Raw genomic sequence first — 72,089 nt, 5'->3', positions numbered from 1 at the left:
TAATACTTTCCTAATTTTTTTTGTCAGATTTTCTAATATTTTGTCCATGAGATGGGAGCCCTTCACTAAATGTTGAATAAGAAAGAGGGTCTCCCAAAACAATTAAGGAACCTATTTCATTTTCTTTGTCTAATTGAATCTCCTATTAACAAACATAAACTTCAGTTTCAGTTTGGTTGTTTATCATATATCCTAAACCCCATAAATACTCTGCAACTTTAACTTCTTTAAAACCATAAAAAAACCCCTCTCTTGTCACCCCTCACTAACCTTATAAATTATTACAATATACTAACATATTTAAACAATTAATATATTTTATTTATCCCAAAAATTCTAATCTCAATATTAAATTACTATTATCTTTACAACAAACAACACCCCTTTGTTAACACGAATAACAGAGGAATTTAATTATATTATTTTTAAACTTCCCATCCTTACCAACTTTATCATTACATTGCATTTAATAACATGCCCCTTCAAAATATTATAATTCTACACCCTCTATATATGTTTTGTAAAAGAAATATTTAAAATAAAGTTTCAATTTTATAAATTTATTATCTTAGGGTAATATTTATTTAAAACATGAAATCAATACATTTAAATTTAATTTAATTATATTAAAATTTGATTCGTTTCAAATACTTAGTTGTAATATTATTAGTCCCTACCCAAAGGGCCTGGCAGGGACTATAGCAATCGATTTTCTGATAAGCATTAGTCCGACACTTAAATCAATGATTGTTTTTCCTATTTTAATCGCAGTTCGTTTATATTAATGAAATGCTTTTTCTTTTTAACCAATGAGTCAAATCAAATATTTCTTTTTAACCAATTAAAGGATTCATCATCTTATTTGGCCTCATATCGAGGCCAAGGCAATTTAAAAGCAATTTAAATAAACCATTTTTCATTTGAAACTTAAACTAATGAGTAAAGAAATCATATAAATGTTCATATGGATTATTGTTGGTCTAATGTTAACATTAATTCATAGACATTAAATATTTGTAACATATATCTTGGAGTTTCAATAAGATTGAGATATTATAATTTTTTATTTTAAATATGTGTTTTTGATGTGTCTAGAGAACTACTGTTGTGTCAAAATTGTGGTTCGCATGAGAACCATACTTGACAATTATTGACAATTGTTGTTTTCATGAGAACCCGATCTCGCAGGGAACACTGCTACACAACAATATTTTTGAAATTTCTAATTTGGCAATATTTTTAATTTGGCTCTTGGTTCAAATAGTCACAATTGCTTCAATGTTTGCTACACAATATTTCTGCTTATTCACTCTTGTTCATTCACTATTTTTGGATGGAATAGTGGCAATTGCTTCAATTACACTCGCAATTGCAGCAATGTTTTCTGGTGGTGAGAACTTATGTTTTCTGGTGGCGACCACTTAAGAGCATGTTTTTTGGTGGCAAACACTTAAGAGCATGCAGGAATGATAGTTTAGCAACAACAACTTCTTCTGTTGAGCCTACAGGAATGATAGTTTAGCAACAATAGCGTCTTCTGTTGAACCTGCAGGAATGATAGTTTCGCAACAATAGCTTCTTCTACTGAGCCTGCAGGAATGATAGTTTAGAAATAACAGCTTCTTTTGCTGAACCTGTAGGAATGATTACAAGATTGATAGTTTAGCAACAACTTCTTCTGCTCTAATTAAAGGGTTTTGACAGCTTGGGCTTCAACTGGGCTTCAACTTGGCTTTTGGGTAAATTATCTTGACAGCGTCTTCTTCTAATCCTTCTACTCTAATTAAAGAGTTTTGATAGCTCTGGCTTCAAGTTTTTCTTACTCTTATTAAAGGGTTTTGGGTTTGACAACTTTGGCTTCAACTTCTTGACAGAAAAAATTAGAAATTTTTCCTATTTCTATACTAACTCTACTGCAATAACTAGAAAAATTTAGAAACTTTTCTTATTTCTATACTAAATCTACTGGAATAACTCTACTAGAATTTGTTTACCTAAAACAACGCTTGCCTGTACACCTAGGTTGGCCTGTAAGGATATACACATCAGACAGAGGAAGGCGGCTGGTATCTTAATACATGCACCGCCTACCTATCAATTCTGCTTTTGATTTATCTTTGTTCCATTTTTATTTGCTTTGTAGACAAATTTTGTAGTGGATTGAATGTTTCATGATCCAGAAAACGCTGGAGGCCTTCATTATAATTATGAATTTCACCTAGTTGTTGTATTTGCTTTTATTAGATGCGATTCTTGTGAGCAGCAGATAATGTTGAGGGATTGGCATCATTTACCCAGGCGTCAAGATGCTTCAACGTACTCATAAAGGCAAAGCCACATTCCAAACTTACATCACCTAAAAAACAGTACAGGAAGTGGGGCAAGCCACCTCTGAATGTGCTCCGTGATGAAACACTTTCATTTCGTTTGGATAAATGAAAAATGGCGAGCTTGTTCAGTTCCTGCGCTCCTTTCACTCTCCGCTCGTAGTGATCAGTTCTAGTGCTGCTTGCATTCTTATTAAGGAATTCAAACTCTGTCTACAAGAAATTGAAAGGGATTTTTAATTATTCAATTATCTGGTTCAAAATACTACAGGTCACTAGAAAACTACCCTCTGTTTAACTTTAGCACCCCCACTAGTTTCAGTGAGTCTCAACAGTGAAAACACCACCAATCCCAATTGTTTCCACAGAAGCAAGGGTATACAAACCAATTCCAAAAGCACTAGTAGCATTTGAATCAGCAGTTGCAACGCTAGTTTAAAATCCTTCAGTTGCAAATAGAATTCCTATTTGAAATCCATGACTTGTTCCAAAATGACCTAACCTCTTTCTTTTCGAGACTCAGTTGATAGGTGCTTAGTTGATAGGCGGATTACTCTTACATATACATGTCTTATTTTGCCTCTGCTGCTAGTGTTGGCTCTGTTGTTGGTGGTGCAGCTACTTTGACAGGTTCAATTGGATCAACTCAGTAAGCTGGTGAAAGGTTATAAGCCCGATCCAACCCCACTTTTTTTTTACCATTACCACATACACCACCTTTCGGTCTTAAAATTCCCATATATGCAAGTGTGGTACAACCAGTTGGGATTGTTGGCTAGTATGGTTGGACTGGGTAGCAACGCCATCTTTCGTTAGCGAGGCTGTTTCAATTGAATCTCAAGCACATACCGAACATTTAGTGTGGAGAGGGGATACATGGGCTGCATTCAAGCTACATGTGCCCACCCGCAAGCTTTATATTTTCTATATTTAACTTAATGTTCCTTTATTTAACCACTTGCAAGTTTTACTTTTCTATTTTTTATTTATTATTTTTTTATTTTTTATTAATTTATATGTCCAACAAGATGACAGACAAAGGAGTTTCCTAGGGACAGGGACCCCAAATGGCATTATCATGATATTTTACTCATTAAAAGAGATCATGATTTATGTAGCAATGCAACGTAGTCTTGGCGGTGTGACGCTGAAAGACGTCTATGATCTACTAGAACAATCATCATCGTCTGTAAGTGCTTTAATAATAACAACCTTCTTAACTTGGTTGTAAGTGCTGACTTGGCTGTAAGTGCTGACTTGGCTGAAAGACGTCTATGATCTACTATAACAATCATCATCGTCTGTAAGTGCTGACTTGGCTGTAGCTAGGATTTATGGTGGCGCCGTTTCCTTGAGTGCTTATCGGGGCTTCAGACAGAGCTTAATCGGTCCCTTACTTTCAATAGCCCATTGTCAACGTAGTTCTATTACTATTGGAATGCTACTGGAAGGTACGCTAGGAAAACTGCTGGTTTTCTCAAGAAAGGATGTGGGTCCTGTTTATGCGTGCTTTGATGTTGTTGAAACTCTTACCTCGCCTGCTTTAGCAACCTTTGTTTATGCCTATGTGGGATCTACTAGTGTGAAAGTGCTTAAGCAACTCAATCCATTGGTTCTAGATTTGAAAATGGCTCTTAATTAATAGGCTCTAAGTTATCCAATTGGATATGGAACATAGAGGGTTGATGGCTCTCGAACTGCTTAAGGCGCTACTTGTTAAGACTTAGTAGAAACTCAATTCACAAAATAATATATTGCCCCCACATTTGATTCTTATGTAGTCTCTCCCCTTACTCTTGCCTATACCTTTGTTGCATCTTACTGGCAAATGGTCACTTATACTGGATTTGATGCTTATGCATAAACTAGATCACTGATTGGATCATCGACTAGATCAATAAGATAAGATACTAATGGCGGTTCTACTGCTTAAGCAACCAAATATACAGGCTCTGATACTCCCAAATTTCTCAGAGAATTTATCTAATCTTCAGAATATCAATCTGCGCTACTGTAAAAGTTTGGAGGTGCTTCCAAATTCCATAGAGAATTTAAGGAATCTCTGAGAGATCAATTTGATGCATTATAAAAGTTTGAAAGTTCTTCCAATTCTGGCAAATTAACAGGTGCAAGGTAAACTTAAACGCAACAAATGGGACTCAAACTACTACGATTGGTACATTCACTTAAATTGGATAAACTAAATCCGTTGTTGGTGAATCTGGAACTTTATCCTAAAAGTGCGTACTAAACACGACAAGGACTTGTTGCTTACAACTCCCCTTATTTAATTTAATAAAACTTAAAAATCTAACATTTATATAAATAACTAATAATAAAACTATTTATAAATTTATTATATCAATATTTCAATATTAATATTATATTTATAATATTTTTATGTATTTGCAATATTTTCTCTTATATATATATATATATATATATGTGTGTGTGTGTGTGTGTGTAACTTATAATAAAAATGGTATTATATTAAATTGAAAGATTGTTATTTTAGTATAACTATTTGGAAACAATATAATTTAACATTTAAAGTATTGTGATCTTAAGCATATCATATATGTGGAATGTTTCTAACCAAATATAAAACACAAAAAATGGTTTAAACAAAAATACTAATTGAGAGGACACATAAATATATAGTTATCTTTAATTATAATATTTTTATTATATTTATAATTATAATTATTTATAATTATTTATATATATATATATAGAAATCTCTATCAATTTAGTTATTTTTCAATGTTGAATAATAAATGTCATATATATTTAGAGTTGAGATGGAAGGAGCTTGAGAAACTCTTGCGGTAGTTAGAGTTTCACTCTAGCCGCTCAATCTTTGCATCGTTTGTATGGATTTTTTGCAGATCTCCCCATTCAATGGTGAATCTTTTCGATTTGGTAAACAAATATGTTTTTTTTGCAGGTATGGATTTTAGTCAAGCTAGCTCTTGTATGGTTTGGTACAACCCTATGTTGAAGTTTGGTTTTGGTCTTCCGGTGGTAGAAGAAATTTCTTCCCTTAATGTTCTCGTGGATGAGGAAGCTTCGTGCTATGAAAAATAATTTTTGTAGAATGACTTGGTTTATAGGTTTAATGGGTACTGGTTGCGGCTAGTCAATCTACATAAATGGATCTTTGAGACATGGAAGCCAAGTTTTTACAAGCGAGCTGAATATTTACCCTATGGCACTGGGTTTCTTCACAGTGGTTCCTGATAAGATTGAGGACAAGAAGGATATCTATGAAGTTGGGCAATGGTTTTGGGGGAGTGTTGGCCTCTTTATGCAGCCTTGAGCTCCCATTTTTGACTCGGTAACAACATTAATTTCTACAGCCCCAGTTTGGGTTAGGCTTCCAAACCTTCCCTTGCATTTCTCGAATCACACATCACTTTCCTCCCTTGAGAATGTGCTGGAAAAACTCTATCGTAGCTATCATGAAACAAAACAAAAAAATCAAGACTACTTATGTTCGCATTTGTGTGGAGATGGACTTCAACAAGTGTTTTCTGGCATAGATTAATATGATGGCTCCAAACTATGTTTGGGTCCAAAAGCTTCACTATAAGAATATCTTATTTTGGTGTAAAGATGTTATGAAAGGGGAATGTATTGAAAAATTTCCCCAAGTATTCTTGGAATAACAAAGACTGGAAAAAACCCAGAAGGCCCAAATGGTGGGAAGGTGCACAAGGTGAACACTATAAGGTACTGAAAGAAGAAGAGCTTCAGGACAAGAAAGACCCAAAAGACAAAAAGGAAGCAGTCAAAGAAACCATAGTCATGGCAACAAAATCTAAGCAAGAAAAATAGCTTGCCAATGGGGATCCTCCTGTCACTAGTAAGGATTCCTCAAATGCAACATTAGTGGAAAAGTAGCAAACCCTTATGGAAAACAAATTCCTTCTGGAAACCACAAGGAATTTTGTTAAAAAAGAATCTTTGGGTAGATTAGGCGGATGAGGAAGATTTCAAGAATAAGTTCATGTAGTTGCCAAAGAACGATCCACCGAAATTCATGCAGGTTAGATTTAAGTTGAGAAGAAAGAAAAAAAGAAAATTATCCATGAAAAACAAGAATTCAAAACAGATCAAAATAAAATTATAACTAAAAATAGAATGTAAATATCTTTGTATTTTAAGGTTTTTCTGAAAAATACTAAATTAGAAAAAAACTGAAATTTTTGTAATAAGAAAAATCTTTGAAAATTTAGATTAAACCTTTGTGCTCAATCTCAAACCAACAAAAAAAATAATAAAAATATATAAAAGTTAAAACTTTATAATCCAGAAAGTATATATATATATTCTTTCTTAAAAGAATTGAAAATTGTCATGTAACTTAGCAAGAGTATTTTATTTATATATATTCCAGTCGGATACCATTCTTTATTCAAAAGCTTTTAAATACCAGATAGTGAAACATAGTTAAGCAAATAAGTGCATGGAGCATGTCTACTTATATGACACAACACACATAGATGCTCAAATTAGAAAACATCGCTTTCCATTTGTGTTACATCAACATGCTTTTTTTCTATTTGGGTTTTTGCTATTTTATTCTCACATGTGAATTAAAATAATGTTTATTTTCAATAAATTTTTGTTTTTTAAAATCAAACTTAATTATATATATAGTTAGTCATAAAACCAGACTCCTTAATAAGTGGTTATATATATATATATATAATCAGTGTCCTGTTTTTTATAGTTACAAATTAGAAATAGTCATAAAACCAGTTATATATATAATATGGTGAAATAAATATTATTAAAATCTTGATTAAAGTTGAAAGGACAAGGAAATATAGACAATATAGTATAAAGAATAGTTTGGAGAGTAAGATATAGAGAAGAAAGATAGTTAAAAAGTTTTGAAAATTAGTGTATATGAAAGTTATACGGGAATAATGAAGAAAACAACAACATTACATTGATAGCTTTAACAAAAAAATTAAGAGTAAAGCATGAAATTATTTGAAACATCTCGTGATATGAAGAACAAGTAAGTATAGAAATTAGAAGCAAGTCACACATGTTTAGAAGTGAAGTGGGAAGACAAGAACAAACCAAGGAGTTGTGGGTAGAAAGGTTATGCCGAGTATGTGGAAATAGGGAGGTAGAAACTTAGCAACACTTTCCCTTATGTTGTGTAGCATAATCACAAATGAAGGCCAAATAAAATTTGCATATAGGAGAAATAACCAACATTTGAAAAGTGTTTAGTAAGAGTTACAATGAGATTGGTTGAGAAAGTGATGCAAAGAAAGAGGCAAACACTTGAGAATAAACTAATGGGATGACCAAACTTGATGTAAAGTGAAGGGGAACAAATCTAATAGAGTTGACCAAGTCCATGTTTTGGGTACTAATATTCCACCAACATCTCTAGTTACTTATTCCAAAGGGAAAAAACCCACAATTTTATTCAACTTTAAAAAATAAACAAAATTACATCTTGTAGATGTTGACCACATAATTTCGGTAAGCACAACCTCTCAACTTATGAGCATAAGAAAACACTGAGAAAAAATTACATAGATCTATGAAGTTAAGTGTGATAGTAATCACTTAACTTCTCTCTTTTGTCTCTTTTTCTAGACCTTCTGTCATCCCCCTGAGGTGGGGCCAATTGGAACCATTTCTAGTTCTCTGCCAGTTATCTTCGGTGGGAATTCTTCTTCTGAATTTGAACTTTCTGAAACATGAACTCTCTTTGTGTCCATAGTCATATCCTTTTTATGGCCACCTTTTTTTGTTGTTATGGATCATGGATCACTTTTGATTTTGTACCATTTTGTTGGTGGGTTGCATTGCCATTTTGGACCTAAGCATCCCCTTCTTCTTATTTTGGAGGTTTCTTTGTGATTTATTCTTCTTCTTCCCTTGTGAAATAGGGGTCAAAAGTCTTCCATCTATTTCTTTTACGGGCCTGCCCCTTTTTCTTTTCTAGGTTCTTTTTCCCCTTAGGGCATGTATTCTCTAAGTATCATGTTTTGTAACAAGATTGACATTTCAACATTGTATTTTCATTATCCAAAAGTTGTCCACTAAAAGTTTTTATGTTTCAGCGAAATGCGGTCAAGTAGACCTTTACTTAGGTCAATTTCTACACATATTCTAGCGAAGATAAATATCACTTTCTTTGTTCTAAGGTGATCCATTTTCTTGAATGACCATAGAGTGCTCCCAATTTCCTCAAGAACCTAGTGAGGCCAGAAGGGAAGTGGAAGATTTTGTAGCCTTCACCCATACTAGAATTGTTGAGACCACCATTGTTGTGGTGTCAAAAATCTGGAAACCAAGGGGTAATGAAGAGCCTTGTGTTTCCCCAAAACCAAGGTCCTTGTTTCAAAACTCTATCCACATCTTCCTGGGTATCAAATTTTACAATGAAGAATCCTTTTGAACATAGGTATATGTCACATTTTTTGGCCCGTGTTGTGAAAACCCACTAATGTAAAACATCAAACCTAGGCAAAAAACCATTGAATCTACAAATCATTCCCCTAGATTAAAGAAAATAAAATAAAAAATTGATTTACCTTTATTGGGTTTACCTCTATGGAAGGGGATTGTTGTTGGTGTTCAACAATATAAGGTCTAGGGTTGTGTTGTGGCAAATCAATTTGATTAGATCCCTTGCCTCATGTTTGTTACAGGTCTATTTGTGCACAACACTCCCGACATTCAGATCAATAATTTTAGGGCTCATCAAACCCTAATTTAGTTGTTACATGCCCTAGAGAAGTCAACTCATTGAATGCCTCCTTCTATGAAAGTTTCATGGCTTGAAGCCTTCTTGAAATGCCTCCTTGGGACACCATCACAGCTCAGCCTTGAGACAGTGCGCTGCAGAGTAAGCAGGCCCACTGGGTGAATCTGGAACTTTATCCTAAAAGTGCTTACTAAACACGACAAGGACTTGTTGCTTGCAACTCCCCTTATTTAACTTAATAAAACTTAGAAATCTACCATTTATATAGATAACTAATAATAAAACTATTTACAAATTTATTATATCAATATTTCAATATTAATATTATATTTATAATATTTTTATTTATTTTCAATATTTTCTTTTATATATATATATATATAATAAAAATGGTATTATATTAAATTGAAAGATTGTCATTTTAGTATAACTATTTGAAAACAATATAATTTAACATTCAAGGTGTTGTGATCTTAAGCATATCATATATGTGGAAAGTTTCTAACCAAATATAAAACACAAACAATGGTTTAAACAAAAATACTAATTGAGAGGACACATAAATATATAGTTATCTTTAATTATAATATTATTATAATTATAATTATTTATATTTATATATATAGAAATATCTATCAATTTAGTTATTTTTCAATGTTGAACAATAAATGTCATATATATTTAGAGTTGAGATGGAAGGAGCTTGAGAAACTCTTGTAGTAGTTAGAGTTTCACTCTAGCCGCTCAATCTTTGCACCATTTGCATGGATTTTTTGCAGAAGATTTTTTGCAGATCTCCTTTGTAGACCATTCAATGGTGAATCCTTTCGATTTGGTAAATAAATATGTTCCTTTTGCAGGTATGCATTTCAGTCAAGCTAGCTCTTGTATGGTTTCGTACAACCCTATGTTGAAGTTTGGTTTTGGTCTTCCGGTGGTAGAAGAAATTTCTTCCCTTAATGTTTTCATGGATGAGGAAGCTTCCTGCTGTGAAAAATAATTTTCGAGAATGACTTGGTTTATAGGTTTAATGAGTACTAGTCGTGGCTAGTCAATCTACATAAATGGATTTCTGAGACATGGAAGCCAAGTTTTTATAGACGAGTTGAATATTTACCCTATGGCACGGGGTTTCTTCATTGTGGCTTTTGATAAGATTGAGGACAAGAAGGATATCTATGAAGTTGGGCAATGGTTTTGGGGGAGCGTTGGCCTCTTCATGCAGCCTTGAGCTCCCACTTTTGACTCGGTAACAACATTAAATTCTATAGCCCTAGTTTGGGTTAGGCTTCCAAACCTTTCTGTGCATTTCTGAAATCACACATCACTTTCCTCCATTGAGAATATGCTGGAAAAACTCTATCGTAGCTATCATGAAACAAAACAAAAAAATCAAGACTACTTATGTTCACATTTGTGTGGAGATGGACTTCAACAAGTGTTTTCTCACAGAGATTAATTTGATGACTCCAAACTATGTTTGGGTCCAAAAGCTTGACTATAAGAATATCTTATTTTGGTGTAAAGCATGTTATGAATAGGGGAATGAAATGAAAAATTGCCCCAAGTATTCTTGGAATAGCAAAGACTAGAAAAAACCCCGAAGGCCCAAATGGTGGGAAGGTGCACAAGGTGAACACTATAAGGTACTGAAAGAAGAAGAGCTTTAGGACAAGAAAGACCCAAAAGACAAAAAGGAAGCAGTCAAAGAAACCATAGTCACAGCAACAAAATCTAAGTAAGAAAAATAGCTTGACAATGTGGATCCTCCTATCACTAGTAAGGATTCCTCAAATGCAACATTTGTGGAAAAGTAGCAAACCCTTATGGAAAACAGATTGCTTCTGCAAACCACAAAGAATCTTGTTAAAAAAGAATCTTCGGGTAGATTAGGCGGATGAGGAAGATTTCAAGAATAATTTCATGTAGTTTCCAAAGAACGATCCACCGGAATTCACACAAAATGCAGGTTAGATTTAAGTTGAGAAGAAAGGAAAAAAAATTATCCATGAAAAAAAAAAAGTCAAACTAGATGAAAATAAAATTATAACTAAAAATAGAATGTAAATATCTTTGTAATTTAAGGTTTTTCTGGAATGAGTTAGAAAAAAAAAATTTGTCATAGGAAATTTCTTTGAAAATTTAGATTAAGCCTTTATGCTCAATCTCAAACTAACAAAAAAGGAAAGTCACCGTTCCTATATTCCTGTATTATCCATTGTCCTCTGCTCAGCTACGCGGCCTCTTTGGAAAGAAGGTCAGCGACATCATTCCTTTCCTGTATTTCCTTGCAACATCTGGTGCAATTCTAGTTTATTTCTTGGTGTGCAACAAGGTTGGAATTTGGATTACTCTTATCCATTCGCTTATTTGACCTTTCACTATATTTGCTACAATTTTATAATGTTGTTCCTTGCCTCTAAAAATCCTTCTGTTCCTCTCCAGCCAGACCTGCCAACTGATAAATTTTGGTAGTGCATTCCATGTTGCTTTGACAATCTTATTTTTTGGGATGGGCCTGTACCTGGCTAGCCACCCAGCAAACAAATCCTGGACAGAGTGGGGGAGGATGGGCATTTTCAATGACCCCAGAAGATCGAGCCAGATCAGTCCTGTATAGTTGCATGCCAGCGAAAGGTGAAGTGTAGTTTCCGGGCTTTCTTTACATAATGTGTATTGTCATGGTCCTAGGAATCCCCTCTTCTCAAGTCTGTCATCTGTTAGAATTTTTTGATGACATAGTAACCAGAAAAATGATCGATTTTTTGAATGGTAGGAGAGTTCCAAATACCTGTCCAAGGCGTCGAATTAGGAGGCACGTGAGGCCTCTCCATGAATTATTTCTTCCACAGTGCCTGTTGATCTCATCCTGGCTTTGGAGCAATGATCCTCCATATCAGCTTGGCTCCCATTGCTAGATTCTACATACTTAAGTTCTTGAAATTTAGTCCTCCCTCTTGCAGTGGCCTGGAGACTATTTCCCAATTAACCAGAGGGATTCTCTTTTCATTCTGTTTTCCTCCTTTCCAGAGAAAATTTCTAATTAGCTCCTCCATCCTCTTAATGATTCCTACTGGCGCCAAAAGAACATAAAATTGAAAATCGGCAGACTGCTTAGTACTGATTTGATGAGGACTGACTTTCCAGCAATGTTGAGCCAGGATGATCCCCAGGTTTGCATTTTTCCCTTGAATGGTGCCAATCTTTTCTCATAGCCCTCTTATGAAAGATGGGCAATCCAAGGTACTTGAAGGAGGTCTAGGTTGATGAGGCTGAAAATCCTAGACATCTGGCTATGGTATTTGCATCAACAGCTGATATATTCCAGCAGTAAACATGGCGCTTACCCCTGTTTAGATCACTGCCTGATGCTTGACAATAGTCCTCCAATACTTCTTTGAATTTATTTGCAGACATTTGAGTTGCATTTCCTAGTAGCATGGTATCATCTGCGCAGAGGGTGTGGTTAATGCTCTTAGTCCCTCTTGCTATGCACAATCCATTTAATTCTTGATCTTGATGTTTCTTGTTTAGGTAGAAGCTGAGGACAGAGGCTTGCAACACAAAGAGAAGGGGTGAGAGGGGGCACCCCTGCCTCAGCCCTCTAGAAGCTTTGAAGAAATCCACTGCTCTGCCATTTACTAAGGGTGCAATCCAGGGTTCCGAAATACAAGCTTTGATCCACTTGATAAAATTTTGACCGAAGCCAAGCTTGTGCAATACAACAAACAAAAAACTATGTTTTACACGATCAAAAGCATTTGCTAAGTCAAGTTATATAACCATACCTTTTTCTTTTCAACGAAGACTAGAATGAATCGCCTCTTGGACCAGGATAAAATTATCTACTAGTTGCCTGCCATGTATAAATCCACCTTGATTTTTCAGGATGATTTTGGGGAGGATTTTCTTCAACCTCTTTGCTATTACCTTGGTAATCACTTTATATCCAATGTTGCATAAGGATATAGGGTGAAATCTATTAAATGTGTTTGCCCCTTTTTCTTTAGGTATGAAGGCAAGGAACACTGAATTTGTGTAGCCTCCAATTTTCTGGCACTCTTGGGACTTCTGGATCATTTTGAAGAGTTCCTTTTCAACTATCTGCCAACATGTTTGAAGAAACCTGGGGGTGAAACCATCTGGGCCCGGGGCTTTATCTGGTTCCATGGCAAAGAAGGCTTCCCTAACTTCATCTTTGGTGATTTTACCTTCAAGAGCCTAGTTCACTTTAGCTGAGATGAGTTTAGGAACAACATCTAGCAGATTATCATTTTGGCTAGTCTCTACGCCTTCACTGTACATATTCTCAAAGTGAGTTGAAGCTGCCCTCTTAATGCTGCCAAAATATTTTAAAGTGCAAATATCTTTTTTAATTTCTGATATAGAGTTTCGGCATTTCCTGGCTTGGACCTGCTTGTGGAAAAAATAAGAGTTTCGGTCCCCAGCTTTGAGCCATAGGCTTCTTGATTTGAGCCTCCAAAATTCTTCTTCTGCCAGACACGCCTTATGGAACTTTTGTTGCAGCTGAGATTCTTTATCCAGCTCTTCTTTGGTAATTTCGGCAGTTTCTAGGTGGAGGTGTTGTTTTTCAAGTTCACTTTGAATTGTTTTTCTATCCACAGCGGGGTTTGGCAAGGTCTTAACCCATCCTTTTAGAATTCTTTTAACTCTGCGCAATTTTTCCTCCCAAATAAAGAAGGGAGAGCCTTTGATTGGCTCTTTCTAGCAATCTTTGACCCTTTGCATGAAATCTGTCTCTTTTGTCCATAGAGAGCTAAATCTGAAAGGGATAGGCCCCAGATCCTTAGCAGCCAGCAACTCTAGGCTGATGGGTTTGTGATCCGAAACACTACTATGTAGAATACGCATTCTTGTCTCTAACCCCAGAAGCAGGAAAGAGCTTTGAACAAGGAACCTATCAAGTCTTGCTGCGATGTGGCCTGGTCCAATTATTTTATTTGACCATGTGAACGTGCCTGTAATCGGCTTTATATCTAGCAGATCCCAATCTTGCATGAAATCTTCTACCCGTTCTCTAGCCGGATCTCTGACTATACTCCCACCTCTTTTTTCTGATGAGAGAAGGGTGAGATTTAGGTCTCTGGCTATGATTAAGTTTTCCAAATTTTCTAGATCTTCCAGAATTTTGATGGATTCCCAGCATTTTCTTTTCTCACCTGCATTGTTAGGTGCATAAACATTGAAAAGACATATAATTTCCTTTGATTCTAGGTGCTGCATTTTTAAAAAAATCCAATGGGTATTCAGAGACTCAGAGATTAATGAGAACTTATTTGTGTTCCAGAGTGATCCACCTCCCGATGCTCCACGGGCAGAGATTGCATGCACTCCACTTTTATTCCAAAAATTTTTTCTTGTTTGGAGGAAAGTTGTGTCCTCCAATTTGGTCTCCTGGATGACGAGGATATCCGGGGCTTCTAGTCTTATTAGACTCTTCATTGCTTCTTCTTTAGTTGCGGTGCCCATTCCCCTACAATTCCAGGAGACTATCTTCATCATTTATTTTTGCCTTGTTGAGCTCCCTTGGAGCTCTGGGATTGGATCCTCGTCATCTTCGGGGTTTTTGCTACAAGCTTCTCTAAAGTTGGCTGGCTGCCCTGGAGCTTGTCCTTACAGGTTTCTTGCTCTCTTTTTTCCTTTGCAAACTTACGTCCTCTTGTAGATCTTCTGGGAGATGACTGGGATTCGCCTATTTCCCCTTCCTCCTCCGATTCCTCAGACTCTTGGGTTCCCTCCACCTCTTCTGACATTTTCTCTGAAAAATTTTTGATGGAGGGGGAGATTTTAGAGGGAGAAGCCTCCTTGGTGGTTTCTGCCTCCTGGGTGATCATAATTTCAGATCCAAGAATCTCGAATTTGTTCCCTTGGCTTTCCATGGACAGTTTATGAGCAGGGCCCGCATGAGGGGCTTTGGCATTTCCATTTGCATTCTTCTTGTGGAAGGTTTTGGAGCGCTTTGCCTGGTTCCATCCTTCTTCCTTTCCTTTTTCTTCCACCCCTTTGGACGGGCAGTCTCTGGCAAAATGTCCATAGACATGGCACTTCCGGAATTTGAATGGCAGCTGCTCATAGTCTAGTTTCTGTATATGAGTCCAGGGACCTACAACTATCTTGATGGCTTCCGGTAATCCGACCTCCAGATCTACCTCCACACAGATTCTGGCACAATCATACTGGTCTTTACTATTTTCCTTGCCTATAAATTTTCCAAGGGTATTTCTGATGTGCTTCAAAGAATCCCAGTTCCAGCAATGAACTGGGAGATTGTGGAGTCGCACCCACACCGAGACCGTTGTCGACACATCCACTGCCAGATCAAAGTCTGGTGTCCATTTATTTAAATACAGTCCTTGGGGCCCATGAAGTAGGGGCCATTCCTGAAAATGAGATCTTTTTCTTCTTTTGCAGAGAATTCAAACAAAAAATATCCTCTCCCGAGGAAGTAAGAGGTTACCTTGTTTTGTATCAGAGGTGCCCAGTTCCTGGCTACCCAGTTCTCGGTCGTCTTCAGGGAAAGCTAAAGTCCTGTAAACTGTCCTACCAGAGCCCGATCTGCCAGAGAAAGAGCTACTTGGATCGGTCCTTCTAGCAGTAGGGCGATCTCAGGTATATCTTCAAGCCGCTTCACAAACTTTGCCGCTTCCATGCATTTCTTCTTAGGCGGGGAGGCCAACAAAGATTTGAAGGCCTCTGCTGCGGATGGTGGAGAAGGAGGGTGAGTTGGCTCCTCCATGGAGAGCCAACAGGTCCAGCCAGGGCGGCCGCGGCCTGTAGCAGGTCCCTCGACGGACCCCCGCAGGCACAAAGCAGAACCCTCCGCAAACTCCCTCGCATGTACCTAGCAGATCCTTTCATGGACTCCCACGCAGGCTGAGAGCGCGCGAAGCGCGGGCGCGCCCGCAGGCACAAATCGCGCAGAAAGCGAATCTCGCAGGCTCAAAACCCTCAGCTCAGAGGTTGCAGAGCACACAAAACCTAACTTACCAGGGGCACCCAATCAATTTCATGTTGTTATTACCTAAATAGAGTTGTTATTTAATCATTTTATCATGTTTGTATGCATCTTAATTCAAAATTTTAACTTTTTATATTAAAACATTTACTGTTGCACCTTTTTCATCTTTTAGTATGATTTTCCTTTAACTCTAAAAATATTTCTTCATATTTTGAAAAAATATGATTAGTCTAGATGCTTATTGAAAGTGAAGGATGATCCTATTATATCAATTAAAGGTACTACACTCTAAAACTAGTTTGATATAAATTTTGATGTGGATAATGATCATGTAAATTAAAGTCTCACCATAATGATATGCTACAAATCACATCATATTACTATGCCATTATAATAATAACTAATAATAATAGCTTTTAAGGAAACAATTGTAAGAAAAGGAGGGCTACAAGGGAATCAAATCATGTTCTACATTAAGATTATCCACACCAAACACTATATCAAACTAGTTTTAGGGTGTAAGACCTTAAATAAATGTAATAGTATCATAGTGATATGCCATAAATCCTACCATAGTGCTATGCCATTGTAACAATAAATTTTCGGGTAACAACTATGAGCAAAAGAGGGTCTACAAGGCATGAAATTTATACTATCAACAAATTTAAGAGTGAGAGAGAATGTTATTTAACATTCCTAGGAATTGCACTTAAAACTAATTTTAAAATGTAAAAAAATAAAACAAAAACCAACAATAATCATATCATATCCTATGCCAAGTTATGTCTAGAAATTTAAATTTTTTATATGTTGATTGATGACGCCTCAATTAAGCTAGTGGATGCAAAGTTGGATTATGAGTATGTAGTTTTCAAATGTGAAGCATGGTTTGAGTATGGTCATTTGGAAACCTTACCCAAAGAAAAAAATGGAATTAAGAAAGAACTCCAAACATTTGGGGAGAAATATAAGGAAGTGAAACCATTAACTTATGTGGTGGAAAGGCATGGAAAAGAACCATCAGTTTATCGAGAGAAATTCATCTAGGATAAAAATAAATAAAAACAAAGAAGAAGCTCATAGAAATAACCTTGTAGAGGAAGTTGTGATCACAAAATTGGACAAGGTAGATCCATCTCATATTACTCCTTTTGGAAAAAATAAAGAAAATGAATTCGAGTGAATAAGAAAAAAAAACAAAAATATAACACTATAGTTAATAAGAATACAACAAGAAGTCTGTTAAAGTAGATTGGGTGAATGAGATCACGAATGTTAATGCAACCCACCTTAATTCAAATCCCACCTAACTTGGGTGTGTGATTGTGAACTTTCCATGAAAAATTGGGATTTATAATAATATCCCCATAAATTCAAGCTCATGCCTTGTGGGTGCAATTTTTTTACTTATTAATTATCTGAGTTTAAAACAAAACAAACAACAAAATAAAAATTGAATAACTCACTCTATATATCAATCTCTATATCAAAATAAGAAGATATCTTGAATTATGAAATAAATAAAAATATATTATACAAAAAAACCAATATATTATTTAATAAAAAAAAATAAATTTTAAAATTAAAACTTTAATAACTATTAATAAATAAAAATACATTATATAAATCCACTCATTACAAAATATGACTTAAGTAGAAACCATGAAAAATAATTAAATGCTTTCATTACCGATGAAAGATAACTCAATGAGATACATTACAAGAGCCGACCATTGATAATAATGAAAAACACCTGGCCTCAGTGTAAACATCGGTTATGTCCGACCTAAAAAAAAAAAAAAAAATCTATTTTTTTTTTTCTGATTATTTTAATTTTTTAATCATAGAATTTTATATTATATGTAAATTTAGGTTTGGATAGAGTAAATATATGAGATAACATATAATTATATTTAAAAAAAAATAGATGAGCTTTTTTTTTCCCTTGGAAAAATCGTAATTTTCATTATGTAAGAAAATTACATGTTGTATATGCATCATGCATATGCTATAAGTGAGCCATGGCCTGTCAAAAATGAATATTGTTCACTTGTATCAATTCAAAATTTGGTGCCTTGAGTCCACGCAGGGAGGCCCAGTTTCAAAAAATATTTTTCATATTGTTTTTCAATAAGAGTAAACTGTAGTAGAGTTCTGAGAAATAAACACATGTATATTTACAGATGGAGACTGTGAAAGCATGAGAAAAACCCTGTATCCAGGCTCCCATTGAGCCTACTGTGCAGCTATGTCCATGAAGGGCCTGTGATAATACTAATAATGGGCCCCTTCCCTCCATTCCTAGATCATCCAAGTGCGAGAAGGCCTGTCCGCAACCTCTTTGGATAATCGATCATTAGTTACGTTCCTTTCCCTAAAAATGTGATGGCATATGAAAAAATCAAAATTTGAATAAAGTCGAAGAGCCTCATCCAAGATATGTCTCAATGTGTAAGTATAGCATCTTGTTTTTTTGTTAAGCCAGTCACATACAACTTGTGAATCCCCAAACAGTTGCAATGCTCTACAATGTTTTTCCAATGCATATTGAATAATAAATTTAGCAGCGGATAGTTAAACAAAGTTGTTCGAGCCTCCTCCTAGGCCCATTTGTATATTGTAAAGATGGAGGTCAGAGAGATATAGGATGGCTCCCTCCCCACACCTCCCCTCCTGTGCGGAACCATCAAATAAATGCCAAGGAAGTGAGTGGTTAATGGATTTAGGTATAAGAGTGCGAGGCCGTGGGAAATCATCATCTTCCGAGATAAGAGTATAATCAGACAAGATCCGAGCAACAATTGAAGGCCAGTGATGGGATGCATTCAAGAATATGAGTCTGTTGCATGCAATCCAAATGGCCCAGCTGATGAGAAGCGGAAGGTTGCGAAGTTTAGGCGGGACAACCCTTGTCCACCAGTTTATCCAGGCCTCCGCGGGATTAGAGGCCTGCCACCTAATCTTTGTAGAGACTTTTGTAGTAATTGTCTGCCAGTGTTAATGAGTAGTTGTGCAATCTATGAACAGATGCGAGACAGATTCCTCGCTGCTCTTGCAAAGAAAGCACCAAAAAGGGCCATTTTGGGCTCACTTGAGGAGGTTGTCCCCCATGGGGATTTTATTGTTAAGGATGGTCCACATGAGAAGTCTGCACCTTGGGGGTGCTTTGAGCTTCCACAAGTGCTTCACCAATGTTCAATGACTTGTGGTCTTCGAGCATCAGCTAATACCAGGTAGCCCTCCTTGGGTGTGTAAGACCCAAATTTCGATAATGCCCAGATGATCTCGTCTTTGCCATCCCCTAATCGATGTGGGTGGTAGTGAGAGCCCCAATGTAGTCCTTCTAGATCTACGCCCACTGCTGAGGAATATTTAAGCTGTGGGTTGATTTCCAAGCTTGCTGGAAAAGGGTGTAGTGCTTAGAATCTCCTATGTGATTGATATGAGTGATATTCATTGTACTGAGATGATTTCTGATCTCAATAGGTAGTCTGTGGCCATCCCCATAGCCGATCCAGGGGTCCTATCCTATCCTAATAGGCTGAACCGGATTGGATTTTCCATGTGATGCCAGCTCTGATGATGTCCAAGGATTTAAGAACAACCTTCCATATAATCGACATCCCAGAGGAGTATCTGTGTGGCTACCTTAACCAATCCATCACATTGAGAGGGGTAATGTATTTGGAGACCACCACCTTGGTCCATAAGCTATTAGAAGATATAAGTTTCCATCCAAGTTTTGATGTCAGGGCTGAGGAAAAGTATTCCAATTTCTTGATGCCCCATCCACCCCATTTATTTGGAAGGTTGAGTGCATCCCATTTGACCCAAGCATAAATTATTCCTGTCCATTTTCCCTTCCAAAGGAATCTGCAACAAAGTGCCTGTATCCTAGAGAGTATACCTCTGGGGATCCATGCCAAGGACAACCAACAGACCGGTGTAGCCTCTAGAACGGTCTTGATGAGGATAAGTCTACCTGCCCTGGATAGATATTTGTAGTACCAGATATTGAGTCTTTTCTGCATCTTTGCTATAACCCACGTCTAGTCTGTTATTTTGTATCCCAAGGCTTCAGCTTATATCCAAGGTATCTTAACCCATCCTCAAGTTTCAGCAGAGTGAACTGAAATCTTTGTAGGGAAAAGTGGATCTCATGTTGGATGCATCTAGCTGTTGTCAAGGTGGATTTACTGCAATTGACCATCATGCCTGTAGCCACTTGAAATAGGGAGAAAATGTTCTTTATGATGGTCAAGTCCCCTATACCTCCATTGAGGAAAATTAAGACATCATCCACGAATAACAGGTGTGTTAAGATGCAGTCTTCTGTGACTTTTATACCCTGCATTCTGCCCCTTCTGGCCTCTGCTTTGATGAGTCTACTGAGCCCCTCCACTATTAGGAGGAATAGAAGTGGTGAGAGTGGACAACCCTGTCGAAGACCTCTTTCAGAATGAAAGAAAGGAGAGGTCGCACCATTAACCAAAACACTGAATGGAGTGTTAGTGATACAACCCATAATCCATTTAATGAAGACAAATGGGAACCCAAGGTGGGTTAAAAGCATTCTAATATACAACCAACAAACTCTGTCAAATGCCTTAGAGAGGTCGACCTTGAGGATCATACCTTTGATTTTCTTGTAATGCAATGAGTGCATAACTTCTTGGGTTGTTCCCATCGCTTCGTGGATTTGTCGGTCTTGAAGAAAGGAAAATTGCTCCTGTGAGATGTGGGTGGATAGAATGGGCCTTAAGTGGTTGGCAATGATTTTAGCCATGATCTTATACATGTAGTTACAAAGAGAAATTGGTATGTAATCATCGAAGGAGTTTGGATTGTCAATCTTGGGGATGAGAGCAATGGAAGCAGCATCTTTCCATTAACTCTGGAGGATTCATACATCTTTCCATTAACTCTGGAGTCTTCCACTACCTTGAGGAGGTTTGAGCCTAGAATCTCAAAATACGCTATGTAGAATTCCACCATCCAACCGTCCGGCCCAGGACTCTTATCTTTCTTGAACCATTTGAGGGTGGCTTCCATCTTTCCTTAGGAGACTTCCTTAGTTAGTTCCCTGCCTTCCTCCTACTCCACAAACCCTGGGAATAGTTGTGCCACTTGTATTATTTCGGAAAGGTTCACTATGGGCGCTGCTCTGTATATTTGCTTGAAGTGAGAGGATGCCAATGCTGCTAGCTGGGGGAAGGTGTTTACAGGGTGTCCCTGTTCATTCGAAAGCTGCCATATGGTGTTGATTGCCTTCCTCCCATTTGCGAATTTATGATAAAACTTAGTGTTATCATCTCCCTCAAGCATCAAGATCGTTGTACTTCTCAACTTCCATGATTCTTCGCGATCCTTTAAGATTTCCCCTCTAGTAGCATATAGAGATGAGATTCTATCCTTGTGTTTAGTGGAGATGTACACCCCTCCCAAGTTATTCTCAAAGTCCGTAATTACTATTTCAGCCTCTCTGAGGGCTTGATCATCCTACCTCCTCTTGTTGTGAGCCCAAATTTTGGAGAGTCTCTTCAACTCATTAAGGCTTTGAGAAAACCCTTCCGCTATATGACCTGCTACAATAGGGGGATGCGCCTTCTAGAAATATGTGACCATACAAACTTAGGAAGGGTCCTTCAGCCATGTGGCATAGAACTTGAAGGGACCCTTAGGTTTCCCTTGCCCCCCGCTGATTTCCATATAAATAGGCAAGTGATCAGAGATGCCCCCTGATCCCACCCATTGCTGTGAATTAGGCCCTGATTGAGAAGGCCTTCCTTAATAAGAAATCTATTGAGTCTACGAGCTAGACTATCTTCCCTATTCTATTGTTTGCCATGTGGGTTGCATCTTTGTGATGGGGATCTCTATCATATTGTGGGCTCCCAGTACATTCTCAAAATAGACTAAAAGGGGATCAATATGTGCTCTCCGTCCCCATGATTCCACATGTCCTATGGAGAATTTTAAATCCCCTCCCATGATTAGAAAATCCTTTTGACAGAGTTTAGAGTTAAGTAGGCGGTCCTGAAATTCAGGCCTGTGTTGGCACGACCCATAGACATTAATAGCCCGTATCTCCATCCCCAGGTCAGCCGAGAACAAGTCTGCCCCAAGATAACCCGACCCCCTCCAGTAGTTGCAAAGATTGATAGTGAGCAAGTTGAACCCCAAGGCAATGCCTCCTGAACGACCACTTGCATCAAGGCCAATAAAGGACTAGTCTAGGAGCATCAATTGTAATAATAGAGAGATAGCTTCAGCAAAGCTAAGGGTTTCCTGGAGGAAAATAACATCAATAGGAGAGGCAGATAGCAGTCTTCTAAGAGTTGTTTTTTATCGGGCCTAGCTAGCCCTCTGCAATTGAATGATACAATATTCATGAGGGGGGCTCAGGTAATGGGCCTCGTGTTCTAAGAGCCCTCAGGATGGTAGATTTCTTATTAGAAATGATTTCGTCTCCAGCCATACTCTGTGCTTTGGAGAGGGAAGAGGGGCGTCCTCAAGGGAGTTTAGGGGGAGTAGGGGAGAGTACTAGGTCAAGACCAATGTGGTCGTCCTGCTATTTTTTGGCCTTAGACCTAGTCTGGTATCTCAGGAATGGAGGCCCATCTTCAGGAACAGGGGAAAACAGTGGAAGGGACTCTGGGATAGAAGATGGGGTGATGGAGAACGTGGCTGGGGGGGGGCGAGGGGGACAAGATTGTGGGGGGGGGGGGGGGGAGAGATACTCCAGTAATCCCATGTTTGATGCCAAATGGAGGAAATGCCAAGCCATCAGTAATAGAAGATGTATGAGAGGGGTAAGAGGAGGGTGAACTCTTACCTGATGATGATGATGCCCCGGCAGCCGCTCTGGCCCTTGTGAGTGGAGGAGAGGGTGGCTGAAGAGGTGGTCTGCCATGTTTCTTTGGGACCTCTCTAGAGGGTGTCTTTCCTGCATCCACCGGATCCGCTTGTATCCCTGGGTCTCCGATGGGAGGCTGTTCCTCCTATTCCTATGCTGACTTAGATGGGATTGCCCTTACCTATTTCCCTGATCTTGCCTTATTATTGAGTGGGTATTCCTTAAACAGATGCCCGACCTTGTGACAACATCTGCACGTGAAAGGTACCCCTTCAAAATCCAATGTCTGTCTCCGAGTAAAATTTCTCCACTGAATTGTGATGTATTCCTGCAAGCCATCACTGGTATCCAAATGTACTAATACCCTTGTGTAGGCCATCATACCTTTCATAAGGTAGGATTTGTCATGATCCAGGTATGAGCGCAGGACATTCCCAAGTCTCTTGAAAACATCTTCAAACCAAAATTGTAAAGGTAGCCCTGGGAGACGGACCCATAGGGGACCAACATTTAGCTTCTCACATTCTGGGTCAAATAGGGGCGTCCATCTGCATAGGAGCACCAGAACCTTTTCTATGTGCCAAACCGTAGAGAGGACCCAATTCATGTGTTCGGCCCTTGCGAAATGGAGGGCAAACCATCCCCTAAAAAAATTCTGGATGAAAGGAGGATCAGCCAGATGCTGTCCCCAAACCTCCGATGTCCACTGCTTCAGCCTAGCTGCATTGTAGTTCCTCCCCCTGACTCTTCCAACCAAGACCCTGTCAGCAATATCCATAGTATCGATCAACTGAATGTCCTCTCCGAGCCTTAGAAAAGCCTCAGAAGCTTTGGGTTTCAGGCATCGCTGTCTTCTAGTCGTTCGTGGCCTGTCTTCATCTGTGGGCTACAGAGGTTTGCTCAGAGGAGGATGATCCCCAAAATTAGGAGGGTCCTGAGGAGGCTCCATGGAGAAAACTCCAAAAATGGGTGAGATCCCTGTGAAATTTCCAGATGGGGGGGTCGTGGAGAGCATCATAGGTTGCCGTTCAGGAGCGGAAGGCATGAGGGGACACGGGAGCCAGTGGAGGGTGGAAAGGGTGCGATGCCCACTGAGAGATTTTCCAAACTAGGATCCAGAGAGTGGTCCACGAAAGATAGGGTAGATGGCGATAGCGACTGAGAAGTGAGGTCCGACAGCAAGGGGGTGGCTTCTGGGAGTGTGGCCACCGAGTTCAAAGGACCTGATATCGAGGGCAAAGAGGCTACGACATCTGAGAGTGCACTGTCAAAAGGGTAACCGCCTACGGGAATTTTCTGGGGATGGTTCCAAATGGGGATTCCCTCCAAAGGGTCCTCCGAATAGTCTACGAGCTCATCCATAGTCGTCGCTATATTCCTGCTCCAGTTGCCTGCAGATTCCTTGGGGAGCCCGTCACTGGTGACTAGGGGCAAAAGTGGTAGAACAAGAAAACAGAAGGTAAACCCTTGTCGGTGGAGGGGAAAGATAACCACGGTGACAAGGCTATAACACAGTTGAAATGGGTCTATGCAGGAGAGTAGGTAGGGTAACGGGTAATGAGTATGGTCACCAGCACAGAAGGTACCATCAAGGGTAGGGTCGTAGTAAAAAAGAATTACCAGGCTATTACACTGAAACCCTCATCAGGTGCCCTCGTCGCCATCGCCATCCTCCATCTAAATCCTTTTAGGTTCACTTTGTATCCATCTATGTCCTCAGTAAATACGTTTTTCTTGTGGAAGAACATGCATAACCTGAAGATCAAATATGAGCTTTTTTATTTAGCAAAATTATAATTTTTTTCTAAAAAATTTAAATTAGACAATAAAAATAAAGGGTTTTGTAAATATATATTTTATAAAATTAACTCATAAAAAAAAAAAAAAACAAAATTTACATGTAATACTATTAGTGATTGATAATGCAATCTTTTTTCCAAGGAAAAAGCATAATTTTCATTAAAATTTTAAGAAAATTACATGTTGTATGAATTTTAAGAAAATTAGATGGTACATGGCATATGTGTAGGAATTTTAGAGCATTGAACAAGATCACGGTAAAGAATCGTTACCCTCTTCCTCGAATTGATGATTTACTTGATCAGTTGAAAGATGTTTTTTATTTCACTAAGTTAGACATGAGAAGTGGCTATCATCAAATTAGGATTTCTGAAGGAGACATATGGAAGACAACTTTCAAAAAAAACTGAATGGTTTCTTATGCCATTTGGGCTTTGTAATGCTCCTGCAACATTCATGAGAGTTATGAATGATGTCTTAAGACCATTTCTTGATGAATTTTTGACAGTCTAGTTAGATGACATATTGATTTTCAGCAGGACTATGAAGAGCATGTCAAGCATGTTAGGCAAGTCTTAGATGTCTTAAAGAAATAAAATTGTTTTTAAAAATGTCTAAATGTGAATTTGGAAAAACCTCGTTAGTATATTTGGAACATATTGTTGGAGAGGGTGAATTGAAGATAGATCCCTCAAAGCTAAAAGTCATTGTAGATTGGCCTAAATCCAATAATGTAATAGAGCTTAGAAGCTTTTTTGGAGCAACTCAATACTGGAGAAAGTTGATTTCTAAATTCTCATCAATTGCGACTATATTACATGCCTTGATAAGTGTGAAACATGTTTTTCAGTGGGGAGGCAAGCAACATAAATCCTTTGATGCATTGAAAGAGAGAATCAATACAACACCAGTACTTGCACTTCCTGATTTAATACATCCATTTGAGATACAAATCGATGCAAGTGACTATGCTATGGGAGCGGTCTTGATGCAACATGGTAAGCCCATTTGTTACCATTATGAAAATTTCAATGATGCAGTATTTAACTATCCTACATATGACAAAGAATTGTATGCTTTGGTGCAAAGTGTGAAAAAATGGAAACACTATTTGATGGGAAAGGAAACTATCATTCACACTGATCATCAACCATTGCAATACTTGCAATCACAAACCAAGATACAACAAGTGGGGAATTTCAGATGGATATGTTTCTTGCAGCAATTCGACTTGGTGATAAGGTATAAGAAAGGTATCTATAAAAAAATTGTTGATATGCTATCTAGACCAATTGTTTGTGCTTCAGTTATTCTTAAGCATAATTCTATCATGCATGAGATCTATGTTGAACAATATGCTTTAGATGACGAATTTAAAGATGTATATGAAACTTTGTGTCAAGGAAACCAAGTAGAGGAATTAGATTACCATGTTAATGATAAATTATTGTACATCTTGGCAAGCTATGCATTGCACAGGGTGAAAGAGTCGACATCATAAGGGAAGCGCACACTTCTCTTATTGCTGGCCATTTTGGTGTAGGCAAGACAGTGGCACAATTACAAAGGTATTGTTATTGGCCTCATATGAATGAAAGTGTCACGATATGTAAGAGGATGTTCTTTATGTGCTACTAGTAAGCCTAACAATAGAAAGTTAGGATTGTATACTCCACTTCCAGTTCCTTCCTGTCCTTGGGAAAGTGTTGTATGGAATTTGTAGAAGGGATACCTATGTCTAAAAACAATCATGATTATCTTTATGTTGTGGTGGATCGTTTCAACAAAATGTGTATTTTGATGCCTTGTAAGGAGCAGGTTACAGCTAAACAAACTACACAAATGTTTTTTCAAATGTATGGGTGCATTTTGGGTTGCCCAAATCTATTATTTCTAATTGAGATTCTTGATTTGTCGGGAAATTTTGGTCAATATTATGGGGATTCATGGACACCAAGTTGAGAAAGAGCACAAGATTCCATCTACAAAACGATTGTGAGATAGAAATGATGAATAGAATAGTAGCACATCTTCTTCGTGGTTATTGCAGCAAACATCTTCTTCGTGGTTATTGTAGCAAACATCCTAAGCTTTGGGATGAACACTTACACTACATTCAGCATGCTTACAATAGGGCCAAGCATTCATCGACTCAAACATCTCCATTTGAGGCATGCTTTGTATACTTACCAAAATCTCCTTTAGATTTTATCTTTGGGAAATATATTGTTATTGATGGACATAGTCACATTGATAAGGCCAAGTGATTCATTCAAAAAGTTCAATTGGTATATCAAATGGTTCAAGAACAATTGAAAAAGAGTCAAGCCAAGTACAAGACAAGGCATGATAAGCCTCATGTTGACCACAATTTTCAAGTTGGAGATGAAGTTTGGCTTTACTTTAGCAAGGAAAGGCTTCAAGGAGAAGGTAAAAAACTGAAACCAATAAGGTATGGACCTTTTAAGATTTTAGAAAATATTGGTAATAGTGCCTTCCAGTTGGATTTGATTCCATATATGAAAATGTGTGTAGTTGTTAATGTTGAGAATTTGAGATTATATGAGCCTCCTTTGATTGAAGATCAAGGAGAGAATGTTCAGATTCCTTCAATATAATATTTCTCTCCTGAATTTCTTCAAGAATTGTAGCAGGATACTATCCTTGACAGAAAAACAAGAACTTCAAGAAGAGGGGTGGGGCTCAAAGGTAAAAATCCAAGAAAATCAAAATGGATTGATATTGGAAGGCTGAGGGAACTGTACCCTCATCTGTTTTTTGACTGAAAATAGTATTTTGGAGGTCCAAAATCTTCCAGTGGGGAGGAGTGATCCAAGGGATCAGTAAAGTGCTCAAAATTCAAAGTGTTCAAAAATGTTTAAAACAAGTGCTAAAGTGTAGATCTCGCTGACTTGAATTCAATGCAACTTGAATCACTCAAAATCAATATCGTATGCTCCCGATATCGCGTTCTGATCATTTTCCTAAATAGGTCAATTTTTTGCAGGGGTGTAGGGCTGCTGACTGGGCAGTCCGTACAATGACTCAGTGGGATGACTGTACCTCCTAAGCCAATGTCAAGCTTCTAAGTGGCGTCGTCTGAATGGTTTGATTTCGAAATATCTGGTTAGTTGATGGATTTTTATGTGGACCAATGATAGGTCACCACGTGGCCCAATCATGGGCTGCCACGTGGCACCCCGAGGGTCAAAATTTTTTTAGTATGGGTCGGTCAGAGGCCCGAACGGGTACGAACATGGGACCTCTAAACAAGCAGTGCAATGCTCTACCACAACGCCAACAGTGGTACTTAACAACCATAGTCGCAAATATCTATTTGAACCTTCGCAGATAAGAGTTAGGGGAATGAGTCGGGGCTAAGCCCCTGGTCACTACACAAACCATGAGACCACAGACATAGCGAACAAGGGCTTGGGGCTTAGCCCCAGCCCACGATCTAAACACATACCATGTAACCGAAGGATGGAGCTTGGTGAACAAATGCGAAGTTTTGAGAACAACCTTGAGATATATGCGCCATGGAACTGAATGTCGATGAACTGGGGGGCTATGCCAACAAGGTAAAGTAGTTATCCTGAGCCCTTGGGCACATGGCCCCATGTGGCCCAAATTTTCCACCGATAAGCCTTATTGTGCATTTAAAATAACTAACAAATTGCACCCAAACCGACGGGAATATTACCGACGCCAGGTGACAATGACACTTCGCGGGTCATGGAATTACAAAATTCGTAGAACAATTAGCAGAGTAGTCCAATTTGTAGAGCAGTTAGCAGAAAAACTTCTCTAGAGCATAACTTCTTTAAATTTTGGCCAAATTGAGCCCAACAAGAGCCCAGCTTGAGGTTTTTTACTATTCTAGAGCCACTGGAGACATAATTTTTACATTATAAGCACTGTAAATCGATGTAAACACAAATTTGAGCACTTAATGAAAGAGGCCCAATATTGGAAGCTAGACCAGGAGATGGGTGAACTCCTTTATCATTTTTTTGTCTTGAGTTTCTAATATGGTTTATTTGTCTTTGTTTTATGTTGTTAACTGAGTTTTAGAATCATTATTTTATGTGCTTTTGCAAAGTGATCTAGTGCCTAAAAGACATAAAAAAATTTACTTGCAAATTTTGCTATCATCTTCAAGTGTTGCATAATCTTATTTGTCACTGTAACATTCCATCGTCTAATATTTGGGCTTTCTTGTGTCTAGGGATTAAGAAGAAGCTACTCAAGGTACCTCTTATACACATTTAGTAACCCATTAATTTCAAGAACCCCTATAAATTTTGAGTAGATATTTGGTTCCTTTAATTCATCCTCCCCACCACCTAATTTCTTCTTTTGAATCCAAAAAATTCTAAATAGATTTATAGTCTAAGTTAAAGTAAAAATAGTCCAAACCTTTCCAAATTTCCAAATTTCTCTATTAGGCCCTTGCTAGTGTCTAGAACAACTAGAATACAAGCTATACGCATAATGCATTGTACTCTAAATGACAAATCACCCCCATAAAAAATTTCAAGTGTGTTCTAAGTTTCCTCAAGTACTTGTTCTAACCACAATACTAGAGAGAACCCTAGAATCCTCACCCATACTTGTATGATATCTAGATGCATAGACCTTGCATTAAAATTTATATGTCGCTTTTGGAGGAAGAGAGGTTGAGCACTCCACTCCCATCTTTGGTGTAGTATATTTTTAACCAAAGCTAAAGCTCGAGGTGCATAAGTGACAATTTAATCAAATTAATTTTTATACATACCTTCATAGTTTTGGGGCTCATTCTCCTACGTGGAAAATGACCTATAAGGGTTAGGTCCACCATCCATACTATCTTATTAAGTTTTGTCTTCTCTACTAGAAAAAGGATGACTAGAGCCTACATATTTTTAACATAACGATGATTTGTAGGTTTCCTCTCCAGATTTTGCAACCCTAAATTATTTTGAGCTAGGTTAGGTGAGCTACTCATATGTTGGTATTCAAACATAACACCAAGGAAACTAGACCCCTAAAACCCACCATACCTTTGATCTAAATTGCAACAAGGGATTTTAGCATCAATGTAGGTTATTGAGCCACATTCAAAAAAAAAGTGTGCAAATCATTGCACTTCATCATGACTCCTCTAAAAAGGCATAAAAATAATACTCCTAAACCAACAAAAAAGTTTAAGCCTTAGTAGGTGGGGTCCCTTGGAGAAACAATGAATGCTCACATGACATCATTTTGCAATTTCATATTTTCATATCAAGATATGGCGTTACAGGGAGTTATATGTTGTTATATACATTCTTGCATATGCATTTTAAATATGGTCTGAAGGTTTTAACTATATTGACAATATTGATATAAATAAAGTAACTTATCAAACGAGAACTGTATCGAGTTCTCACTTCTTTAGAGTTGCAAAAAATCATCTAATTTTCAAAAGTGTTGATTCAGAATACATCGTTTTTTAGCATATTTTTTACTCTTTAAATTTTTGTATGTATTAAGTATGTACATTTCTTTTTAAATGTTAGTAATTTTCATGACAATTTTGAAAAATGTTGATGGACCACATTTTTTTGTTTTTTTTGAGACTTTAATTTTTTTGATATATAAGTAGATAATTTTTTAAAATGTTGGTGATTTCATGCGAATTTTGAAAGTAGCATCAACCTTTTTTTAGGCGTATTTTTAACATTGTAAATTTTCTTATGTCCTAAGCATGCATTTTTTTTAAATGTTGATTATTTAACCATTTTTCAAGTTGTCTTACTCCTCTTCTTATTTTTTCGTCCTAAGATGTTTGGTTTTTAAAGGTTTTCCAAACCTATGTTTTTTGGTTTTTCTTTGCAATGTTTTTTATAATGAAGTTTTTTTTTTTTTTGCAAGTTTAAAAATAATAATAAAATTAATATTTTGAAGTTAAGATTTTTAATATATTTAATATCATCATCATATTGTTAATTATTATTTCAATAAACATAAAATAATTATCACTAAAAAATATTAATTTTTAAAAAATACACATTTTGCATATAGATATATTTAATAAAATACATGTTTTGAGACATTTTCGCTAAAATGACATATTAAATAAACAATTTTTATGAAAAAATTGAATAGGAAAAATTGGAAAAATAACAAACTTTATAAAAAAATTATTAATTTTATATCCAAAGCCAATAACTTTTAATTTTTTCCAAAAAAAATGATTCACATAATATTTAAGTAAAAATAACAAAAAAAATTTAAACGCACAATTAAAAAAAACCAACAACATTAAAAAATATACATATACTAAAAAAACATTACAAAAAATTAAAATAAAAACAAAAATTGAAAAATGAAAAACATTATTAAAAAATCAATAAAATTTATAGGCATTAAAAATATTTAAAATTAAAATAATAATAATAATAATAGAAATTTTAAAAGTTTTAAAAACAAATAAAAATAATCATTCAACTGTCCCCCTTCAGCTCCTGCCGCGTGGAGGAGCAATTCCAGTGAGGGGCCCGGAGCATCGTTAATATTTTTTTTAATATTTTATTTAACCAAAAAAAAATAACTATTTTCCTTTTATATGTTATAATGCTTTTTTTAATATATTTTTTAATTTTCAATATTTTAATTTTAATGTTTTTTATTCTTTTTTATGAGAAATTCTTCGGCGTAAATCACAGGATAAATCATTTGTCGACGCGTTTCGAACCAACAAGCGTGGTTCATCGTCAGGACAAGTTGAAGAAACAGATCTAGCTTAGCATGTTAAATAGTCTGAGCAGAGACTCCAACGGCTATCTTGACTAACGGCTAATTTTGACTTTAGGACCAGAGTCAAGATTTAATTGAAATTAGTTAAATTATGTGAATAAATAAAAATATAAAATAATTTAAAATTGTTAAAGGTTAGTTAGAAAGTTATTAAAAAATTATAATTAGTTTTTTATTCTTATTTTTTATAATGTCTTTTTTTATTATACTCATTGGAATGTGTTTTTCAATATTTAAATTTGTTTTTAACTTAATATTTATTATGAATTATATATATATATATATATATATATATATATATATATATATATATATATATATATATATATATATATATATATATATGTTTAATTATCCAATTTGCTTATATTTATCTGTTTTGTTTTTTTTTTTTTTTTTTAATTTTTTCCAAATTGTGATTTTTGGGATTATTATTTTTTATTTTTTATTTTTTTTTATTATGAATTAGCTTTTTTTTAAAAACAATTTTTATGTTTGAATTTTTTTCCCTATATATTTTTTTTATATATTTTTTGTTTTTTTCGTCATTTTTCATTTTTTTAAATTAAAAATTATAATAATAAAAATATACTTTTTTAATTAGTTATTATTTTTTAAAACTTTTTGTTTTTTTTATGTTATTTTCATTTTTGTTTTTAAATTGTTAAGTCTTTGTATTTGTTTATTATTTTGTTGTTGTTTTTTTTAGGGTTTGTGGCGATTTTTGACTAGCAAGCCAACCCCATTATGTGTCAATTTGATAGTTGATTTTAAGTTTTTTGTTATAATGGATCAAGTCTGCCCCCACACTGTGTCAATTTCATAGTTGATTTTTAAGATTTCATTGCAATGGGACGAGTTTGCCTAAATTTTGTCAAGTTGTCTTAGGCTAAAATTTTAAAATATCTATACTATTATCATTTAAGAAAGAAATTTCTCTTGGTATAATGACCTTTTATTCAAGTGTTTAATTTAAAAGTTTTTTTATTCATATAATTTTTCCATAATGTAGTGGTTGAAATATATTGAAAACTTAAGGTTTTTTGCAGTTGTAATATTTGTTTTTCATTCCATGGTTGAAAATATGTCAAAAATTCAAGGTTTTTCTGAGTCATGATATTTTATCTTTAATGATATGGTTAAAAATAGTTATAAGTATTCTATCTTTAACGCTATGGCTAAAAATTGTTGGAATTTTAAGGTTTTTCATTGACGTGAAATTTTATCTTTAATGTCATGACTGAAAATTGCTGGAATTTTCAAGTTTTTTGGAGTCATGATATTTTATCTTTAACGCCATTGCTAAAAAATGTTGAAAATTTAACAGGAAAATAAATAAATAAATTAAAAAATAATAATAATAATAATAATAATAATAATTAATTAAAAACAAAACAAAACAAAACAAAACTTTGTTCCAACATCAAAACTTTTCAATGAGGGACACTTTTCATTTTCAGGGTGTTTTTTCATGTTCAAAAATTGGTTTTCATTACCATTTAAAAAAAAAAATAAATTGAAAATTTACCCAAAAAAATGTGTGGTTCTAGCATACACATTTTTGTTTTGGGTTGTTTTTTCATGTTTTTTGGGGGTTCTTTTGCTAGAATTATCATTTTGAGGTTACAAATCATAGGTCACTTTGTTTATATTGCGTCAAGTTGAAAGTTATCGCATCATTATGAACATATTATTGTCACAACTCCATGATCAGCCTAATATAATAGAGATAATAATACCTCCTTCACTGAGCAATTATGCTCCATGAGATGGTCATATTTCTGAGCATAAAGATAATGTAAAAATAAAGGTTCAAATATGCACATATAACAACCCTTCGACAAAGTCATGAATGGCATGGAAGCATAGTTATAAAGTCTATTATTTAAAATATTAAACATGTTGACAAGTAATAAATGGCATAGAAGTATGGTTTATTACAACTTTTATTAAACATGATACAATCGACCAACACTTAGTGACGCGCATACAAGGTATGGAATGGTGTCAAACTACACCATCACGAGGCATTCATGGCATGGACATGAAACAGGTTATGTAAAGTCATGCGACATGGATATCAAACCATTCTTGTAAAGTCATGAGATAGGAAACACATTGCACATGTTATGTGTCATCCCTATGGTAATTTTGTGTGAACCATGCAATGAGAAATGTCATGGCCGACAATGTTTATGAGATGTGACATGAGTTAAAACTGCCACATCCTAAGGTGCATGTCAGGATTCATAACGGAGTGAAGGTATTTGGCAGAGAGGTCACCAACCTACCTTTGTGTGCCTTTACCAAAACTAAAAGCTCTTATGGAGAAGTTGAGCTTAGAAGACTCACCGGAACCTTAGCCTAGCACTCAATACTATTGAAGGGAATCGTTGGACACCAACTCTTGGGAAAATAAAAGTTAATTGTGTTGAATTTTCCTTAGACCCTAGACAAGTTCATGATGTTTTGATAAATAGTCTATATGGGCACAAAAATGTTTCATGTCTTCTGTCATCTTCATTCCATTAGTAGTGCAAAACACTTTTTTTGGTTGCATGTATAAATATTTCCCTCCCTCATTTAACATATTTTCCCTTATGTGTGTTTTAAAAACACTCCAACATTTATGTGAGACATGATTTTAAACAATCCTTTATTTTGTTGATTATTTATTTATGCTCAAGAATTGATGGCTTCATGACAGATTTCCCTGGTCACATTATACCATGAGTTTCTTTAGTAGAGGTTCTCTAGGTAACCAAAGGGGGCATGCTAGAAGAACACATCTATCATGAAGAGAGAAAGAAAACAAACACTTCAATGTAGACTTCAAAGAATTCAATCATTGACTCAAACATTCCATTATACCTCAAAGGTCCCCTCCCCCCCTACCCCGCCTGATACAAAAAATTCACCTCTCCCACATCATAGCATCATGGAAATCCCAGAATCCCATGTATCTCCGTAGCAACCATTACAACATTATGGTACTGAGTCCAACCCTATCAAGCCTACATCCAATTTTACACATTGGACTTTTGTTTTGCATCGCTCAGTTCACCCTGTGATTATTGCACCTCAAGTACCCTCTACATTATCTCAGGCCACATCTTTACATGTTCATCATCCCTATAATTCCTATGCTCACATTGCATTAGGAAAGTTTCATATGTCATATGTGCCTGCGCATTTCCCCTATGAGGCCCCTTCATCACACACACATACTGACATACTTGGAGCAAAAGGAGGGGGAGGAGAGAAATATTCTTCCAAGACATGCATTTAGAGGTACAAGGAGAAAAAGAGAAAGGAGAAAAAATATCATTCTACATGGTTGGCCCTAGCAGACCTCATGAGTTGACATGAGTTACTTGTTTTGTCATGATGCTTTTTACTTTACTTTACTTTGACATATTTCATACTACAACACATTATCATATTTTTGAGACAACATATTATTTTTTTATTATGATATATAATTTCCTGGCATTATTACTGATGGGAGACACAAGGGTTATTTCACATGCTTGTTTATACATGATGATGGATATTGTGATGCTTCATGTGCATGATTTCTATGGCAATCGTGTTTCTTGATTATGCTATATTTACATGTGTTTTATTTCCATGGGAGTTACAAGGTTTGATGAAAATATTTTATAGGCATAATCAAGGACCCCACCTACTAATATAGTTTTAATTAATTAAAAACTCCTTCTAAATTCCCTCTACCAGATTAAAAAGAAAAAAGAGTTTAACTTAATAAGGAGATTAATTATAAAACACTTGTGCTCTCCAACTTCCCAAGGAGAATATAAAACCAAACAAAGGGCATAGAAGGAGAGGATGGAAAATAATAGTGAGGAGAGACATGCATAAGTTTTAAAGTTATAATTTTCCTTTGATAAGTTTATTTTTGAGTACAAGGGCTTACATGCTTTGAAGACAAAAAACCATTTTCAAGGAGTGACAATAAGAAAGTGAGCTCATCAATTTTTGATCATTTGATTAGGTTGCTTTTGATTTCTTGCATTACTTTGTGTTGTTAGAAGGTTTGGTATTTGTTATTTCAGTGTTAACTAATGCATTTTTTTGCAGAATATATTGTTGATGCAATCTTATCAAAAGAGTCCAAGTTGTCCAACTACATTATCTTACTTAATTTTTGGAATTCAAGTGTCTATATATGAGTCTTTTTACATCTTCGACATTTCAGAATTGACTTATGGTCTAGATTCTCAAAGGTGTCAGCCAAAATAATATGTTGTACTCATGTTTTCATTAATAACATCAACATTTGGCAGGCCATATCCTTTTGGCATATATCTCCAAAAATTTTACTTTATGTTGTTAAATTTTATAAGCATTTTTTCTGACATTACTGGCTAAAAATTTCATGTCATATTTCAAGACATACTTGTGTGGTCTTATGGCTAAAAGAATATCAACATAAAATATTCTTATAATTTCATTTATTAGCTTGTTTTCAGTGCATTGTCCAAATTCCAATTTCTTTACTCTACATAATGTACATATTGTTTATATCCCTTTTCTTTTATTTGTTTCTTTGTTGTAGATCGTTTTCTTTTATTTTAGTATATCAATTTGTTGTACATAGTTTAGTTGTAATCCAATTCAGGGTAATAAACTCTAGGCATAATCCCATTAGCTCACCCACCTTATGAGATTCAAGGAAGTTGGAAGCAAAGCATAAGAAACTTTGCTCATCAACATAAGTCTTATCTAGAATAAAGGAGATGATACATATAGCATTAAAATGACATAACCCTTGTACTCACCAATATTATGGTTTAAAACCCATAAATCCTCTAAATAGAACCCATCAAGCTTCTTTATAGAGGTGTTTTTCCTACATTTAAAATTTTTGAGAGATATGCCACCAAAACTCTTCACCTCCTACACTATTAGGTCACCATCCCCTCTATGGTGATTTTAAAAAACCTATGCTATTTATCCTATGATTTTAATAGACTCTTCTTCCAATGGTATTAACCCCATGTAGGAAGTCCTCCACAGATATGACGTTTCTTCAGGAGTGTAAAGTGTTAGGTTGGGTCATAATATATTGGTTATCTATGGATCCTCAATGAAATCTAACACTTCCTCCTCCAATATTGTCATACCTACATCCTCCTTTCATCTTATCACCCTTTGCATCATTGCAGTTACAACCTATATTAACCCTAAAAACACCCTGCACAAACCCTTGATATTGTCCTACCTTGGATTTGAGTTTGGTGACATGCATTGCCAAAGCAACCTAATCTTTTTTCTCTGGGGCTTATTTGTCAAAGATTTGGTCTCCCTGAAACACCCTAGATCTCACCTTAGCGCACAACCATGCTTGCACCCTTATAATAACTTTTTTTGGCAAACTACACTACAACCAAGTACCATTACCACTACCTCCATTTTTTTTCCAAAATAGATGAGTTATAGCTAGTACGGACATGCGATTTCTTCTTTCTTTATTTTTAATACTTCATTGTACATATTGTAGCTAATGCTCACCGGCTATGAAGAAAGGGAAACCTACGAGAATATCCTCTCGATGAAAATAAGAAAGAACCAGTAACATTGTGGGAAAGTAAGAGACACCATCTCCAATGGAATTCCAACAGTCATGTCTTAGCCTGTGTAGGCTTAAAGGATAATCAAACAAATTAGGGGTAGAATTTTATTGTTGTTACCAATCAAAGTTCTCATGTCCATGAACATATAATTGATCCATTCACATTTCTCAGTGTGTACATTTTTTCCACCACTGTAAAGGAGCCATCCTTTTCCACACTATGTGTTAGACAAGTTGGAGAAATTAATATTAAATTCCAAATCCAAACCCTAAGATTTAACTATATAAATATATAAAGGTAACTATTTGTAAAGTTGATTTCCTTTCTATATAAGTTGGACAAAATCCAAAAGAAAGAATATGAAGTATAAATGTTCAGAAAGCTTTTTGATCCCCAATTATTTCCTAATGTCATAGCATATGTGTTTCACAATAATAATAAACATTTTTCATTCTCCACCCCATTAGAAGCATGCTCAAGAGGAAGAACTATCTATATTACAGTGATATGAAAGTGTTTTCTTCATTTATTTTTTCTGTAGAACTGTTTTTTTCCTTTCTTGAACAAATATTTCTAACCATGTAATGCATTTTCCCGAAAAATCCCATAAGATAACTCTATTCACTTTGAGTATGATACTTAGGGTAAATTGAATTCTTTAAGACTCAAGGTTAGAGAGAGCAAGTATGTCACAAAATGGGATTTAAAACTAGGTAAAAGAAAATAAAAAATTTCTCCTCGAAATACACAAATACACCTATTTTAACCAATGTAGAAGAGGAATACAACTTTCTTCTCCATAATTCAAACCACACCTTTATAAAACTAATACCCACTCAAAAACTAAGAAAAAAAATCTTATCTTAATTAAAAAGAGTAAAACTTCAATTTTAAATCATTCAAATTAGTCCCCTCCCATTAAGAAATTCAAACACTCCGATTCTGGGACCAATTACTTTTTGGATTCCATGTGGACTGTATCCTAAAGAAAGAGTTAGGTGCCTCTCACACCAAACTTCCCCATGTTCTTAGAACCCTTGTCACTACCATCTTTTAAAAAGAGATAAATCAATAGAACTATCTTCCCACGTAGTCATATTGTGGGTACTTTGAATGAAGCGTTGTTTCAACTTTGGATTTGGTATGATCATTAGAGCTGTCACTTAAATTATGTTGGAAGAATAAATATCAATGTGCAACGAAATTCCAATGATGCACTCCAAGAATATCATGTGTATTGGTTTATGAAGCTAAGGTCACTTTCACCATAATATTTTTTAATATATGAAAATGCAGCAGCAGTTCCAACCACTGACATGCATTTTATTGTAAGAGGGACAATAAGCATCCAATGTAAATCTTTGGGAATAGTCAAGGAAATGTTCTTTTTTAATTTTTCCCAAAAGTTCCACCGAAATGAAAAATCAGATTACTGAATTAATGATCTTCAAACTTCACAATGTAAACCCCACAATTCATGAAGAGGTTGTTGGGCTTTGGTGAGATTCTTAGAAATATGCCTCATTTACATTTGAGGAAGGTATATCATCAATATTTTCCGATTGAGTAGATGTGATATTCTTCACATTGGAGTTAGGTATCTTATAAATATTTCTTATTGTGTGGATTTGTTATTCTTCACATTTGAAGAACGTAGGCTATAACAAATTTTTCATTTTCATATTATGAAAAAATATATTATAAATATTTTTAAATTGAACAAATGTATGAATAGTAAATTGATAAATTTTTTTAAATTAAACTAATGTATATAAATGGTAGATTAAGACATGTAAACATTGGTATTTTAAATTTATTATTCACAATATATTAAAAAACAAAAAATATTTGTATATAAAATATATATATATATATATATATATATATATATATATATATATATATATATATATATATCTTATTTATTCATAAATCATTATTATTAAAAATATATAAAGAAATATAAATATTTTATTTATATTATTCGAAGTTTTTATAAATAAAATTATATTTTTTAATTGAAGTATTTATTCTAATTTATTGAAGTTATATATAGAAATAGTTGTGAATTTTCGTGAACTGCTAAAATAGAGAATGTGTCATTCATTTTAAATTTTGATCAATAAGACTAATATAATTTGTAATACATTATGAGAGGATGAGTGGCAACCCTAATTATGTGAATAAGTTGACTGTTAATCAAGTTCATGTTGTTTTTTTTTTTACAGAAATGGTTATGGGATTTCATTAAGTGTTTAGCAAAATGCCATAATTCCGCTTACAACAGGTGAAACTAGTTTCTTGGCCTTTCTCCAACCATTAATTCATGTCGCACTGGCTTATACATTGCCTCTTTTTACAATTTTTCACTTGCCTTCTTGCTACTGAATTCCCTAGCTTATGAATCCATACAAACTGGTTTACCAAAAAATAGTAAAACATAGAAAATTAGGGAATTGGATCCTAGGAGATTTCATTATCTCTGAGGATAGTTCCAACACCTAGCTGGGCTGCCTTGTTTGCCTCTATGTCTGCTACCTTGTTATTGCTTCTCAGGATATGAAAGAATTCTAATTTTAGGAGCTTTGTCATGTCTTTAATTCTTGTAATTCCCCTTGCAAGTCGAAGATCTGCTAGTTTCATGTTGTTCACCATTGCATTGATGATGACTTGGGAATCTCCAAAAACAGCTGCTTCTTTGTGTCCCAGTTCTTTGAGCATTTTAATCCCTTAGAATAGAGCCATGGCTTTAGTTTGGATGCTTGAAGAGTGGCCCAGTCCCCAAGCAAATCTATGTATAGGAGCTCCTGTTGGATTTATAATGCATCCTCCTGCTCCAGCCATTCCTGGGTTTCCCTTGGCTGCCCCATCAAAGAAGAGGGTGGGGATTGTTTGCTTGGACAACCAAGATTTAAATTCTTCTTCAGTTTTCCTTATTTTCCAGTCTTTGAGACTTATAGCTGTAGCTTTCGATTTTTGAAAAATGAGGTTGAGGGCTGCTCCAAACTCTATGTCCTGCTGATTTAAATTTGTGTCGTCACATTTGTCTCTTAGCCATTCGCTTATTTGACCTTTCATTGTATTTGCTACAATTTTATAATGTTGTTCCTTGCCTCTAAAATTCCTTCTGTTCCTCTCCAGCCAGACCTGCCAACTGATAAATTTTGGTAGTGCATTCCATGCTGCTTTGACAGTCTTATTTTTTGGGATTGGGCCTGGGTACCTGGCCAGCCACCTAGCAAACAAATCCTAGACAGAGTGGGGGAGGATGGGCATTTTCGATGATCCTAGAAGCAATCCCAGAAGCTCGAGCCAGATCAGTCCTATATAGTTGCATGCCAGCGAAAGGTGAAGTGCAGTTTCCGGGCTTTCTTTACATAAGGTGCATCGTGATGGTCCTAGGAATCCCCTCTTCTCGAGTCTGTCATCTATTAGAATTTTTTGATGAAATAGTAACCAAAAAAAATGATCGATTTTTGGAATGGTAGGAGAGTTCCAAATACCTGTCCAGGGCGCCAGATTAGAAGGCACGTGAGGCCTCTCCATGAATTTGGAGTATCCCTGAGACACCGTGTAACCAATTTGTTTTGGTCCCCAACCTCTTGCGTCTTTCTTTTTTGCATGCAAATGAGCCACACCATGCAGCATTTCTAGCAACGCATCGAATTCTGACTGCAGCTCAGGAGGGACGTTGATCTGCTTCCAGCTAGACCAGCAATCCTCACTCCAGATTGAGATGTCCCAGAGCGTAATTAAATTAGTTGCGTCCATCCAATCTTTCAACTCGATCCTAAGGTTTGAGTTCACCAGCGGAGGTCTGCTCAAGATGCTATCATGCCATAACCTGATTTGCTTGCCATTTCCTGGTATCTAGTATGTGTTTTCTCTTATCAGTGGCCCCACTTTCATGATTAAAGCGCTGAGGGGGGTCCTGTTGTGCTTTTTGGATGCTCCAGGCACCTCAGTCTCTGCCCTCTGAAGTATTTCTTCCACAGTGCCCGTTGAACCCATCCTGGCTTTGGAGCAATGATCCTCCATATCAGCTTGGTTGCCATTGCTAGATTCTACATACTTAAGTTCTTGAAATTTAGTCCTCCCTCTTGCAGTGGCGTAGAGACTATTTCCCAATTAACCAGAGGGATTATATTTTCATTCTGTTTGCCTCCTTTCCAGAGAAAATTTCTAATTAGCTCCTCCATCCTCTTAATGATTCCTACTGGCGCCAAAAGAACAGAAAATTGGAAAAGCGGCAGACTGCATAGTATTGATTTGATGAGGACTGACTTTCCGGCAATGTTGAGCCAGGATGATCCCCAGGCTTGCATTTTTCGCTTGAATTTTTCTATCTGGGTGTGCCAATCTTTGTTGATAGCCGTCTTATGAAAGATGGGAAATCCAAGATACTTGAAGGAGGTCCAGGTTGATGAGACTGTAAAGCCTAGACATCTGGCTATGGTATTTGCAGCAATAGGTGATATATTCCAACAGTAAACATGGCACTTACCCCTGTTTAGATCACTACCTGATGCTTGACAATAGTCCTCCAATACTTCTTTGAATTTATTTGCAGACATTTCAGTTGCATTTCCTAGTAGCATGGTATCATCTGTGAAGAGGGCGTGGTTAGTGCTCTTAGTCCCTCTTGCTATGCACAGTCCATTTAATTCTTGATCTTGATGTTTCTTGTTTAGGTAGAAGCTGAGGACAGAGGCTTGCAACACAAAGAGAAGGGGTGAGAGGGGGCACCCCTGCCTCAGCACTCTAGAAGCTTTGAAGAAATCCACTGCTCTGCCATTTACAAAGGGTGCAATCTAGGGTTCCGAAATACAAGCTTTGATCCACTTGATAAAATTTTGACCGAAGCCAAGCTTGTGCAATACAACAAACAAAAAACTATGTTTTACATGATCAAAATCATTTGCTAAGTCAAGTTTGATAACCATACCTTTTCTTTTCGATGAAGACTGGAATGAATCGCCTCTTGGATCAGGATAAAATTATCTACTAGTTGCCTGCCATGTATAAATCCACCTTGATTTTCCGGGATGATTTTGGGGAGGATTTTCTTCAACCTATTTGCTATTACCTTGGTAATCACTTTATATCCAATGTTGCATAAGGATATAGGGCGAAATCTATTAAATGTGTTTGCCCCTCTTTCTTTAGGTATGATGGCAAGGAACGTTGAATTTGTGCAGCCTCCAATTTTCTAGCACTCTTCGGACTTCTGGATCATTTTGAAGAGTTCCTTTTCAACTATCTGCCAACATGTTTGAAGAAACCTGGGCATGAAACCATCTGGGCCCGGGGCTTTATCTGGCTCCATGGCAAAGAGGGCTTCCCTAACTTCATCTTTGGTGATTTTACCTTCAAGAGCCTGGTTCACCTTAGCTGAGATGACTTTAGGAACAACATCTAGCAGATTATCATTTTGGCTAGTCTCTATGCCTTCACTGTACATATTCTCAAAGTGAGTTGAAGTTGCCCTCTTAATGTTGCCAAAATATTTTAAAGTGCAGTTATCTTTTTCAATATCCGATATACAGTTTCGACATTTCCTGGCTTGGGCCTGCTTGTGGAAAAAAGAAGAGTTTCTGTCCCCAGCTTTGAGCCATAGGCTTCTTGATTTGAGCCTCCAAAATTCGTCTTCTGCCAGACACGCCTTATGGAACTTTTGTTGCAGCTGAGATTCTTTATCCAGCTCTTCTTTGGTAATTTCAGCAGTTTCCTAGGTGGAGGTGTTGTTTTTCAAGTTCACTTTGAATTGTTTTTCTATCCACAGCGGGGTTTGGCAAGGTCTTAACCCATCCTTTTAGAATTCTTTTAACTCTGTGCAATTTTTCCTCCCAAATAAAGAAGGGAGAGCCTTTGATTGTCACTTACCAGCAATCTTTGACCCTTCACATGAAATCTGTCTCCTTTTTCCATAGAGAGCTAAATATGAAAGGGATAGGCCCCAGATCCTTAGCAGCCAGCAACTCTAGGCTGATGGGTTTGTGATCTGAAACACTACTATGTAGAATACGCATTCTTGTCTCTAACCCCAGAAGCAGGAAAGAGCTTTGAACAAGGAACCAATCAAGTCTTGCTACGATGTGGCCTGGTCCAATTCTTTTATTTGACCATGTGAACGTGCTTGTAATCGGCTTTATATCTAGCAGATCCCAATCTTGCATGAAATCTTCTACCCATTCTCTAGCCGGATCTCTAACTATACTCCCACCTCTTTTTTTTGATGAGAGAAGTGTGAGATTTAGGTCTCCGGCTATGATTAAGTTTTCCAAATTTTCTAGATCTTCCAGACTTTTGATGGATTCCCAGCATTTTCTTTTCTCACCTGCATTGTTAGGTGCATAAACATTGAAAAGACATATAATTTCCTTTGATTCTAGGTGCTGCATTTTAAAAAAAATCCAATGGGTATTCAGAGACTCAGAGATTAATGAGAACTTATTTGTGTTCCAGAGTGATCCAAGTCCTCCCGATGCTCCACGGGCAGAGATTGCATGCACTCCAAAATTTTTTGCTTGTTTGGAGGAAAGTTGTGTCCTCCAATTTGGTCTCCTGGATGACGAGGATATCCGGGGCTTCTAGTCTTATTAGACTCTTCATTGCTTCTTCTTTAGTTGCGGTGCCCATTCCTGTACAATTCCAGGAGACTATCTTCATCATTTATTTTTTTCTTGTTGAGCTCCCTTGGAGCTCTGGGATTGGATCCTCGTCATCTTCGGGGTTTTTGCTAGAAGCTTCTCTAAAGTTGGCTAGCTGCCCTGGAGCTTGTCCTTACAGGTTTCTTGCTCTCTTTTTTCCTTTAAAAACTTACGTCCTCTTGTAGATCTTCTGGGAGATGATTGGGATTCACCTATTTCCCCTTCCTCCTCCGATTCCTCAGACTCTTGGATTCCCTCCACCTCTTCTGACATTTTCTCTGAAACATTTTTGATGGAGGGGAAGATTTTAGAGGGAGAAGCCTCCTTGGTGGTTTCTGCCTCCTGGGTGATCATGATTTCAGATCTAATAATCTTGAATTTGTTCCCTTGGCTTTCCATGGACGATTTCTGAGCAGGGCCCGCTTGAGGGGCTTTGGCATTTCCATTTGCATTCTTCTTGTGGAAGGTTTTGGAGCACTTTGCCTAGTTCCATCCTTCTTCCTTTCCTTTTTCTTCCACCCCTTTGGACGGGCAGTCTCTGGCAAAATGTCCATAGATATGGCACTTCCGGCATTTGAATGGAAGCTGCTCATAGTCTAGTTTTTGTAAATGAGTCCAGGGACCTACAACTATCTTGATGGCTTCCAGTAATCCGACCTCCAGATCTACCTCCACACAGATTCTGGCACAGTCATACTGGTATTTACTAGTGGCGTTGTCTATAAATTTTCCAAGGGTATTTTCGATGTGCTTCAAAGAATCCCAGTTCCAGCAATGAACTGGGAGATTAGGGAGTCGCACCCACACCGGGACCGCTGTCGGCACATCCACCACCGGATCAAAGTCTGCTATCCATTTATTTAAATACAGTCCTTGGGGACCCATGAAGTAGGGGCCATTCTTGAAAATGAGATCTTTGTCTTCTTTTGCAAAGAATTCAAACAAAAAATATCCTCTCCCGAGGAAGTAAGAGGTTACCTTGTTTTGTATTAGAGGTGCCCAGTTCCTGGCTACCCGGTTCTCGGTCGTCTTCGGGGAAGGCCAAAGTCCTGTAAACTGTCCTACCAGAGCCCGATCTGCCAGAGAAAGAGATACTTGGATCGGTCATTCTGGTGGTAGGGCGATCTCAGGGATATCTTCAAGCCACTTCACAAACTTTTCTGCTTCCATGCATTTCTTCTTATGCGGGGAGGCCAACAAAGATTTGAAGGCCTCTGCTACGGATGGTGGAGAAGGAGGGGGAGTTGGCTCCTCCATGGAGAGCCAACAGGTCCAGCTAGGGCGACGGCGGCCTGTAGCAGGTCCCTCGACGGACCCCCACAGGCACAAAGCAGAGCCCTCTGCAAACTCCCTCGTAGGTACCTAGCAGATCCTTTCACGGACTCCCACACAGGCTGAGAGCACGCGAAGCGCGGGCGCGCCCGCAGGCACAAATCGCCCGGAAAGCGGATCTTGCAGGCTCATAACCCGCAGCTCAGAGGTTGCAGAGCTCACAAAACCTAACTTACTAGCGGCACCCAATCAATTTCATGTTGTTATTGCCTAAATAGAGTTGTTATTTAATCATTTTATCATGTTTGTGTGCATCTTAATTCAAAATTTTAACTTTTTATATTAAAACATTTACTATTGCACCTTTTTCATCTTTTAGTATGATTTTCCTTTAACTCTAAAAATAATTCTTCATATTTTGAAAAAATATGATTAGTCTAGATGCTTATTGAAAGTGAAGGATGATCCTATTATATCAATTAAAAGTACTACACTCTAAAACTAGTTTGATATAAATTTTGATGTGGATAATGATCATGTAAATTAAAGTCTCACCATAATGATATGCTACAAATCACATCATATTACTATGCCATTATAACAATAACTAATAATAATACCTTTTAAGGAAACAATTGTAAGAATAGGAGGGCTACAAGGGAATCACATCTTGTTCTACATTAACATTATCCACACCAAACACTATATACAACTATTTTTAGGGTGTAAGACCTTAAATAAATGTAATAGTATCATAGTGATATGCCATAAATCCCACCATAGTTCTATGCCATTGTAATAATAAATTTTCGGGTAACAACTATGAGTAAAAGAGGGTCTACAAGGCATGAAATTTATACTATCAACAAATTTAAGAGTGAGAGAGAATGTTATTTAACATTCCTGGGAATTGCACTTAAAACTAATTTTAAAATGTAAAAAAATAAAAAAAAAACCAACAATAATCATATCATATCCTATGCCAAGTTATGTCTAGAAATTTAAATTTTTTATATGTTGATTGATGACACATCAATTAAGCTAGTGGATGCAAAGTTGGATTATGAGTATGTAGTTTTCAAATGTGAAGCATGGTTTGAGTATGGTCATTTGGCAACCTTACCCAAAGAAAAAAATGGAATTAAGAAATAACTCCAAACATTTGGGGAGAAATATAAGGAAGTGAAACCATTAACTTATGTGGTGGAAAGGCATGGAAAAGAACCATCACTTTATCGAGAGAAATTCATCTAGGATAAAAATAAATAAAAACAAAGAAGAAGCTCATAGAAATAACCTTGTAGAGGAAGTTGTGATCACAAAATTGGACAAGGTAGATCCATCACATATTACTCCTTTTGGAAAAAATAAAGAAAATGAATTCAAGTGAATAAGAAGAAAAAACAAAAATATAACACTATAGTTAATAAGAATACAACAAGAAGTCCGTTAAAGTAGATTAGGTGAATGAGATCACAAATGTTAATGCAACCCACCTTCATTCAAATCAACCTAACTTGGGTGTGTGATTGTGAACTTTCCATGAAAAATTGGGATTTATAATAATATCCCCATAAATTCAAGCTCATGTCTTGTGGGTGCAATTTTTTTTACTTATTAATTATCTGAGTTTAAAACAAAACAAACAACAAAACAAAAATAGAATAACTCACTCTATATATCAATCTCTATGTCAAAATCACGAAGATATCTTGAATTATGAAATAAATAAAAATATATTATACAAAAAAACCAATATATTATTTAATAAAAAAATAATAAATTTTAAAATTAAAACTTTAATAACTATTAATAAATAAAAATACATTATATAAATCCACTCATTACAAAATATGACTTAAGTAGAAACCATGAAAAATATTTAAATGCTTTCATTACCGATGAAAGATAACTCAATGAGATACATTACAAGAGCCGACCATGATAATAATGAAAAACACCTGGCCTCAGTTTAAACATCGGTTATGTCCGACCTAAAAAAAAAAAATTATTTATTTAATTTTTTTTATTTTTTTTTTCTGATTATTTTATTTTTTTTATCATAGAATTTTATGTTATATGTAAATTTAGGTTTGGATAGAGTAAATATATGAGATAATATATAATTATATTTAATAAAAATAGATGAGCTTTTTTTTTCCCTTGGAAAAATCATAATTTTCATTATGTAAGAAAATTACATGTTGTATATGCATCATGCATATGCTATAAGTGAGCCATGGCCTGTCAAAAATGAATATTGTTCACTTGTATCAGTTCAAAATTTGGTGCCTTGAGTCCACGCAGGGAGGCCCAGTTTCAAAAAATATTTTTCATATTGTTTTTGAATAAGAGTAAACTGTAGTAGAGTTCTGAGAAATAAACATATGTATGTTTACAGATGGAGACTGTGAAAGCATGAGAAAAACCCTGTATCTAGGCTCCCATTGAGCCTACTGTGCAGCTATGTCCATGAAGGGCCTGTGATAATACTGATAATGGGCCCCTTCCCTCCATTCCTAGATCATCCAAGTGGGATAAGGCCTGTCCGCAACCTCTTTGGATAATCGATCATTAGTTACAGTCCTTTCCCTAAAAATGTGATGGCATATGAAAAAATCAAAATTTGAATAAAGTCGAAGAGCCTCATCAAAGATATGTCTCAATGTGTAAGTATAGCATCTTGTTTTTTTGTTAAGCCAGTCACATACAACTTGTGAATCCCCAAATAGTTGCAATGCTCTACAATGTTTTTCCAATGCATATTGAATAATAAATTTAGCAACGGATAGTTAAACAAAATTGTTCAAGCCTCCTCCTAGTCCGATTTGTATATTGTAAAGATGGAGGTTAGAGAGATATAGGATGGCTCCCTCCCCACACCTCCCCTCCTGCGCAGAACCATCAAATAAATGCCAAGGAAGTGAGTGGTTAATGGATTTAGGTATAAGAGTGCGAGGCCGCGGGGAATTATCATCTTCCGAGATAAGAGTATAATCAGACAAGATCCGAGCAAAAATTGAAGGCCAGTGATGGGACGCATTCAAGAATATGAGTCTATTGCATGCAATCCAAATGGCCCAGCTGATGAGAAGCGGAAGGTTGCGAAGTTTAGGTGGGATAGCCCTTGTCCACCAGTTTATCCAGGCCTCCATGGGATTAGAGGCCTGCCACCTAATCTTTGTAGAGACTTTTGTAGTAATTTTTTGCTAGTGTTAATGAGTAGTTGTGCAATCTATGAACATATGCAAGACAGATTCCTTACGGCTCTTGCAAAGAAAGCACCAAAAAGGGCCATTTTGGGCTCACTTGAGGAGGTTTTCCCCCATGGGGATTTTATTGTTAAGGATGGTCCACATGAGAAGTCTGCACCTTGGGGGTGCTTTGAGCTTCCACAAGTGCCTCCACTAATGTTCAATGACTTGTGGTCTTCGAGCATCAACTAATACCAGGTAGCCCTCCTTAGGTGTGTAAGACCCAAATTTTGATAATGCCCAGATGATCTCGTCTTTGCCATCCCTAATCAGATGTGGGTGGCAGTGAGAGCCCCAATGTAGTCCTTCTAGATCTACGCCCAATGCTGAGGAATATTTAAGTTGTGGATTGATTTCCAAGCTTGCTGGAAAAGGGTGTAGTGCATAGAATCTCCTATGTGATTGATATGAGTGATATTCATTGTACTGAGATGATTTCTGATCTCAATAGGTAGTCTGTGGCCATCCCCATAGCCGATCCAGGGGTCCTGTCCTATCCTAATAGGCCGAACCAGATTGGATTTTCCATGTGATGCCAGCTCTGATGATGTCCAAGCATTTAAGAACAACCTTCCATATAATCGACATCCCAGAGGAGTATCTGTGTGGCTACCTTAACCAATCCATCACATTGAGAGGGGCAATGTATTTGGAGACCACCACCTTGGTCCATAAGCTATTAGAAGATATAAGTTTCCATCCAAGTTTTGATGCCAGGGCTGAGGAAAAGTCTTCCAATTTCTTGATGCCCCATCCACCCCATTTATTTGGAAGGTTGAGTGCATCTCGTTTGACCCAAGCATAAATTATTCCTGTCTGTTTTCCCTTCCAAAGGAATCTGCAACAAATTTCCTGTATCCTTGAGAGTATACCTCTGGGGATCCATGCCAAGGACAACCAACAGACTGGTGCAGCCTCTAGAATGGTCTTGATGAGGATAAGTCTACCTGCCCTGGATAGATATTTGTAGTACCAAATATTGAGTCCTTTTTTCATCTTCGCTATAACCCAATAGCTTCTTCTACTGAGCCTGCAGGAATGATAGTTTAGCAACAACAACTTCTTTTGCTGAACCTGTAGGAATGATTACAAGAATGATAGTTTAGCAACAACTTCTTCTGCTCTAATTAAAGGGTTTTGACAGCTTGGGCTTCAACTGGGCTTCAACTTGGCTTTTGGGTAAATTATCTTGACAACGTCTTCTTCTAATCCTTCTACTCTAATTAAAGGGTTTTGATAGCTCTAGCTTCAACTTTTTCTTACTCTTATTAAAGGGTTTTGGGTTTGACAACTTTGGCTTCAACTTCTTGACAGAAAAAATTAGAAATTTTTCCTATTTCTATACTAACTCTACTGCAATAACTAGAAAAATTTAGAAACTTTTCCTATTTCTATACTAAATCTACTGGAATAACTCTACTAGAATTTGTTTACCTAAAACAACACTTTCCTGTACACCTACGTTGGCTTGTAAGGATATACACATCAGACAGAGGAAGGCGCTTGGTATCTTAATACATGCACCGCCTACCTATTAATTCTGATTTTGATTTATCTTTGTTCCATTTTTATTTGCTTTGTAGACAGATTTTGTAGTGGATTGAATGTTTCATGATCCAGAAAACGCTGGAGGCCTTCATTATAATTATGAATTTCACCTAGTTGTTGTATTTGCTTTTATTAGATGCGATTCTTGTGAGCAGTAGATAATGTTGAGGGATTGGCATCATTTACCCAGGCGTCAAGATGCTTCAACGTACTCATAAAGCCAAAGCCGCATTCCAAACTCGTATCACCTATTAAACAGTACAAGAAGTGGGGCAAGCCACCTCTGAATGTGCTCCGTGACGAAACACTTTCATTTCGTTTGGATAAATGAAAAATGGCGAGCTTGTTCAGTTCCTGCTCTCCTTTCACTCTCCACTCATAGTGATCAGTTCTAATGTTGCTTGCATTCTTATTAAGCAATTCAAACTCTGTCTACAAGAAATTGAAAGGGATTTTTAATTATTCAATTATCTGGTTCAAAATACTACAGGTCACTAGAAAACTACCCTCTGTTGAACTTTAGCACCCCCACTAGTTTCAATGAGTCTCAACAGTGAAAACACCACCAATCCCAATTGTTTCCACAGAAGCAAGGGTATACAAACCAATTCCAAAAGCACTAGTAGCATTTGAATCAGCAGTTGCAATGCTAGTTTAAAATCCTTCAGTTGCAAATAGAATTCCTATTTGAAATCCATGACTTGTTCCAAAATGACCTAACCTCTTTCTTTTCAAGACTCAGTTGATAGGTGCTTAGTTGATAGGCGGATTACTCTTACGTATACATGTCTTATTTTGCCTCTGTTGCTAATGTTGGCTCTGTTGTTGGTGGTGTAGCTACTTTGACAGGTTCAACTGGATCAACTCAGTAAGCTGGTGAAAGGTTATAAGCCCAATCCCACCCCACTTTTTTTTTACCATTACCACATACACCACCTTTCGGTCTTAAAATTACCATATATGCAAGTGTGGTACAACCAGCTGGGATTGTTGGCTAGTATGGTTGGACTGCGTAGCAAGGCCATCTTTCATTAGCGAGGCTGTTTCAATTGAATCTCGAGCACATACCGAACATTTACTGTGGAGAGGGGATACATGGGCTGCATTCAAGCTACATGTGCCCACCCACAAGCTTTATATTTTCTATATTTAACTTAATGTTCCTTTATTTAACCACTTGCAAGTTTTACTTTTCTATTTTTTATTTATTTAAATTTTTATTTTTTATTAATTTATATGTCCAACAAGATGACAAACAAAGGAGTTTCCTAGGGACAGGAACCCAAAATGGCATTATCATGATATTTTACTCATTAAAAGAGATCATGATTTATGTAGCAATGCAGCGTAGTCTTGGCGGTGTGATGCTGAAAGACGTCTATGATCTACTAGGACAATCATCATCGTCTGTAAGTGCTTTAATAATAACAACCTTCTTAACCATGTCAACAATTTTCAATGAATTTTTATTCAAAGATATTTGCAACATGCTCTGTTGTAATCCATTTTTGTGTTTATGTAACAAATAGGTAGTAGAAGTGCACAGAAGACCACGAATATGCTATTTGTTGCTCTTACAAGTGTAGGCTTAACATGAGTTGTTGCACCTATAACATGAGCTGAATTGGCTATAGCTAGGATTTATGGTGGCACCGTTTCCTTGAGTGCTTGTCAAGGCTTCAGACAGAACTTAATTGGTCCCTTACTTTCAATAGCCCGTTGTCAACGCAGTTCTATTACTATTGGAATTCTACTGGAAGGTACGCTAGGAAAACTGTTGGTTTTCTCAAGAAAGGATGTGGGTCCTGTTTATGCGTGCTTTGATGTTGTTGAAACTCTTACCTCACCTGTTTTAGCAACCTTTGTTTATGCCTATGTGGGATCTACTAGTGTGAAAGTGCTTAGGCAACTTAATCCATTGGTTCTGGATCCGAAAATGGATCTTAATTAATAGGCTCTAAGTTATCCAATTGGATATGGAACATAGAGGGTTGATGGCTCTCAAACTGCTTTGGGCGCTGCTTGTTAAGACTTAGTAGAAACTCAATTCACAAAATAATATACTTCCCCCACATTTGCTTCTTATGTAGTCTCTCCCCTTACTCTTGCCTATACCTTTGTTGCATCTTAGTCGTAAATGGTCACTTATAATGGATTTGATGCTTATGCATAAACTAGATCACTGATTGGATCATCGACTAGATCAATAAGATAAGATACTGATGGCGGTTCTACTGCTTAAGCAACCAAATATACAGGCTCTGATACTCCCAAATTTCTCAGAGAATTTATCTAATCTTCAGAATATCAATTTGTGCTACTGTAAAAGTTTGGAGGTGCTTCCAAATTCCATAGTTAAGGAATATCTGAGAGATCAATTTGATGCATTATAAAAGTTTGAAATTTCTTCCAATTCTGGCACATTAACAGGTGCAAGGTAAACTTAAACGCAACAAATGGGACTCAAACTACTACGATTGGTACATTCACTTAAATTGGATAAACTAAATCCGTTGTTGGTGAATCTGGAACTTTATCCTAAAAGTGCGTACTAAACACGACAAGGACTTGTTGCTTACAACTCCCCTTATTTAATTTAATAAAACTTAAAAATCTAACATTTATATAAATAACTAATAATAAAACTATTTATAAATTTATTATATCAATATTTCAATATTAATATTCTATTTATAATATTTTTATGTATTTGCAATATTTTCTCTTATATATATATATATATATATAACTCACAATAAAAATGGTATTATATTAAATTGAAAGATTGCTATTTTAGTATAACTATTTGGAAACAATATAATTTAACATTCAAAGTATTGTGATCTTAAGCATATCATATATGTGGAAAGTTTCTAACCAAATATAAAACACAAACAATGGTTTAAACAAAAATACTAATTGAGAGGACACATAAATATATAGTTATCTTTAATTATAATATTTTTATTATATTTATATTTATAATTATTTATATTTATATATATAGAAATCTCTAGCAATTTAGTTATTTTTCAATGTTGAAAAATAGATATAGATATATATATATATATATATATATATATATATATATATATATATATATATATATATATATATATATATATATATATATATATATATATATATATATATATATATTCTTTCTTAAAAGAATTGAAAATTATCATGTAACTTAGCAAGAGTATTTTATTTATATAAATTCCAGTCGGATACCATTCTTCATTCAAAAGCTTTTAAATACTAGATAGTGAAACATAGTTAAGAAAATAAGTGCATGGAGTTAAGAGCATGTCTACTTATATGACGAGGGAAAAATTTTAAGAACCCCCCTAAATTTATATGTATAATAAATGGGTGAATCTCCATGGTATATAGGAAAAATGGAAGGCGATTGTATCAATAATATAATATGTATATATAATTTTTTATCGAATCTCTCGCCAGGCATGGCGAATCTTTTACTCAATTATAAAATCTTGTAAGACCTTGGCGAGTCTTTCACTAAATAATAAAAATTTGTAAGGTCCTAGTGAATCTTAGCATTGTGAACTCTTAGAGAATTTTTTGAAAAAGTATAAAACCATATATGACAAGAGCCACATGGTGGAAATATCACTTTTTTTTTTCACATTTCCATGACATGGAACTTGTTTATAAAATTATAAAAAAGCCAACCAAGTCCCTTATAATATGCAGGTAAGCTAATAATAGAGTCTGATACATCTACTATGCTTGTCTTCATTCAAGTGTCATAGCTGCTATACTTAACACTGTGAATCACAACTCTCTCAAAACTCAACTCTATAGTGTAATTAAAACCTCTGGAAATTGAATCTGACAACTCTATAAAAAGGGTTAATGAAATAGAAGCCTTTGTGAATGAGCCCACTAATTATCACTGCTAAACAATCAATCTAGTCTATGAAGTCTTCCATCTTGATCACAATCGTGCTCACGAGCAAGAGAGTGCGACCACCTAGCCTGACATAATGGCCATCATAGCTTCCAATAATCAACAACCACCTTGCAAGGACATCCTAGCTCATGTCTCATGAATTTTATTCATCAATTTTAATGGATATAAATCTTATAAAGATAATATTAGAATCCTCTCCGGATTCACTGTTAATACAAGAGTAAAGGAAATTTTCTAGCTCAAGGCACTAGCCAATACCGACTTTGGTATTTGTGACCCCTTTGTGGGGATGCACCTACCCTGCCCCATTGGGTTTCTTCCTTGTAACATAGTTCAAGGATCACAAGACTTTCCAATATTCCTACTCCATTAGACACACTTTATATGCTATACATAGTGAATGGAAAAGAAGCATTGTAGAACACACAATTTCATAGAAGGAAGAAAAATCTTAGCCAGTTCAATATCAAAATCTTAACCACTGATTCATAAAGAATAACAAGTAGTGTAATGAAATGACAGTTAGTAATAGTCCAATTCACAACTGAAGATGTGTCACAAATACGAGGGGGCATCTCCTCCAAATCACAAAAGTTCTCCAGGTTAAAATCTAGCATTATTGGAAGCTTAATGTTCGACTGGTTGTTATTGAACCCATACATTTTTCCATTCTTCACTAAAAGCTTAAAGATAACTTCTCTAAGTTCTACATGACTTTACTATGCTCTTGACGTGGGGGCACATGCATGCTATCCAAGTGAATAGCCTTAAACTAAGTGAAGATAAGGCCGATAGATCATTCATTGTGGATCTCTTTAACCCATAATTGAATAGTATGTCTCTCTTGAACCCATAATTGAATACTATTAGGACTTTCAAATTTTTCTTGGAACTCAAAAATGTTGGAAGAAAGTATTTGCTTCCAAAAAGAGTAAAACTAAAGCCTCTGCTTGAGGATAATTGATGTCACACCACTAACACTTCTCCATGGAATCTATATAGGTAAACCACAAATCTAGAATTCCATTAGAATATTGTGTTTATTGAATACACAAACGTGATGCCCCTAGTAAAGCGATAGTGTTTTAAATTAAAGGCAGTAAATTTAACTGTTTGACTATGGTTATGTTTGGTGAAATTGAGTAATTATTATTGTTACTACTGTTTAAATTAATTATGTTGTTAAATTGTTGTTTTGTTGCTCCTAATTGTTGTTGAAAGAAAACAGTTTGACAATGGTTGTAGTGCCTCCTCATGAGAGGAGGATTAAAATTAAAATATGACAGTTGTCAAAAAAGGGAATAAAAAAACCTAACTACCTTCTGGAAACGGTTGAGACTCTCGTAGGGGGAGGAAAAAAGGAAAGAAAAAAACACACACTACGTCTGGTGATGACCAGATAGTGGAGGCCGTGAGCCAGAAGATGGAAAAAACACTAAGTCTGGTAATGACCAGATAGCGAGGCTCAGTGAGTTGTATCCTGGCAGAGAACGCTAAGTCTGGTAATGACCAGATAGCGCATATTTGGGAAGCAGAAGTCTTCCTAGAACCGCTACGTCTGGTAGTGACCAGATAGCGCAGGTCTGGCAGCGCCAGAAGGCTTGCAGACAACAAGGGTCTTGCAGGAGTGCTTGGGGGTGGAAGGTCGAGGAGGACCCTCCTAAGGTCGGGAGGTTGACAAGCGCATTAGAGAGGTTTGCCCTCTGTTCAGGTATGAAATAACTGAGGAATTAATAGATTTGGTTTACACTGTTACATTTGCTAAACTCTAATGTCTTTGGCAAACAGAGGATTGTAATTTGTATTTAGGAAAGAATTCTGAATTAATATAGGCAACAAAAGATTTGATAAGTGTAAATCCGTAAATCATTCAAGATTGAATCCTCTGTGTAGTTTCCATAAAACAGAGATAAGAATCAAACCCAGGCTCATAGTTTCCAGAATACATCTTCGTAAATATAGGCAACAGTTGAATAAACATGGCCATATGTAATATATAGAACAACATCTGGAACTAAGCCGAAAACAATGTATATATATATAAATTCTCATAGTCTTTACAGATTAGAAAAACAACATAATGATAAGAGCAAGTAAATGCATGCATATGCAGGGCTAAACTCCTGAAAGATTGCCGTAAGGCCTCTTTCTTTACTGGTGTAGCCTCAGGAAAAGGACAATACGAAAGTGGAACAAACCTCAGAGTTAATGTGGCTAGTAAGGACTAGCGTCCATGCAACAAATATATCTCAGACTGTAATAGACATTCGGAATAGTCATGGAATAACTCTGTAAATGAAAGGCCGTAACCTGTGTGAGTAGGGTAGGGTTTGCCAGAGAGGGTTTCCAAATTATAACTGGCAGCCTTCATTCAACAAAACAGATAACAACAAACAAACCCTGGAAATAGTTCCAAGTATCGAAACCTTGCAAGGGAGTCTACGAAACAGGTAAAGCACTTAATCATTTCCACAGCTAATTACGGGAGCTCCAATACTCAGACCAAGATTATATATAGAAACCAAACTATCTTCATAACCATTTAACGATAAAACATTACTGCGGAGAGAAAATACAATTTATTATCCTGGCAAAGGAGGAATAAATATCAGTCATAAAACTATAGCATTATGTGAATAGCCACAATGGGAATAACCCTCGGTTCTGTAACAAAATACACATTTAGAAGTCTGATAATAGGTGCAACCCAGCTAGGGCTCTGTCGCCAGAACTGTTCTGAGTAGAACTAAATACATTATAGAGAAACAAGAGTGGGCTTGCAGCTTTATACAAAAATAAAAATAAAAACAACTAGTAAGACTCCACGATTTAAGCATAGCTCGGGCAAGCTTGCCAAGAAGGAAACCAGCTCGGTCCTTCTTCCGGATTCATTCTTCTACCCCTTAAATCTATTGTGACAGGTGCCTCTTACCTAGAAAGCAATTTGAGTGATGGAGTCTGTGCTGGTCGCCCACCTGGATGCTGGTCATGATACCATAGCCTAGCACCTGTGACAGAGGAGTCACCCAAAACTTAGTAAGAGCAAGAATATTAATGAAAATCTGTAACCAAGACAACAATTACCCAAGGAAAAGGGAGTGCAGGTTACCATGACCACTGTCGGTAGGCAGAATTCTTCGAACCCGCCAGGAACTGACCTGTTTGGGAAGTTTGAGCTGTGGGGAAAAAGCAAATCGCCAGAGACCTGTAGGAGCTGGAAACCATCCTCAGAATGAGCCCGAAAGGGTTCGAATGCCGCATTGAAACCCTCAAACAGTATTTCCCATACCTGGAATGATACAGATCATTGATTCGAGAGCCCTAATCTCCACCGTTGAAAATGGCGTAGAAATCCAGGAGGGGAGCTGCCATAACGGGTTGCTCGTGCCGTGTATGACAGGATGGAGGAAAGTACCAAGCGAATTAAGTATCCACATCAGCATAGCTAGCTGGAGATTTAAACCAGCGCCACTGTAATATAAGCATGCCGGCAGGACGCACGCTCCAGGCGCCAAGTGGATGGGGCAATAATGACCAAGCCATAGCGAACGAGCAAATACTGCCGGAATTTGATAACCGGGAAAAGCTGCCAGCATAAACGCAGCTCCAAAGCCGATTTAAATAAATGCCTCAAGCTTGATTTAAAAGTTCATAAAATGAAACAATTAATAGCACTGCAGTTCCATAGGAATGCCCTCAAAATTGAGGACTGTATTAAATATAAACAAAAAAAAAGAATATTTACTGTTTTACTGTGATTAAATGTCATTTTTTTTTACATCCGACGGGAAGCATTACAACAAATGAAATCATTGCATTTCTTTAAAATATCTTTTGAAAACAAAATTACTGAAATTACATATCGATAACCTAGTGGGTGTAGGATAAAATTCACCCGTGTCATTCACAAAAAGCATGAGAAAAAATATAATACTATATATAAAACCAAGAAAGTTCAAATTCATCACTTCTAGGGACCTCGTAAGCACCTTGCCAATACACAAGTATTTTCCTATTTGCAGTTAGAAAAATTACCCAAATTACATTCTTTTTACTCCAGCATATGTTGGAAAGTTATAGAAGGATGACTAGTGCAATTAATCCATTCCTTTTAGCCCTGGATTTGTTTTAGTTTAAAACAGAGGTATACAAATATACGTGTCCAATGTCTATGCTTTAACCATTCACTTTAAGATGTTTTTACCATATAATTTCTTAAGTCTATTTAATATCTTCATTATCATAAAAACCAACCTATATCCATCTTAACTCCACATCTACCACTCTTAGGGGGATGAAATCTGTTTATCCCTCTGAGCACTTGGAAGACCCATAATTAAGATGGATCTAAGATGATAGAATTTCCCCTTTAAATAGTCTATGCTCAGATGAATACCATGGGTTATCATAAACCTGGAGCTTAAAAATTACTATTAGTAATTTATAAAAATTAATAAAATTAATTGTTGAATTTTATTTTATTTTTCATTTTAACCAATCTAAAATGTTTAACATACATTAAATTACAACATCCAATTTTACTCTTGATCCACCAAGCCCTACCTCTCGGGGGTTAGTAGATCCAGAGTAAAGATGGATCTATGCTGGTTTAATTCCCCCATTTAAATAGGCTACATTCCAGGTGAATACCATGGGTCAATACCATGTACCATTTTGGTGAATACCATGGGTCAATACCGTGTGCTATTTTTATTTTTTTAATACTAATATTAGGGTTAATAATGTTTTTTTTGCATGGTATTAATAACAATCTAATCCATGGTATTTGTAACACATTTTTTGAGTGTTCATAAATATAAGGTGACTTATGGAGTAAATATAAAAAATGTTTTATTTGTTTACCATACCTCTCATTTATTTATATTTTTATTAATTTACCATACCTCTTTTACAAATATGGTATTTGGCCCATAGGATTCACTTAAATAAAACCTCTTTCTTGAGCCTTCATAAATAGAACGAGGGTTATGGACTAAATATAAAAAGAGGTTTTATTTATTTATCGTACGTCTAGTTTATTTATATTTTTATTTATTTACCATACATCCACTTTATTTATATTTTTATTTGTTTCACCCTTGGATGTATATAAGGTGACTTACAGAGTAAATATAAAAAATGTTTTATTTATTTACCATACCTCTCATTTATTTATATTTTTATTAATTTACTATACCTCTTTTACAAATATGGTATTTGGCCCATAGGATTCACTTAAATAAAACCTATTCTTGAAAATGGGCGAATGGATTCACTTAAATAAAACCTATTCCTGAAAATGGGCAAATGGAAGGTTGTAACTCCTAGTTTCAAGGGCTAAATTTACCTTTTTTACCCTCTCCCTTAAAATAAGGTGGGCTATTTGAGGTGATTTGTAAAAATATGCTATGATACTCCTAGTTTCAAGGGCTAAATTTACCTTTTTTACCCTCTCCCTTAAAATAAGGTGGGCTATTTGAGGTGATTTGTAAAAATATGCTATGATACAAAATATTCACCCACTAAAAATTTAGAAACCCCTTAATTTCGCCAAAAGGCGAACGTTCGCCCCTAAAATTTTCTATGTATATGACGCAACACACATAGATGCTCAAATTAGGAAACATCACTTTCCATTTGTGTTACATCAACACGCTTTTTTCTGTTTGGGTTTTTTCTATTTTATTCTCACATGTGAATTAAAATAATGTTTATTTTCATTAAATTTTTGTTTTTTAAAATCAAACTTAATTATATATATAGTTAGTCATAAAACCAGACTCCTTAATAAGTGGTTATATATATAAAATCAGTGTCCTGTTTTTTATATGTACAAATTAGAAATAGTCATAAAACCAGTTATATATATATATAATATGGTGAAATAAATATTATTAAAATCTTGATTAAAGTTGAAAGGACAAGGAAATATAGACAATATAGTATAAAGAATAGTTTGGAGAGTAAGATATAGAGAAGAAAGATAGTTAAAAAGTTTTGAAAATTAGTGTATATGAAAGTTATACGGGAATAATGAAGAAAACAACAACATTACATTGATAGCTTTAACAAAAAAATTAAGGGTAAAGCGTGAAATTATTTGAAACATCTCGTGATATGAAGAACAAGTAAGTATAGAAATTAGAAGCAAGTCACACATGTTTAGAAGTGAAGTGGGAAGACAAGAACAAACCAAGGAGTTGTGGGTAGAAAGGTTATGCCGAGTATGTGGAAATAGGGAGGTAGAAACTGAGCAACACTTTCCCTTATGTTGTGTAGCATAATCACAAATGAAGGCCAAATAAAATTTGCATATAGGAGAAATAACCAACATTTGAAAAGTGTTTGGTGAGAGGTACATTGAGATTGGTTGAGAAAGTGATGCAAAGAAAGAGGAAAACACTTGAGAATAAACTAATGGGATGACAAAACTTGATGTAAAGTGAAGGGGAACAAATCTAATAGAGTTGACCAAGTCCATGTTTTGGGTACTAATATTCCACCAACATCTCTAGTTACTTATACCAAAGGGAAAAAACCCCACAATTTTGTTCAACTTTAAAAAATGAACAAAATTACATCTTGTAGATGTTGACCACATAATTTCAGTAAGCACAACCTCTCAACTTATGAGCATAAGAAAACACTGAGAAAAAATTACATATATCTGTGAAGTTAAGTGTGATAGTAATCACTTAACTTCTCTCTTTTGTCTCTTTTTCTAGACCTTCTGTCACCCCCCTGAGGTAGGGCCAATTGGAACCATTTCTAGTTCTCTGCCAGTTATCTTCGGTGGGAATTCTTTTTCTGAATTTGAACTTTTTGAACCATGAACTCTCTTTGTGTCCATAGTCATATCCTCTTTACGACCACCTTTTTTTTTGTTATGGATCATGGATCACTTTTGATTCTGTACCATTTTGTTGGTGGGTTGCATTGCCATTTTGGACCTAAGCATCCCCTTCTTCTTATTTTGGAGGTTTCTTTGTGATTTATTCTTCTTCTTCCCTTGTGAAATAGGGGTCAAAAGTCTTCCATCTATTTCCTTTACGGGCCTGCCCCTTTTTCTTTTCTAGGTTCTTTTTCCCCTTAGGGCATGTATTCTCTAAGTATCATGTTTTGTAACAAGATTGACATTTCAACATTGTATTTTCATAAACCAAAAGTTGTCCACTAAAATTTTTTATGTTTCAGCGAAATGCGGTCAAGTAGACCTTTACTTAGGTCAATTTCTACACATATTCTAGCGAAGATAAATATCACTTTCTTTGTTCTAAGGTGATCCATTTTCTTGAATGACCATAGAGTGCTCCCAATTTCCTCAAGAACCTAGTGAGGCCAGAAGGGAAGTGGAAGATTTTGTAGCCTTCACCCATACTAGAATTGTTGAGACCACCATTGTTGTGGTGTCAAAAATCTAGAAACCAAGGGGTAATGAAGAGCCTTGTGTTTCCCCAAAACCAGGGTCATTGTTTCAAAACTCTATCCACATCTTCCTGTGTATCAAATTTTACAATGAAGAATCCATTTGAACAAAGGTATATGCCACATTTTTTGGCCCGTGTTGTGAAATCCCACTAATGTAAAACATCAAACCTAGGCAAAAAACCATTGAATCTACAAATCATTGCCCTAGATTGAAGAAAATAAAATGAAAAGTTGATTTACCTTTATTGGGTTTACCTCTATGGAAGGGGATTGTTGTTGGTGTTCAACAATATAAGGTCTAGGGTTGTGTTGTGGCAAATCAATTTGATTAGATCCCTTGCCTCATGTCTGTTACAGGTCTATTTGTGCACAACACTCCTGATATTCAGATCAATAATTTTAGGGCTCATCAAACCCTAATTTAGTTGTTACATGCCCTAGAGAAGTCAACTCATTGAATGCCTCCTTCTATGAAAGTTTCATGGCTTGAAGCCTTCTTGAAATGCCTCCTTGGGACACCAACACAACTCAGCCTTGAGACAGTGCACTGCAGAGTAAGCAGGCGCACTGGGTGAATCTGGAACTTTATCCTAAAAGTGCTTACTAAACACTACAAGGACTTGTTGCTTGAAACTCCCCTTATTTAACTTAATAACACTTAGAAATCTACCATTTATATAGATAACTAATAATAAAACTATTTACAAATTTATTATATCAATATTTCAATATTAATATTATATCTATAATATTTTTATTTATTTTCAATATTTTCTTTTTAATATGTATATATATATATATATATATATATATATATATATATATATATATATATATATATATAAAAAAATGGTATTATATTAAATTGAAAGATTGTCATTCTAGTATAACTATTTGAAAACAATATAATTTAACATTCAAAGTATTGTGATCTTAAGCATATCATATATGTGGAAAGTTTCTAACCAAATATAAAACACAAACAATGGTTTAAACAAAAATACTAATTGAGAGGACACATAAATATATAGTTATCTTTAATTATAATATTATTATAATTATTTATATTTATATTTATATATATAGAAATCTCTATCAATTTAGTTATTTTTCAATGTTGAACAATAAATGTCATATATATTTAGAGTTGAGATGGAAGGAGCTTGAGAAACTCTTGTAGTAGTTAGAGTTTCACTCTAGCCGCTCAATCTTTGCACCATTTGCATGGATTTTTTGCAGAAGATTTTTTGCAGATCTCCTTTGTAGACCATTCAATGGTGAATCCTTTCGATTTGGTAAATAAATATGTTCCTTTTGCAAGTATGCATTTCAGTCAAGCTAGCTCTTGTATGGTTTCGTACAACCCTATGTTGAAGTTTGGTTTTGGTCTTCCGGTGGTAGAAGAAATTTCTTCCCTTAATGTTCTCATGGATGAGGAAGCTTCCTGCTGTGAAAAATAATTTTCGAGAATGACTTGGTTTATAGGTTTAATGAGTACTAGTCGTGGCTAGTCAATCTACATAAATGGATTTCTGAGACATGGAAGCCAAGTTTTTATAGACGAGTTGAATATTTACCCTATGGCACGGGGTTTCTTCACTGTGGCTTTTGATAAGATTGAGGACAAGAAGGATATCTATGAAGTTGGGCAATGGTTTTGGGGGAGCGTTGGCCTCTTCATGCAGCCTTAAGCTCCCACTTTTGACTCGGTAACAACATTAAATTCTATAGCCCTAGTTTGGGTTAGGCTTCCAAACCTTACTGTGCATTTCTGAAATCACACATCACTTTCCTCCACTGAGAATATGCTGGAAAAGCTCTATCGTAGCTATCATGAAACAAAACAAAAAAATCAAGACTACTTATGTTCACATTTGTGTGGAGATGGACTTCAACAAGTGTTTTCTCACAGAGATTAATTTGATGACTCCAAACTATGTTTGGGTCTAAAAGCTTGACTATAAGAATATCTTATTTTGGTGTAAAGCATGTTATGAATAGGGGAATGTAATGAAAAATTGCACCAAGTATTCTTGGAATAGCAAAGACTAGAAAAAACCCCGAAGGCCCAAATGGTGGGAAGGTGCACAAGGGGAACACTATAAGGTACTGAAAGAAGAAGAGCTTTAGGACAAGAAAGACCCAAAAGACAAAAAGGAAGCAGTCAAAGAAACCATAGTCACAACAACAAAATCTAAGTAAGAAAAATAGCTTGCCAATGTCGATCCTCCTTTAACTAGTAAGGATTCCTCAAATGCAACATTTGTGGAAAAGTAGCAAACCCTTATGGAAAACAGATTGCTTCTGGAAACCACAAGGAATCTTGTTAAAAAAGAATCTTCAGATAGATTAGGCGGATGAGGAAGATTTCAAGAGTAATTTCATGTAGTTGCCAAAGAACGATCCACCGGAATTCACACAAAATGCAGGTTAGATTTAAGTTGAGAAGAAAGGAAAAAAAATTATCCATGAAAAACAAAAAGTCAAACTAGATCAAAATAAAATTATAACTAAAAATAGAATGTAAATATCTTTGTAATTTAAGGTTTTTCTGGAATGAGTTAGAAAAAAAAAAAAAATTGTCATAGGAAATTTCTTTGAAAATTTAGATTAAGCCTTTGTGCTCAATCTCAAACTAACAAAAAAGGAAAGTCATCGTTCCTATATTCTTGTATTATCCATTGTCCTCTGCTCAGCTACATGGCCTCTTTGGAAAGAAGGTTAGTGACATCATTCCTTTCCTGTGTTTCCTTGCAACATCTAGTGCAATTGCTAGTTTATTTCTTAGTGTGCAACAAGGTTGGAATTTGGATTACTCTTATCCATTCACTTATTTGACCTTTCACTGTATTTGCTACAATTTTATAATGTTGTTCCTTGCCTCTAAAAATCCTTCTGTTCCTCTCCAGCCAGACCTGCCAACTGTTAAATTTTGGTAGTGCATTCCATGTTGCTTTGACAGTCTTATTTTTGGGATTGGGCCTATACCTGGCTAGCCACCTAGCAAACAAATCCTGGACAGAGTGGGGGAGGATGGGCATTTTCAATGATCCCAGAAGCTCGAGCCAGATCAGTCCTGTATAGTTGCATGCCAGTGAAAGGTGAAGTGCAGTTTCCGGGCTTTCTTTACATAATGTGCATTGTGATGGTCCTAGGAATCCCCTCTTCTTGAGTCTGTCATCTGTTAGAATTTTTTGATGACATAGTAACCAGCAAAAATGATCGATTTTTGGAATGGTAGGAGAGTTCCAAATACCTGTCCAAGGCGCCGAATTAGGAGGCACGTGAGGCCTCTCCATGAAATATTTCTTCCACAGTGCCTGTTGAACCCATCCTGGCTTTGGAGCAATGATCCTCCATATCAGCTTGGCTCCCATTGCTAGATTCTACATACTTAAGTTCTTGAAATTTAGTCCTCCCTCTTGCAGTGGCCTGGAGACTATTTCCCAATTAACCAGAGGGATTCTCTTTTCATTCTGTTTGCCTCCTTCCCAAAGAAAATTTCTAATTAGCTCCTCCATCTTCTTAATGATTCCTACTAGCGCCAAAAGAACATAAAATTGAAAAAGTGGCAAACTGCTTAGTACTGATTTGATGAGGACTGACTTTCTGGCAATGTTGAGCCAGGATGATCCCCAGGCTTGTATTTTTCCCTTGAATTTTTCTATCTGGGGGTGCCAATCTTTTCTCATAGCCCTCTTATGAAAGATGGGTAATCCAAGGTACTTGAAGGAGGTCCAAGTTGATGAGGCTAAAAATCCTAGACATATGGCTATGGTATTTGCATCAGCAGCTGATATATTCCAGCAGTAAACATGGCACTTGCCCCTGTTTAGATCACTGCCCGATGCTTGACAATAGTCCTCCAATACTTCTTTGAATTTATTTGCAGACATTTGAGTTGCATTTCCTAGTAGCATGGTATCATCTGCGAAGAGGGTGTGGTTAATGCTCGTAGTCCCTCTTGCTATGCACAGTCCATTTAATTCTTGATCTTGATGTTTCTTGTTTAGGTAGAAGTTGAGGACAGAGGCTTGCAACACAAAGAGAAGGGGTGAGAGGGGGCACCCCTGCCTCAGCCCTCTAGAAGCTTTGTAGAAATCCGCTGCTCTACCATTTACTAAGGGTGTAATCCAGGGTTCCGAAATACAAGCTTTGATCCACTTGATAAAATTTTGACCGAAGCCAAGCTTGTGCAATACAGCAAACAAAAAACTATGTTTTACACGATCAAAAGCATTTTCTAAGTCAAGTTTGATAACCATACCTTTTTCTTTTCGACGAAGACTAGAATGAATCACCTCTTGGACCAGGATAAAATTATCTACTAGTTGCCTGCCATGTATAAATCCACCTTGATTTTCCGGGATGATTTTGGGGAGGATTTTCTTCAACCTATTTGCTATTACCTTGGTAATCACTTTATATCCAATGTTACATAAGGATATAGGGCGAAATCTATTAAATGTGTTTGCCCCTTTTTCTTTAGGTATGAGGGCAAGGAACACTGAATTTGTGTATCCTCCAATTTTCTGGCACTCTTGGGACTTCTGGATCATTTTGAAGAGTTCCTTTTCAACTATCTGCCAACATGTTTGAAGAAACCTGGGCGTGAAACCATCTGGGCCTGGGGCTTTATCTGGCTCCATGGAAAAGAGGGCTTCCCTAACTTCATCTTTGGTGATTTTACCTTCAAGAGCCTGGTTCACTTTAGCTGAGATGAGTTTAGGTACAGCATCTAGCAGATTATCATTTTGGCTAGTCTCTAAGCCTTCACTGTACATATTCTCAAAGTGAGTTGAAGCTGCCCTCTTAATGCTGCCAAAATCTTTTAAAGTGAAATTATCTTTTTTAATTTCTGATATAGAGTTTCGGCATTTCCTGGCTTGGACCTGCTTGTGGAAAAAAGAAGAGTTTCGGTCCCTAGTTTTGAGCCATAGGCTTCTTGATTTAAGCCTCCAAAATTCTTCTTCTGCCAGACACGCCTTATGGAACTTTTGTTGCAGCTGAGATTCTTTATCCAGCTCTTCTTTGGTAATTTCGGCAGTTTCTAGGTGGAGGTGTTGTTTTTAAAGTTCACTTTGAATTGTTTTTCTATCCACAGTGGGGTTTGGCAATGTCTTAACCCATCCTTTTAGAATTCTTTTAACTCTGCAAAAATTTTCCTCCCAAATAAAGAAGGGAGAGCCTTTGATTGGCTCTTTCTAGCAATCTTTGACCCTTTGCATGAAATCTGTCTCTTTTGTCCATAGAGAGCTAAATCTGAAAGGGATAGGCCCCAGATCCTTAGCAGCCAGCAACTCTAGGCTGATGGGTTTGTGATCCGAAACACTACTATGTATAATACGCATTCTTGTCTCTGACCCCAGAAGTAGGAAAGAGCTTTGAACAAGGAACCTATCAAGTCTTGCTACGATGTGGCCTGGTCCAATTATTTTATTTGACCATGTGAACGTGCCTGTAATCGGCTTTATATCTAGCAGATCCCAATCTTGCATGAAATCTTCCACCCGTTCTGTAGCCGGATCTCTGACTATACTCCCACCTCTTTTTTCTGATGAGCGAAGGGTGAAAATTAGGTCTCTGGCTATGATTAAGTTTTCCAAATTTTCTAGATCTTCCAGACTTTTGATGGATTCCCAGCATTTTCTTTTCTCACCTGCATTGTTAGGTGCATAAACATTGAAAAGACATATAATTTCCTTTGATTCTAGGTGCTGCATTTTTAAAAAAATCCAATGGGTATTCAGAGACTCAGAGATTAATGAGAACTTATTTGTGTTCCAGAGTGATCCACCTCCCGATGCTCCACGGGCAGAGATTACATGCACTCCACTTTTATTCCAAAATTTCTTGCTTGTTTGGAGGAAAGTTGTGTCCTCCAATTTGGTCTCCTGCATGACGAGGATATCCGGGGCTTCTAGTCTTATTAGACTCTTCATTGCTTCTTCTTTAGTTGCGGTGCCCATTCCCCTACAATTCCAGGAGACTATCTTCATCATTTATTTTTGCCTTGTTGAGCTCCCTTGGAGCTCTGGGATTGGATCCTCGTCATCTTCGGGGTTTTTGCTACGAGCTTCTCTAAAGTTGGCTGGCTGCCCTAGAGCTTGTCCTTACAGGTTTCTTGCTCTCTTTTTTCCTTTGCAAACTTACGTCCTCTTGTAGAGCTTCTGGGAGATGACTGGGATTCGCCTATTTCCCCTTCCTCCTCCGATTCCTCAGACTCTTGGGTTCCCTCCACCTCTTCTAACATTTTCTCTGAAACATTTTTGATGGAGGGGGAGATTTTAGAGGGAGAAGCCTCCTTGGTGGTTTCTACTTCCTAGGTGATCATAATTTCAAATCCAAGAATCTCGAATTTGTTCCCTTGGCTTTCCATGGACGGTTTATGAGCAGGGCCCGCATGAGGGGCTTTGGCATTTCCATTTGCATTCTTCTTGTGGAAGGTTTTGGAGCGCTTTGCCTGGTTCCATCCTTCTTCCTTTCCTTTTTCTTCCACCCCTTTGGACGGGCAGTCTCTGGCAAAATGTCCATAGACATGGCACTTCCGGAATTTGAATGACAGCTACTCATAGTCTAGTTTCTATATATGAGTCCGGGGACCTACAACTATCTTGATGGCTTCCGGTAATCCGACCTCTAGATCTACCTCCACACAGATTCTGGCACAATCATACTGGTCTTTACTATTGTCCTTGCCTATAAATTTTCTAAGGGTATTTCCGATGTGCTTCAAAGAATCCCAGTTCCAGCAATGAACTGGGAGATTGTGGAGTCGCACCCACACTGAGACCATTTTCGACACATCCACTACCGGATCAAAGTCTGGTGTCCATTTATTTAAATACAATCCTTGGGGGCCCATGAAGTAGGGGCCATTCCTGAAAATGAGATCTTTTTCTTCTATTGCAGAGAATTCAAACAAAAAATATCTTCTCCCAAGGAAGTAAGAGGTTACCTTGTTTTGTATCAGAGGTGCCCAGTTCCTGGCTACCCAATTCTCGGTCGTCTTTGGGGAAGGCCAAAGTCCTGTAAACTGTCCTACCAAAGCCCGATCTGCCAGAGAAAGACCTACTTGGATCGGTCCTTCTGGCGGTAGGGTGATCTCAGGGATATCTTCAAGTCGCTTCACAAACTTTGCCACGTCCATGCATTTCTTCTTAGGCGGGGAGGCCAACAAAGATTTGAAGGCCTATGCTGCGGATGGTGGAGAAGGAGGGTGAGTTGGCTCCTCCATGGAGAGCCAACAGGTCCAGCCAGGGTGGCCGTGGCCTGTAGCAGGTCCCTCGACGGACCCCCGCAGGCACAAAGCATAACCCTCTGCAAACTCCCTCGCATGTACCCAGCAGATCCTTTCATGGACTCCCATACATGCTGAGAGCACGCGAAGCGCGAGCGCGCCCGCAGGCACAAATCGCGCAGAAAGCGGATCTTGCAGGCTCAAAACCCTCAGCTTAGAGGTTGTAGAGCACACAAAACCTAACTTACCAGGGGCACCCAATCAATTTCATGTTGTTATTACCTAAATAGAGTTGTTATTTAATCATTTTATCATGTTTGTATGCATCTTAATTCAAAATTTTAACTTTTTATATTAAAACATTTACTGTTGCACCTTTTTCATCTTTTAGTATGATTTTCCTTTAACTCTAAAAATATTTCTTCATACTTTGAAAAAATATGATTAGTCTAGATGCTTATTGAAAGTGAAGGATGATCCTATTATATCAATTAAAGGTACTACACTCTAAAACTAGTTTGATATAAATTTTGATGTGGATAATGATCATGTAAATTAAAGTCTCACCATAATGATATGCTACAAATCACATCATATTACTATGCCATTATAATAATAACTAATAATAATAGCTTTTAAGGAAACAATTGTAAGAAAAGGAGGGCTACAAGGGAATCAAATCATGTTCTACATTAAGATTATCCACACCAAACACTATATCAAACTAGTTTTAGGGTGTAAGACCTTAAATAAATGTAATAGTATCATAGTGATATGCCATAAATCCCACCATAGTGCTATGCCATTGTAACAATAAATTTCCGGGTAACAACTATGAGCAAAAGAGGGTCTACAAGGCATGAAATTTATACTATCAACAAATTTAAGAGTGAGAAAGAATGTTATTTAACATTCCTAGGAATTTCACTTAAAACTAATTTTAAAATGTAAAAAAATAAAACAAAAACCAACAATAATCATATCATATCCTATGCCAAGTTATGTCTAGAAATTTAAAATTTTTATATGTTGATTGATGATGCCTCAATTAAGCTAGTGGATGCAAAGTTGGATTATGAGTATGTAATTTTCAAATGTGAAGCATGGTTTGAGTATGGTCATTTGGAAACCTTACCCAAAGAAAAAAATGGAATTAAGAAAGAACTCCAAACATTTGGGGAGAAATATAAGGAAGTGAAACCATTAACTTATGTGGTGGAAAGGCATGGAAAAGAACCATCACTTTATCGAGAGAAATTCATCTAGGATAAAAATAAATAAAAACAAAGAAGAAGCTCATAGAAATAACCTTGTAGAGGAAGTTGGGATCACAAAATTGACAAGGTAGATCCATCTCATATTACTCCTTTTGGAAAAAATAAAGAAAAAAAAAAAACAAAAATATAACACTATAGTTAATAAGAATACAACAAGAAGTCTGTTAAAGTAGATTGGGTGAATGAGATCATGAATGTTAATGCAACCCACCTTAATTCAAATCCCACCTAACTTGGGTGTGTGATTGTGAACTTTCCATGAAAAATTGGGATTTATAATAATATCCCCATAAATTCAAGCTCATGTCTTGTGGGTGCAATTTTTTACCTATTAATTATCTAAGTTTAAAACAAAACAAACAACAAAATAAAAATTGAATAACTCACTCTATATATCAATCTCTATATCAAAATAAGAAGATATCTTGAATTATGAAATAAATAAAAATATATTATACAAAAAAACCAATATATTATTTAATAAAAAAATAATAAATTTTAAAATTAAAACTTTAATAACTATTAATAAATAAAAATACATTATATAAATCCACTCATTACAAAATATGACTTAAGTAGAAACCATGAAAAATAATTAAATGCTTTTATTACCAATGAAAGATAACTCAATGAGATACATTACAAGAGCCGACCATTGATAATAATGAAAAACACCTGGCCTCAGTGTAAACATCGGTTATGTCTGACCTAAAAAAAAAAAAAAAAATCTATTATTTTTTTTTTCTGATTATTTTAATTTTTTAATCATAGAATTTTATATTATATGTAAATTTAGGTTTGGATAGAGTAAATATATGAGATAACATATAATTATATTTAAAAAAAAAATAGATGAGCTTTTTTTTCTCCCTTGGAAAAATCGTAATTTTCATTATGTAAGAAAATTACATGTTGTATATGCATCATGCATATGCTATAAGTGAGCCATGGCCTGTCAAAAATGAATATTGTTCACTTGTATCAATTCAAAATTTGGTGCCTTGAGTCCACGCAGGGAGGCCCAGTTTCAAAAAATATTTTTCATATTGTCTTTAAATAAGAGTAAACTGTACTAGAGTTCTAAGAAATAAACACATGTATATTTACAGATGGAGACTGTGAAAGCATGAGAAAAACCCTGTATCCAGGCTCCCATTAAGCCTATTGTGCAGCTATGTCCATGAAGGGCCTGTGATAATACTAATAATGGGCCCCTTCCCTCCATTCCTAGATCATCCAAGTGCGAGAAGGCCTGTCCGCAACCTCTTTGGATAATCGATCATTAGTTACGTTCCTTTCCCTAAAAATGTGATGGCATATGAAAAAATCAAAATTTGAATAAACTCGAAGAGCCTCATCCAAGATATTTCTCAATGTGTAAGTATAGCATCTTGTTTTTTTGTTAAGCCAGTCACATACAACTTGTGAATCCCCAAACAGTTGCAATGGTCTACAATGTTTTTCCAATGCATATTGAATAATAAATTTAGCAGCGGATAGTTAAATAAAGTTGTTCGAGCCTCCTCCTAGGCCCATTTGTATATTGTAAAGATGGAGGTCAGAGAGATATAGGTTGGCTCCCTCCCCACACCTCCCCTCCTGCACGTTACCATCAAATAAATGCCAAGGAAGTGAGTGGTTAATGGATTTAGGTATAAGAGTGCGAGGCCGCGGGGAATCCTCATCTTCCGAGATAAGAGTATAATCAAACAATATCTGAGCAACAATTGAAGGCCAGTGATGGGATGCATTCAAGAATATGAGCCTGTTGCATGCAATCCAAATGGCCCAGCTGATGAGAAGCGGAAGGTTGCGAAGTTGAGGTGGGACAGCCCTTGTCCACCAGTTTATCCAGGCCTCCACGGGATTAGAGGCCTGCCACCTAATCTTTGTAGAGACTTTTGTAGTAATTGTCTGCCAGTGTTAATGAGTAGTTGTGCAATCTATGAACAGATGCGAGACAGATTCCTCGCCGCTCTTGCAAAGAAAGCACCAAAAAGGGCCATTTTGGGCTCACTTGAGGAGGTTGTCCCCCATGGGGATTTTATTGTTAAGGATGGTCCACATGAGAAGTCTGCACCTTGGGGGTGCTTTGGCTTCCACAAGTGCTTCCATCAATGTTCAATGACTTGTGGTCTTCGAACATTAGCTAATACCAGGTAGCCCTCCTTGGGTGTGTAAGACCCAAATTTCGATAATGCCCAGATGATCTCGTCTTTGCCATCCCCTAATCGGATGTGGGCGGCAGTGAGAGCCCCAATGTAGTCCTTCTAGATCTACGCCCACTGCTGAGGAATATTTAAGTTGTGGGTTGATTTCCAAGCTTGCTGGAAAAGGGTGTAGTGCTTAGAATCTCCTATGTGATTGATATGAGTGATATTCATTGTACTGAGATGATT

The 72,089-nt window shown here is 36.3% G+C and overlaps 2 protein-coding genes across 2 annotated transcripts; both read right to left on the bottom strand.

The window, feature by feature from the left end:
- Positions 1–23,085: 23,085 nt before the first annotated feature.
- LOC149171181 (uncharacterized) lies at positions 23,086–23,682 on the bottom strand. The gene has a single exon (XM_089425871.1). It carries the CDS (start codon positions 23,680–23,682, stop codon positions 23,086–23,088), a length of 597 nt encoding a protein of 198 aa, XP_089281997.1.
- Positions 23,683–44,217: 20,535 nt separating this feature from the next.
- LOC149171180 (uncharacterized) lies at positions 44,218–44,619 on the bottom strand. Its single transcript, XM_089425870.1, has one exon. It carries the CDS (start codon positions 44,617–44,619, stop codon positions 44,218–44,220), a length of 402 nt encoding a protein of 133 aa, XP_089281996.1.
- Positions 44,620–72,089: the final 27,470 nt, after the last annotated feature.

The sequence above is a fragment of the Pinus tabuliformis genome, chromosome 4_2 (genome assembly GCF_031772625.1).
Source record: "Pinus tabuliformis cultivar Carrire ecotype Pingquan chromosome 4_2, CPIR1, whole genome shotgun sequence".
In the NCBI taxonomy this organism is placed as follows: Eukaryota; Viridiplantae; Streptophyta; class Pinopsida; order Pinales; family Pinaceae; genus Pinus; species Pinus tabuliformis.
This window is presented reverse-complemented; position numbering and strand designations above follow the sequence as displayed.

What these genes read in the sequence shown, in the direction of transcription:
- LOC149171180 (XM_089425870.1), bottom strand. Translation starts at nt 44,619, where the DNA reads ATGGGTCCCCAAGGACTGTATTTAAATAAATGGATAGCAGACTTTGAT.
- LOC149171181 (XM_089425871.1), bottom strand. Translation starts at nt 23,682, where the DNA reads ATGGATATTGCTGACAGGGTCTTGGTTGGAAGAGTCAGGGGGAGGAAC.